The sequence below is a fragment of the Sturnira hondurensis genome, unplaced genomic scaffold, assembly GCF_014824575.4.
Source record: "Sturnira hondurensis isolate 20B ecotype Veracruz unplaced genomic scaffold, ASM1482457v3 Scaffold0010128, whole genome shotgun sequence".
NCBI lineage: Eukaryota > Metazoa > Chordata > Mammalia > Chiroptera > Phyllostomidae > Sturnira > Sturnira hondurensis.
In genome coordinates, this window is record NW_028082759.1 from 39008115 (window position 1) to 39080203 (window position 72089).

Consider the following 72089-nt stretch of genomic DNA (forward strand, 5'->3'; position numbering starts at 1 on the left):
TCTTTAGTTTAAATCTTGTTTCCAAATTTAAATCAGTCCCTCCAGGAAAAAAGAACATTCATTTTATTTAAAACAATAAAAATTTTAACTTTCTTAACTTGCCTTTTTGCTGTTAGCATTTTGTACATCACAAAAATGTTCCCTTTCACATCTGTCTATAAGCTGTCACATAATTTTATTACCACTGTCCACCTAGAGTGAGGAAAGGACAGCAACTTAATAAATAAAAACATAAGAAACATTCATTTCACAGTACTTTCATTTTTCTACTATCATCGTTTTTTAAATTTCCTACTTTATCAATCCCTAAAAGCTGCCCTATGGGAATATTTATTTGAAAACATAATTTTGGCCTTCCTGACCTTTAATGAAATAAAGCAAATCATCTAGAAATAACAGGTTATTTTACAGTTGGCGTCATTGTGTTTCTTAGTTAAAAATCCCTGTTAAATGTTAAGCATTTAGGCTTCGAATGTGATTCTCATCACTGTATGGTGTCAGCTTTCATGCAAACAAGCTAAAATAAACACGAATGATATAAAGCTTATAACTGGGAAATCGACAGTATCTGGGAAATGTAAAAGAGGAGAAGCTGAGTATATACAAGAGAGAGAATTCAAGAAAAGAAAATCCTGGGCTAATTATTCTAGACACCGTTGCTTGATTTGTTTAAAACATGTTTTAAATGATGGGATATGTAGATTTAAAAATAGTAGCAAGTAAAACTACAACTCAATCCCTCTATAAATTGGGGACATGAGGTTACATTATTCAAAGGACATGACAAAACCTACTTTTTTCATCTCTGCCTTTGTGTTTCCTAAGAATCTTGTGGTATAGGATAGGTGTTTCTGAAGTGAAATGATATTGTTGCATTTAACGTAACAAAAAGGAAGGCAACTGCATGCTTTTACATTAAGGACGGTGCATGTTTTGCATGCAATATGCAATGAAAGAATCTTACTAACATTTGAAGGCTTTGTTTTACAGGACAAAAAACATCACATCACTTTTCTATATATCAAATGCTTACTTAGATTTTGCTGCAAATCTTTAAGACACACTGAGTAGTGGTGATTATCAATAAGACAAGTAATGACAAGTGCTGGAGAGGTTGTGGAGAAAAGGGAACCCTCACTCATTGCTGGTGGGGATACAAACTAGTACAGCCACAATGGAAAATAGTACGTGGCTCCTTAAGAAGTAGGAGCAGAGTTACCATACGATCTAGCAAAACCTTCTATTGGTATCTACCTGGGAAGTTTGAAAACATTTATTCACAAAAATATATGAACCCCTATGTTCATTGAAGAATTATTCATGGTGGTCAAGACATGGAAGCAACCAAAGTGTCCTTCAATAAATGACTGTATAAAGAAGGTGTGTTACATATATAGAATGGAATAGCAGCCATAAGAATAGAAGAAATAATGTCATTTGTGACCACTTGCTTGAATCTTCAGAATATCATGCTAGGTGAAATAAGTCAGACAGCAAAATTTAAGAACCCTATGGTGTCACTCATGTGGGATATAAAACTGAAAGCAGCAAACGCACAAACAAGAAAAACAAGCAAAAACTCATAGACACAGACAACAGTATGATGGCTACCAGAGGGAAGGGAGGGGGTGGAGATTTAGTGAAGGGTAAAGGAGATCAAATGTATCATAGCAAAAGATTTGACTTTGGATAGTGGACCCACAATGAAATAGATTATGTATCATAGAAATGTACCCTGGAAACCTATGTCATTTTATTAACAGATGTTACCCCAATAAATTTATCATTTCAACTTTATTTGTTTACTTTTCTTTAGAGAGAGGGGAAGGGTGGGAGAAAGACAGGCGGAGAAACATTGGTGTGAGTTCAAAAGGTTGCTTTTGGTACATGCCCCAGCCGGGCCCTGAACCCACAACCTAGGCATGTGTCCTGATTGAGAATGGAACTGGTGACTGTTTGATTTGCAGAACAGTGCACAAGGAACTGAGCCAGGGCACCCAACAAATGTAACAAAGATAATTAAATAAATAAAAAGAAGTGCCGAGTGACATTCATGTGCTGAAAGCTGTGTTTTATTAATATTTAAAGAAAATACAAAGAGATAAGTTGAAATTTAAGTACTGAAAATATTCTTTCCACATGTCCTCTCGTAGGTTACTGACACATAAGTAGATAGGCGCCCTCGTTCTCTAGTAGTAACAGTCATTTCCGTGTATGTATTTTCACATAAACTCGCCCCCTCCCGCTTTTTTTTCTCACCTGCCATTGAAAATGCTACCCAGGAGGAAGAAGGAGTTCACACTGCAAAGTCATGAGCACAGAAGGAGGTTTAATGTGGTGCCACAAACCAGCAAAAAGGGGAACATATCGCTCGGGCATCTATCCTTCGAAACTTCTCACATTCTTCCTTTTGAACTTCTCTTGCACAAATGCAAGCAAGCAGGAGAATCAGAATAGTCTCCTTAGGAATATCATTTTAACATTTGGCTTGATCCCTGCCTCCTCCGCTGCACCCCACCCTGACTTTTTAGTTAGGCAAGTTGAAGCTTTTAAGTAAAGCTTGAATACTCAGGGAGGCAGGTTCAGAGGATCCTTTTCTGACTTTGAAGCTTCTAAGCTTGAGCTGATATTAGGGGTCCCGGACTATTGTCAGCCTTGGGAGATCTGTCGCCCAGTCTTCACCTCCTAGATGAAACAGTACTGGCTGTATCTTTGAAAGCCTCATTGCTTTATGCTCTCACATTTAGACTGGCTTCTCTCACTTTGGTACCAACATGGAGTGCACGGTCTGAAGACTGTATCTTCTAAAGGATGTCTCACTAACATGAAAGCCCAAAGCAATGAACAATATTTTTTTAAAAGGTTTCTTTTTCTACCTTTATAGACATCACTTTAAAAAATCTCTTATATGTAAATATAACTTCCCTAACAAAACTTTTGGGGGAGCCATCTGGAATAATATGTAAATGTTCATATGGAACCACTTCTTGATTCCCCTTCCTGTTCTCTGATCTCTTTGGCATCCATACCCAAGGTGAGACTGGGAGGTGTGTGCCTCCTATGTCCATCTGTACTTCCTTAATTCAAGTTTTTTAAAAAGATTTTATTTATTTATTTTAGAAAGATGGGAAAGGAGGGAGAAAACGGGAGAAATCGACTAGTTCCCTTTCTCATGCCTCCAACTGGGGACCCAGCCTACAATCCAGGCATGTGCCCTGACTGGGAATCGAACCATCAACCTTTCAGTTTAAAGGCCAGTGTTCAATCCACTAAGCCACATCATGCAGGGCTAATTCAGGTGATTGAATACATGGCAACTATAAAGCTTTTGACAACCATAATAAAGACACTGATGTATTGGAAAGGTTATTTTGGATAGTTCCAAAAGTCATTGTGATGGCAATATTATTTTAGGCACCAAACATACACTTTATGGGAGAGGTTTTTAATTAAAAGTTCTTCATAAAATATTCAGGGTATATGCAAAATAAGGATAAGTATAACCTAAGTGGGTTTACCCCAGTGGAGTAAAGGTGTCAGAGAAATCAGGTCTTTGACTCTCAGAGAATAGAAATATTCTAGCTTGCTTATTTGTTTCTATTATTTTTTTAAATTGTCAGGTTTGAAGAGGTACATTTGCTACCCGTGTGTGTTAACCATCCTTTAGCCGCCATGACCTGACTCATTGCTTGGTGTGCGTCACCATCCTGTTAAACTTCATCCTCACATGAAAAGAGCATGTTTGTTTCTTCTTCCAGAATAATACTTCATATGTGCCGAGTGGATCCTGGTAACATTCCATATGTGTTCCTAAACATTCCCCTTGGCTATTACTATCACAAGGAAAGAGTTCCATTGTTTTAGTCTTCTCACTGGGAAAATTCTCTTTCCGTGTCAAGAATTGTATTTCCCAGTGCTTCCCAATCTGTCACAGAGATCCATCATGAAGTTTTCTTTCGTTGTAGTCCTCCACAGACTGGTGTTTAGGTGTCTGAAGCCTCATTCTACTATTCTGGTTCATAATTTAATCAGATAATTTCCCCCCTTTTCTTTCTCTCTTTGTTTTCCCTAAAAATGTCCTCTGGAAAGCCATCCCTCACTTCTCACTCTTATTGGAGACCTCTCTGTGTATCTTACAAAAACTCGTACCTTAGTAAGCATCTGACTTCACAGTCTTCATTATTCATTCTCTTTCTTCCATTTTACCCTAAAGTCCTTTGGGTGGGCACTCTATTTGTATTCTCAGTGTCCACTACTGTTCCTGGGACACAGGATGCAATCGGTTAATGTTGATTAAGTATACAATGAATAGATTTCTTCATTGTATATACAAAAAGCACAAATGTAGAAACATACAATTGGTTACCTTTAAAAACACTGCTTATTTTTCTGAATTTCATTTATATAAGAAAAATTACTTTGTGTAAATTCAAATCCCTTTATTTCAAATATCTTTATTTTTGGCTCGATAACAAGCCACAGAAAAATAATTTAAGTAACTGTGACATCAGAAAAGAGATTCTTTACAATCAGTAATGTGAGTCATTAATTACACATCTCATTTATGCCAACAACTAACTAGCAAAAAAAAAAAGGACAAAGAACAAGAACTAACACCAGATTCTGGTTTTGTTTAAAAAAAAAGTTCACGGAATCTGTATTTAATCAAAACATACAAAACAATCTCCAGATACTGTCTGGCAACAAATTTAGGATTTGCAGAGCTGAAATGTTGATTTGCTTAGCTATAAATATTACCTTGATGAAAGACAGTCCCAAGTCTGTCTTTTACCATTTTATGTCTGATAAGAAAGTTACTATCGCATGTGTTTTCTTAGGAATCCATTAGATTTAACATTTCTGGAAACATCCAGAAAGACATAATCATTCAACGTGAAAAGAGAAATTCAGATTTTACAAAGAAAGTGCCTACGGAACAAGGGTGCCAAAAAAAATGAGAGACAGAGAAAACAAGGACAGCATGAAAATTTTATTCAAATCTAAGGAGTCATCCAGCAGCCTCCTGAAAGGAAGAAAACTTTTTGATGTCAATGAGAATTCTCAATTTTTGAGTTTGGGCACAGAGCCCACCCTGTCATATGTTAGCTAAAAGAGAAAATTCTTTCCCAGGCATCTGCCTTCCTTTCTCTTCATTTTCATGGCAAGCTGTTTCAAGGTGCTTCATAAAAAGCTTCTCTAAACCAATGTGCTCTAAAAGCCACAAGTCTGATGGCTGATGAAAGCGTCACAAGGGAGGTTTTGCATCTCTTCTTTAATAGCAGCCTTGAAAAGCCAAATGACTGAGAAGGAGCATGATTCATCCTCTGCAAGAGCTGGAGTGTATGTTTAACTGTCGCCTACTGAATTTTGCAGAAGTACCTATTCATAAGCGCCCCCAAAATATGCAAGTACCAATCTGAGGAGAAAGTAAAAAACAGAAAACAAAAAACTGAGTCATGATAAATCTCATGCTTAACTTTCTTTCATTTATGGAAATTGTGAGTGTTTAACTGTTACAAATAGTCCCATTTCTATTCACATTATGTGAAACTCATACATTAAGTCCTCAGCTATTCAGAACTCCCTGGAAATGAGTTATTCTGAACAGCTGAGTGTTCCAGATGGCTTGGGGTTAACTCACTAAGTTCCAGGTGTAGTGTAACAAATATCTCCAAAACAGACCAGGTTTTATCCTTCTAAAATTTTTCAGAGCATACACTATGCTTAGAGATTAAATTTTGCAAAATTTATTCTATAACTGTACACACTATTCAAATATTTGGCATTGTTCTCTGCACACTGTAAATACTTCAAGAAATAATAGTAATTGTTGCTACTTAGTAGTCATAATTGTTGCTACTATAAGCTGCTGCTTTCTTGACTGTATCAAAAATTTTTTATTTCTGTATTTTTTTGGTAAACATTGTGTTAAAAATAGACCATCCTTGGATCATTTTGGAATGACTTAAAAGAAAGAAGAGTTGAGAATTAAGTGGAAGAATGGAATATGCCACAGACACTTGTGTCCCCCTAAAATTCATGTGGTGAAACCTGAACCTGATATAATGGTTTTTGAAGGTGAGTCCCTGGGGAGGTGATGATAACATCAGGGCAAAGCCCCTATGAACAGTATTAGTGCTCTTATAAGACAAATCCCAGAGAAATTCCTCACCCCTTCTGCCAGGTGAGGACACAGTCCAAAGATGGCCTTCTATGCACAGGGAAATAGGATGGCACCTTGACTTTTGGACCTCACAGCTCCCAGAACTGTGAGGATTGTTTGCTGTTTATAAGTCACCAGTACTTGGCACTTAGTTTCAGCAGCTCGACCAGAGACAGTGCATATGGGGTTACACCAGAGCCTTGTGTCACTCAGTAGCGGCAAAAGAATTAGGGATACTCCAGGACTCTGATGTCACATAGGGCAAATTAGTAATTTTTTCCATTGATTCATCCACACATTACAGAATTCTTTCTATACATGGATGCCTGTTCTTTTAAGATTAGCACAGTTTTTGAGATTTCTTTCCTTTATTATGTGAAAGAATTTTGTCTACAGTTTAACATACTGATTGACATGTAGCAGGCACAAAATACTTGTTTAATAATAAACTCTGTAATGTCCTATGCTATGCTCTGTTTGTACTTGACATTGTATAGGTTTTCATACTTTTTTTCTGTTTTATTTTGTAACTTTGCAGGAGGGGTAGAGTGAATAATCTTCCCAAATCGTTAGGCTACAGTGATGTATCTTCAAATGCTAATCTATAAGTTCCTTGCAATTGGGGACTGTGTGGTATGCAACTTCACACAGCAGGACCATTGGAGATTCCAATACACAGTGGGCATCCCCTGCCCATGGACTGAGGAGGCATAATACTGGTATTTTCTAATCATGTCACTCGACATCATTTTTTGTTTGTTTGTTTGAAGAGACTGCCACTGTAAAATTCAGGCAGATTGTTATTTTAGCCCAGCAGAGGCACTCTGTCTTCCATCATATAGCCAGTAAATACAAAATTAGTATAATTATTGCTTTCATAAACTGTTACAACCTGGTGGTTGAATGCAAGATCTTTGGAGAGAGAGAGAGCAGTTTGAAGCCCAGCTTCATCACTAACTACTTTTGTGATCTCGGAAAAGTGAGACCTTTTCACATCCCTTGTAAATAAAGTTTATAAAGATTTTATGCCTGTTGAGAAGACCTGGAGAGTTAGTCTCCAGATAACCCGTAGGACAGTGTCTGCTGCCTAGTAATGTCCTAAGTACACCGATGGGCCTTCAAATATCTACATGTATACTTAAAAACAGAAAAGATAATAAAGAGGAAAAGTTAGCTCGTTAAACTTCTGGTTGGAGAAATATTTTCTCATTTTCTTAATATCATACACAGATACACAAATACTTAACTTTGGCTTACAGTTCTGTTTCATTAAAAGCTCTTCTTTTATAATATTCCTAGCTAATAAACATGGAGTCAGGAACAATTAAGCAACACTTAATATTTATAGTTTTATATATATTTATATATAAATATAAATATATTTTGTATACATGTAAGAACTATTAAGCCACACTTAACATTTGTAGTTGTACAGCTTTATATATATTTACATATAAATATATATTTATGCATGTTCAATACCAGTTAATGTGTTTATATTTATAAACATAAAAAGTATATTTTATATATTTACATATATTTATATATTCACATATATATATATTTTTTAAGATTTTATTTATTTATTTATTTATCTTTAGAGGGGAAGGAGAGAGAAAGAGAAACATCAATGTATGGTTGCCTTTTGTGTGTCCCCTGATGGGAGTTGGCCTGCAGGGAACCCGCCTGCAACCCAGGCATGTGCCCTGACTGGGAATCGAACTGTGATCCTCTGGTTCGCAGGCCCGCGCTCAATCCACTGAGCTATACCAGCCAGGGCTGTTATTCACATATATTTTTATATAAATACAATTTATGTATATTTACCACTTTTAGTGGTATTAAAGGATCTACCGTTTAGTCATTCAGTTCCTACTTAACATGTTTTCCCTGGGTTTAATGAGGTGAAATTTACCCAGTGCCTTCACTGAGACTGTGGTTGTTACTGATTAGAAGGATTCAGTCACCGGTTTAAATCACAGCTCTGTGATATTGTAACTGCATGTCACTGAGTAATTGATTTAGCAACTTTAGGCCTCCAATTCCTTCTGTAATTTTGGATAATGCTTGAACTTACCTCATAAGACTATTGTAAGTGCTATATGAAATAAAAATATTGAAAGCATGATTCTTGCCTCAGAGAAAAATACATGGTAGCTGACATATTATTGTATTAGTCTATATAATGAAAACAGAGTACCCCAATGCAGCGATGTTGTTATGATATATTACAGATGAAAAGAAGATGAAGATCAATTAAGAAAAACGTACCTCTCGGGAAGTTACATGGCCATGGAGTACAGCCTGGGTGTAAAGCCAGGGTGAGATTCTTTGATTAAAGACAGTAACATGGAAGCTATCTGTTAACTCAGTAGAATGGTTTGTTTTTGCAACTGTTGGCATCACATCACCTGGGATAATGTTTGAGAAGAAAATTTATACAGAAAGAGTTCAGACATACTCAGAAGTAAAGAGAAAAGTACAGTGAACTTCTGGATACTGCCGTCCAGATTCAATAATTATCAAATACTGGAAAATGACATGTTTTGAAATTCCTTCCTTCATGATAATAAATTCCTCTAAGGAAAAATATACTAACAACTTCTAAAATGACAGATGAGTTAAATGTAACAAATTAAACACTAGTCATATATTATTCAGCATATATGTCCCAGGACTATTAGACGTACCAGCCACCGTTCTAGGCCTTGGCATGGAATGGGAAAAGATGCCGCTCTGTCCTGAGCAAGATCGACCACAACCAAGCGTGTCTCCAAAGGTGCCACTTTGTCCTTTGGAAAACTCATCAATAGTTCCACAATTACTGAGGGAAAGAATGGGATAACTTGTCTCAATGGGAAAGTGTGATTGCTTTTTAAAAAAATCTTCTGTGATGGTAACCGATTCTACTTACATGTCAATAATCAATCTAATTAGGTAGTTGTAGAAACTTAAATGATTCCATATTTTCAAAGATCTGTTCAAGTGAACAATCATATTGATATCTTAATAAAACAAAACAAAATTTAAGCTTTATTAGGACACAGTCAAAATTGTCACAATAACTGATTCAAATGGAGAAATACCATTCAGTATCTTGGATATTGTTCAGTTCTTCAATGAAAGGTGCTAAAACAGCAAAGACGATTCCAAGCTAGAGATCCCTCCTATAGTTTTTCTATATTTCTATATTTTATATTTAAAATTGCCATACTGTCACCCATTAGAAAGTTTAATGGCTTAATAGTGGTGCCATATGTCTGTTGGGAAGTCAACATCACTTCTCTTCATCTCAGCTCGACCTGGTGCTGCACAGGCTGGAAGCCTAAGGACTGGACTTCACAGACTTCCTGTCAGAGAGGTCTGAGGATGGACCCTCTGAGGAGAGGCAGTGCATGAAACATGAAAGGTGGAAAGGATTCAGAAGCAATAGTATCATTCTGGCTGCAATAGTAGGCATGTGGCTTTTGAAAGATGTGGCATATTTGCAGCCATCTCCAGGCGTTTTTCAATCATTGGCTTCATTGCTAGAGGCACTGATGATCCTTGTGCAAGTCTCTGGCATTTTCTAGGCCTTTCTGCTGGCTTAGATTAGTAGTGGGAAGTCGTGGCAGCTCTTCCCAACCCCTGTTCTTCATCCCTTCCCACAGTTTGATGAGCACAGATTACCTCTGTTCTTTCTGCTTATTTCAAGTATACACACCAGTTTCTGTTTTCCCGACCAGACCTGGACAGATAGATTATTTATATATTAAATCAGAGGAGATGGAAAATGAGAAAATAGTTGACCTAAATATCTGATGGAAGTATTTTTATGACTGTCTTACGTTGATCCTTCAATTAGGCAAATAGTAAGTGCTTGTTAAGAACTCTTTAAATCGATTTTAAGTCACCTAAGAAATATTGATAGTATTTGGATAAATTCAGTATGTGGGAGAGAAGAAGCCCACAGAAGATAATTTTAAAACAGAAATGAACCTAATTTTTAGAATATTAAAAGAAGCCCATATAATGTTTTCACTCTGGTATAAAAGAAATAATAAATTTTGAAAAGAAAAATATCAACTTATAAGTAAACACCTATTTTTATACTTTAATATTTTATATTAAAAGTAGGTATTATAATAATGACACATCTTTGTGGAATTTTTTAAAGCTTTTTTCAGATTGTATACCAATTAAATAAATCATAGAGTGTCTTACTACTACTTAGAACTGGAATGTTATCAACTTAAAATAATGTATCCATCTAGGTATATAATTTTTTATAAATTAAAAAAATCTACTAGTAGGTATGAAATTATCTTTGTTTACCCTCCTGCATTAATAAAATGTGGCTAACAGTCATCATACTCTTCCAGGCCGCAGTTGTCACAAAAATGCGGTTGCTAGGATACCTTCATTATTTCTTCATGATGTTACCCTAGCCTATCAATTAATAAAGAAACACTCAAGTTAATTCTCAGTCACATTTATACACATTCTTAGCATATAATTTCCCTTATCTCCAACTGACATTTCTCCCTCTAGCATTCACCTTTTACTCCAAAAAATATTAAACATGAGGTTATCGCATCCGTTTACAAATTACAGCAATGATGCATGTCTTCTACTTAACCTTTCCATTACCTCTCCTCACGGTGAAAGTTCTTATGGCAAATAGCCATGCACAGAGTAAGTTATTTTTCCTGCTTCTCCAATGTATTTCCAAGAAAACTGATGCCTGGAAAAAAATGCATGTATCAAATTGATAAATTTAGTCCTTTTCAGTCGTTTCTAAGGAAAACTGCAGAGCAGGAAGTAACTTTGAAAGTCGCTCCTATATCCTTAGATATTTATAACTATTGCCAGGTTACTGTTTTGCATGTCAGAGTTAGGTTTACAGAAGGTTCCTTATACTGGCTCTTATAAATACATTGCTATGGGTACTGTGTTGCAGTAAAGATCACCACAGGCTGCCCTGAGTTGCCAATTTTCAGGGCATTATAAATATAAGAATAATAAATGAAAATAAAAATCTGTGATATAATAAATTCACCTCATTTATGCCTGTTCAGTTCAGTATTTCTTATTAACTCTGTTATGCTACCAAAATAAAATAAATTACACGTTTTTTCAAAAACTAAAAATGCAAATTGTTCTGAAAATTGGAAGAAGAGAACATATTGACTGTGATTATAGACAATATATAAATATAGACATTTTCTCAAGATTTCATTTAGTTTTGATACCTTCCTTAAAAATCTAATTTAAAAATGTGTGGTTAACCTCACTGTACAAAGGAACTGAGTAATATTTGGATGAAGTCCATTGCAAAGCAACACTTAGCAACTTCGACAGTCAAGGATAGAATTAATATTTCCTATTGTTTACCATAGTTGTACCATTTCTTCAAATTTAAATGTCAATATTTGCATTTCAATAGTTATACAAAAATTGTTTACCCAGTAGAATGTTAGTGAAGGGGGGAAGAAGACAGTGTATTCAGAGGTGGATACCTCAACTTCTAAAAACGTTTTGAAGCAGTTCAACATATTTTTATATTTATATGTAAACACATTAATGATGATTGGATCAAAACCCAAACAGACTGTACAGATGTAATCTTTCAAAAAATTTGCCTATGCCAAAGACTGTACACAGCTGTTTTCAATTTACTAAAGTATATGTGTGGTCCTCTTTTCAGGACAAAGAAAAATATCTTTCTTTTTTAAAGTTTCCATGTGTGATCAGCAAATCATGTAGTTAATATAAGGATATATTAATGTAAAATAATCTTCTTTATCAATCTTGGTGTCCTGTGAAAAGTGTTAAAACAGTCTTCTAGTGAATTAGAGGAAGTTTATTAATGTACTTGGTGTTTTATAAATGTCTCCCAAGTGTTGCTTGTGTCTATTTTGAGCATAATACAATTTTTTTAACTTTAAGAGTCAGAAATTAAAAACCTAACAACAAACTAAAACCCAGGATTATTGTATTTCTGATGGAGTAATTTGATTTAGAGATTTTTATGGTTCGAATCCGTATCAGTTTTCTCTTTATCAGAGATCACTCTTCATTTTTCCTCAGCACTTTACTTCTCAGATAGCGTCCTTCTGATTCATCTTTGTCTACATATTTGTTAGGTTTGATACATTTTTAATAGCGTTCAGTAGGGCATTTAAACACATGCTCTTCTTAAAACTCAAAATAGGCACTGGGTGGTGATTTTGCTTTGTTGTGATTCTGACAAGCTTAACAGAATTTAAACACATGTTTATTTTCTTGTAGATTCCACTCCATATTTTAAATTTACCATGAAACTGCTCTCTGAAAATATTATAGTGAGGTAAACTTTGAAAGGATAAATTTTCATCTATAAGACCTTTGTATTTTTTTTTGGTATTTTTAAAATTAAATTTATTGTAGTGACATTGGTTAATAAAATAATGTAGGTTTCAAGAATATAATTCTGTAATGCATCATCTGTATATTGCTTTGTGTTTTTAAATATAAAATTTGAGATTACGGTCCAACAAATGATTATTGTAAAAAGTTATAACATGAGGCCCTGGCTGGTGTAGCTCAGTGGATTGAGCATGGGCCTATGAACCAAAAGATTGCAGTTCAATTCCCAGTCAGGGCACATGCCTGAGTTGCAGGCCAGTTCCCAGCAGGGGACGCACAAAAGGCAACCATACAATAATATTTCTCTCCTTCTCTCCTTTCCTTCACCTCTGTCTAAAAATAAATAATTTTTTTAAAAAGTTATAACATGAACATATATTTTCTCAATTCTTTTAAATGACTTCAACCATTATTCTCTCTAGAGGCTGCAAAGATAGCTTTTATTTTATGTTGAACAGTATACTCACACCAACTCAAAATATTAGCCCCTTCTTTTGACAATTTATTTTCCTAACATTCTTTAATCATAATTTGAAGCCCTCAGGGTGAAATTGATTTACTTTTTGCTCATTTCTCCTTGCTGTAGCCATAGTCTGATAATTCTAAACTGACAATGACACATTCGACAATAACTTTTTCCTAGCCAACTTAATACATATTTATTAATAGCCTCCTGTGTGTAACAGACTATCAAGGTGCACTACTCTGCCTGTCCCACTCAAAGTGAGGTACCATTATGAAACGGCACATTTGGTACTAAATCATCAATCTGAGTCCAAGTGGATCAGGTTAATCTCACTTGACAATAGGATACAACCTTTTAATTTCACTTCATCTTTCATTATCAATGTTTCCCATGTGTTACCTCCAGTTCATATTTTTATGTCTCAGAGAAAATAAGCTAATTTTTTTAAAAAGAAAAGCCAGTCAACAGTGGAACGACATCTTTATGACCTACTAGAAGTGGGTATAGTCTGGGGCAAGAGGAGGAAATTATTGTTCCACGGAAAAATATGAAAAAATGTAGGCAAGAGGAGAATATGCAAGAGGGGAAGATGCCAAATGAGTTGACTCCACACCCACAAGTGGCAGTTGAGAATCAGGAGGGGATCTCAGTGGCAGAGCTCACTGTCCCCCCCGCCCCCCGGGAGCAAGGGACTTCAGCCCCATGGTGGGCTCCCCAGCCGAGAGCACCAGTGCTGAGAAGAGGAAAATCAGCAGGAATTCTGTTCACCTGGGAGAGACAGACGTCTGCTGGAAACCTAGGCATCCTCTTTAAGGGACAACATACAAACTATTCCCCATAGCACTCACCCAAGGCTTTGGTGAAAGGACAGTGCCTCAATTGGTGTCAGAATTGTACAGAAAGAAACTGAGTTATGTGACTTTGAACTGAGGGCTGGGAGGGACAGTCTTCAATGCCTGTATGCTGAGTCTTTTTATACTGCATGGCCCATGAGCACCATTTTTCCTGAACTGGGCAATCTTCCTACATGGTGACAACCTGGTGAGCTAAACTAGTTTTATTGTGATGCTTCCCTGGGGCTTCACCTTCGCCAACACCTACAAGGAAAAGGGCTCTGTAAATGGCAACCAGCCTGGACCCATGTTCCAGGCTTTCTTGGAAAGCTTTTAAGAAATTCCAGTGAAGCTCAAGAAGTGTGAGAGCCACACTTCTGGGAAACACTGAGTTGTGTGGCTTTGCATGGAGGGTCATCTTTCCCCAAAGCTGACGGGTGCCCCCTTTCCTATGTTAAGCATCCCATCACACTGCCAAATCTTAATCTACTTTAGCCAAGTGCACTCCACCCTGGCACACCCTGATGACTCCCTGAGACACTGCCCCACCACAAAGGCCCCAGGTGGGTGACAGCGGGCCTCAGTGTACTCTTCTGAGACTTTTGCTGTGTGGCCAAAGACCCAGCACTAGCCGAGTTTGAAACCGTGTTGACCTGAACACCGTTCACACTTACCTGGTGACTTCTTCAGAAAATGTCTCATGCAACTCGCTTACTATCGGGGCCTTTCAGGGGCTGACTCTAATGAGCAAATGGCAGAAAGCAGAAAATCTTGAGGTGCCCTGAGCCTTTTGTAGACCCACCAAAGGCATGGTATGGTGGCACCTATCTCGAACAACAGCATGGCCCCCCTCATGCACACCCAGTCTCAGCAGACATCTACTGACTGTGGGTCACTACGTAGCTACAAATAGGAAGCCCAAGGCTGTGGCGTGTCCGTCACAGGCAGTGCCTGACATTGACCTACAGCAGAGTGCATCTCAAGAAACACCAGAATGAATATACCTGGGGGCTGGCTTCAGATCGCAACAGAACACCACACAATTAGCTCCAAAAACAGCACACTCTAAGGGAATTCTCAGCAGGCACATGTTTGGACAAATTCTGTTTCATGAGGTCAACCCTCACACAGCAGCTCATACACCGTGGTAGTGGTCAGTCCTCACAACCAGCCAGCCTGAAGCTCAACTCTACCCATGTATGTGCTAACATCGATCAAGGTCCAAATACAACAGGAGGGCACACATACAACACACAAGGGACACTCCTGCAGCACCCGCCTCAGGTGATCAGGGAGACTTTGCCATTGGGAGCCATGGGGCACCTACTATATAAGGCCATGTTACCAAGGCAGGGAGACACAACAGATCTACATAACACACAAACACAAACACAGAGAGGCAGCCATAATGGAGAGACAAAGAAACATAACCTAAATGAAATAACAAGAGAAATACCCAGAAAAATAAATAAGTAAACTAAATAAAATGGAAGCAAGCAATTTACCAGTTACATAATTCAGAACAATGGTTATAAGGATGCTCAAGAAATGTATAGCTAAACTGAATGAACTTAGTGAGAGTTTTTGATAAGCATAAAAAGGGACAGAAATCATTTTAAAAAGTCAGAAATAGAGAATACATGAGAATGAAGCTGCAGCAGATTATATAAAGCAGAAGACCAGATCAGTGATTTGAAAGAGAAGTTAAAAGAAAACACCCAATCGGAGGAGTAGAAAAATAAAAAACATTAAAATGAGGCTAGTTTAAGGGACATCTGGGACAACACCAGTGTAACAACATCCACATCATTGGGATACCACAGGAGAAGAGAGAGTGAGCAAGAGATTGGAAGCCTATGTGAAAAAATGCCAACTCAAAATTTTCCTAACCTGGTAAAGAAAAAAGACACACAAGTCTAGGAAGTACATAAAGTCCCCAAAAAGATGAACCCGAAGAGACTCACCCCAAGACTTGTAATAAATGAAATGGCAAACATTAAAGATGAAGAGGGAATCTTAAAAACAGCAAGATAAAGACAGTTACCTATGAGGGAGCTTCCATAAGACTGTCAGCTGATTTTTCAACAGAAACATTTCAGGCCAGAAGGAATTGGCATGAAATATTCAAAGTGATGAAAGAGGAACAATCAAGCCTAGTCTAGCCGGCAAGGCTATTATTTGAATTGAAGGAGAAATAAAGAGCTCTCAGACAAGAAAAAGCTAACAGAATTCATCACTATCTAACCACTATTATAAGAAATGTAAAGAAAAATAATTTTTAAGCATAAAAAAGAGGGGGAAAAAGAACATAAATACAGGGTAGGGCAAAAGTAGGTTTTGAGTTGTAAGTATGCAAAACAAGGTTTATTCTCATATTATTATTTATTATTGTATTATTTTTCAGACAACTGTAAACCTACATTTGCTCCATTGTGTATGTATAATAAAATGGAAATAGGCATGTACCTATTAAGAATCACTTTAAATATAAACAGAATAAATACCCCAATCAAAAACATAGGGTAGCTGAATGGGTAAGAAAACAATACCCAGATGTTGCAGTCTTTATTTCTAACTGGTTCTTGAGCATCCTTATGATCATTCTTTTGAACACCATATTTGGTCAGTTTCTTGCCTTCATTTTATTTAACACTTTTTTGCGGGAGATTTCTCCTGTTCATTTACTTGCAGTGTGTTTCCTTGCCTCCAGTTTTGGCTGTCTCTCTGTGTTTATTTCTATGTATTAGGTAGATTCCATGTCTTAAAAATCCGTTACTATTCCCAGCCTTGAAAGTGTTGCCATATATAACAGGTATCTCTGGGACCCAGTGGCACAGTCTTGTTTTTCCACCTGATCTGGATGCTCCAGGACTGTCCTCCTGTTGTGACTGAGTCTTATTTGCTATTGGCCTTTTTGCATGGGATGTCAACACTTACTTGCCTCACTGCGAGGTTCTACCTCAACCACAGTGTATGAACTGCTGTGCAATTGTTGACTGCATGAAAGAGAATTTGCCTCAGCAGGGTCTGGTGCCTGCAAAAATTCCTTTTGGATATACCACTTGGGAAGCTAATTGGATCTTGCTCTGATGTTGTCTGAAACCGACCACTGTGTGTACTGGTTCTGGGCCTCTTGGCAGAGAGGTCAGACACTCTGACCTCTGGTTCTTGGCTGCACCTCTTGGTGCAGACCAGTGTCAGACACTGCCAGTAACTGGCTCTGGACAATCTGTTTGGAGCTACAAGGTGATCCACAGTTATTTGCTCCCTCTTCTGGGCCTGGATATGTGCAGGAAGGACCAAGCTGTATACCAGGGTTGGCTTTTATCAGCACCATGCCAAGAGACAGGTCAGCAAAAGTCCCAAGACATTCTGATATCTTTCTGAGATCCACCCGTCACCTGCCTCCTCCTGCCAGGTGCCTGATAGGCTCAGCGAAAGAACCTCTGATGGTACTCAAATTGCATGAGCTAGGTTCTCAGTGGGCTACCAGGTAAGGGCAAGTGGTGTTCATCAGATTGATACAGGTTCAAACTCAGAGCCAGTGCTGAGTCTGAGGTCACTCAGCAAATGTCCCAGGGTATACCAAGTCTAGCTGCCAGCTCTCAGGTGCCCGCAGACTTTTGTGGAGGAGTGGGGTCTCAAGGAGTCAGCAGGGTGACATCAACAGAGTTTATCAGGCCCAAACAGACCAAGATTTGTCCATATGAAGGGAGTCAGGCATATAGGGGAAAAATGACTCCTGTCCTCGAACCACACAACTCAGTCTGCCTACAGTTCTGCCAGGAGCCCAAGCTTAGCAGAATGGGGCCAACAGGAGTCAGGAGGGTGAGGCTAGTGGATCTTCCATGAGAGGGAGGTACTGGTTAGGTTTGGGAGAATGTCGGGGGAGTTGCCTTGCCCAGAGCCACACAACTCAATCTGTCCCAGCTCTGCCCAGGCCTTGGCAGGGCAGGGCCACCAGGAATTTGGAGGGTGAGACCTTCTGGAGCCAAGAAAGTGAGGTTAGTGGGTCTCTCATAAGGGGAGGTACCACTCAGGGGCACCAGAAAGTGAAGGAACGGGCTCCCACCCCAAAGCCACACTACTCAGTCACTGACACTCCCTGAGTTTGCTCTGACTTCCACACTCTGGCCCAGCCGCTGACTTCTCAGCAGGGCATGAGCTCTGCTGGGCATGACAATAGGTGGTCCAGAGGTAGAGCTATTGCGTTCCCCCAGGCTGATGCCATGTGGAAGGGCATGCTCTACTCGTGAAAGGTGGAGTCTGTGGTGTGGGAGAGGAACTCGGCACAGGGGTCCTAGCAGCTGTCCCCTCAGCTCACTCCCCGAGCTACAAACTTCTGTCCCCCCTCACACAGTCTGCATGGTCCTCTCTCCGCTGGAGCCCAGGGTGAACGGCTGCAAACAGGATTTTGTACATTGGCCCTCGAAGAACATACCCGTATCTCTAGCAGACTCCCTTCCTTCCCTGGAAAAAGAACCCCCACGGATTTCCATAGCCAGATACTACGTGGGTGCCTCTCCCCTGCTCTGGCACTGTGGAGACTAAACTGATGGTCTCCAGAGAAGAAGTCTGGGGGAATTGTGAAGGATTTAAAAAGTGCAAATTGTTAGCTTCAAAGTAGTTTTGGGGATTTAATGTTTAGCATAGGGAGGATAGTCAATAATATTATAATAACACTGTCTGGTGCCCATTAGGTACTTATATTATTCAGGGGATCATTTTCTAAGTTATATAATTGTGACCTGAAATTAATATAAAATCAGGAACAAAAAAAGAGGGGGAAATGTCAGAGAAAATCTTAATTCTTCTGTGTATTTTTTCTTGGCTTACAATTTTGACATCTATACTACCAGTAAAATATTTTAGAGCTATCATGCTAGAAAGTATATTTATGTAGAGAATCGATATATTCAAATAAGAAAATGTACTTCTTTCTATAGATTCTCTACTGAAATATACACAGTACAGTGAGTAACAGCCTTGCTGGTGTTGGACTTAAAAAAAAAAGAAAAAGGAAAAGAAAAACTGGAGTATAGAAGCCAGGTCTGAATATCCTTCTTAGAGATTCAGTGTTCAAAATCAGACTAGATCTCCAAAGCTCCACCCACACTGTGTTGAACACTCATACCTGAGCTCTAAAAGAAAAAGATGTCTAAAAGAAAGACAGCTCTTTCTCTACACGTTCTCAGGATTCTTCTCACTATTCTCTCAGTCCGTGTATTCTCTCAAGAGGCAATGCCTGAGATTTAACTCTATTTCTGCAGACTATTTCAAACAGATGCCATTCTTATTCCAACTCTGGGCTTAAAAGATACTGAAAACTGCCTAGCATTTGGGTAAAGAAAACCGGGACTTGATTTCTTTTGTTCTCTGGAGAGCGTAACTTTTATAAGCCATCATTTACTCAGCAAACAACATGGGAATACGTAAATTCCCCAAAGTACACGTATTAGGCAATGTAACATGGCAAGCACACATAGCGCGGTATCAGTGGCCTTTCTTTTATGTAAACGGTGAAGACACTGTTTTTCTGGTGAAGGGGAACACTGCCTGGCACAGCAAACAGCACGCCGAGTCCATGCATCTAAAACTGGACTTTGGTCCTGCAGAACACTCTCCACTCCACACTGAAGCATGGTGAATTATTTCAGGAATGTTGGGGAGTAGTTGCGGAAGTCGGGAACTGCAGGACGCAAGTCTGAATTAGAAGATGAAACTGCCGAACTCTCCACATGTTAATGTAGTTCTTGGTTTATATTCTCTTTCCTTCATTTCTGATATGTGACATCTATTACGAAGAATATGGTTAGATGTATTCTGTCCCTTGAAAGTTCACCATTTGCAGCGAAACAGAAAAAAAAATTTAAATGGTAAGTTTAAATAAATGCTAGAAAAAAATGCTAATAGTCAAACGTTTCATAATTAGTTTCTTATTTAAAATTTTGATAGCAGAGACAAAAGCCCTTGCGATTCTTTCAGGATTTCTGAATTCCTCATTACCATTTCTTCAAAAATTTCGGAAATATTTGGGCCTTGTATCGGGTCTTCAATTGTTAAGATGAGAAAATGAAAGTATAGAAACTTTATTCAACTTTAATGTTCACGTTCTCATTCAGCAGTGTAGTCAGAACTCAGAAAATACCTTGGGTTTCCTGACATTGCACATTTGTGAAATCTGTAACCCACACTAGACTCAACAGTATTTTAAAAGTATAATTATTTTCCTTTATCCTTTCCTGCCAACACTGGAAATGAATCCAGCTGCAGTTGCATTAGCCGTGCGGCCCTGGTGATAGCACGCAGGAGTGTGGAGCTCGGAGGAAACTAGGCAGGACTGAGCTCCTACAACACTTCTCCTAGGAAGTTCTCTATCACTTGATTAGACACACAAAAAATTGGTTTCTGCTTTGCAGCATTTGGCCACGTCAGAAGACTCATACCTATGAGAATGATTCTTGTTGCCTTGAAAAAGTAATTCTTGAGTCATACATAAGCATGTTTTTTTAAAAAAATTTAATCAATTCAGAAATAACCATGAATATTCACTTCTCATCCGCTTGAGACCCCCAAATATGAACTTAATGTGGCTTGCTTGTTATTGTTTTACAACATGCTGGTGAGCACATAATGAAAGGAATATTATTCATTTAATTTGGGCGAAACGGCTGCACATTTTGGTGTGGCATGTGGCCTCTGTGTGTGTACAGTGACGCCCTGCCACGGGCCAGCGTTTTTGCACTGGCATGTCACCTGGCCGGAGGCGTTTCACATTCTCGAGTTCTCACACTTGTGCTGTCATCCAGCTAACCAGTGCAAGCCAAAGCCGGCAAGCAGGTGGGGCGCGTGCCGAACAGAGACTGGAATGGCATGCCACCCGTCTCTCCAAAGTGCCATAAACAAACAGGGTTTGTTTGGAAATTCCATCTCCTAGTTGCAGTAAACAAGAGTTGATGAAGCATCCAGCAGAGAAATGCCAAACACTTTTCTACAAAAAGAAATTTAAGAAAATAACATAAGCTATCAGGGAAGTGGAGAATAATTTTTCCAATCACCTATTTACTGTTGAGCTGCATTTAAATACAATACGATATAAGGTGATCTGATATTTCATGATATACTATATAAAATAACACATATGACCTAATCACTTATATTTCTAAAACTCAGAGAATACATCTTGGAGGGTATTTTACTATAGATTGCATATTGAAACAACGTAGCTTTTGAGGTTTGTACAATAACTTCAAAGGTGAACATATCATTGTTTTGTAGGAAAAAATTAAATTACAACATAGAAGAATGATTACCTTTTATCACACCCCTACAACTCTAAAAAAACAATTCTTCTATTGTTTTTAAATAGATTTTATTGATTATGCTATTACAGTTCCCCCACTTTTTTCTGTTTTTCTTTTCCCCCCTTTGTACTGTTCCCTACCTCCCACCAGCATTCCCCTCCTTAGTTCAGGTCCATGAGTCATATGTATACATTCTTTGGCTTTTCCATTTCCCATACTATTCTTAACCTCCCCCTGTCTATTTTGTACCTACCATTTATGCTTCTTATTCCTTGTATCTTTTCCCCCATCATCTCCCCCACCGCCTTCCCCCCTGATAACCCTCCGTGTGATCTCCATTTCTATGAATCTGTTCCTGTTCTACTTTTTTGCTTAGTTTGCTTTGTTTTTGTTTTTTTTAGGTTCAATTTTGACAATTGTGCATGTATTGTCATTTTAGTCTTCATATTTTTTATCTTCTTCCAGAAAAAAGTTCTGTGAAATTATTCTCTAGTCTAAAAATTAAAAACTAATGAAATGCATAAAAATGAGATAATGTCCAGTACTGTATCAAAGGTTTCAGCTTTGCACAAACACTAAAACCTTCTGGTGAATTTATAGAGTTAAAACACAGCAACTTTATTTGTAGTGCACTACTGACATTAAAAGATTACCTTAAAACTATGGACTGCTTAGCTTATGATTTAAGATTAAGATTCTGTTTTTCTAAATTAGATCATACACTGTAAATTTTTTTTCCTTTGGTCCTCTTTTTACATCTGTGTATGTAAGCCATATGTTTCTTTATCTCTCTTATATTGATCCTAATTGATTATGGGATTTTTTTCATGTAAGGACACATTATAAAAACTCATAACTACATGAATGATATGTCCAGATTTATTCTTTTTAAATTTTGTTCATTTAAAGTTTCTGTTCAGTGTTATTGTATATTAGTTCCAGGTGTACAGCATCATGATTAGACAATCATACACTTTATAAAGTGTTTCCCTGATATTCCCAGTACCCATCTGGCACCAACAGTGTCATTGACTATATTTCCCATGCTCTACTTTACAGCCCCACGATTATTTTATAATTACCAACTTCTGCTTCTGACTCCCTTCCCCTTTAACACAAACCCACACACAAAAACTTATATATACCAAGAGTTTAGTTGGGAAGCAAGTGGTCAGTACCAAAAAACTAGACTCTAATCCCCAACTCTATCAACTGATTATCGTAATCCAGTTTATGCAGTGGTAATAGAATAATTTTACAGAGACTTTGTCTTTCTACAATTATGGTTCTAAATCAACTGGTTTTATTCCAGTTCAGAATCATCAATTCTCCACACCATCATCTGCAGTGCAATTGTCCTGAGGGTGCTTTAGGAGCTTTTATCGACAAGGTAGAAAATCTGCTCTGATATTTATTAATGAGGCTCCTAGCCTTAATGCTGATGCATCGGTTAGATGGCAAAGAAAAATGAAAATTTTATTGAGGGCAATAGGGATGGTGTCATGCCCTTCTCTTCTCTTTGAAATTGAAACAACTCTAAAAAAGCAATTCTTCTATTGTTTTTAAATAGATTTTATTGATTATGCTATTACAGTTCCCCCACTTTTTCCTGTTTTTCTTTTCTTTTCTTCTATTGTTTTTAAAATTTTCAGTAAATTTCAATTTTAATGTTAAAAAATGGTTAAAAAGTATGGCTGAGAAGTGCTTAAAACATTTATAAAGTGAATAGATCAGAGTGAGAGAGTTTCTTTTCTTTTGATCTCCCAGAGTTGTTGCTAGATCTTTTGTGTATCTATCTCCAAATGTTTAGTCTATCTTATATGTGCAAAATAGGGCATAGATTAAAAACATATCCTATCAATAAAGTTAGGCATATTAGCCTGCATCTTCAAATAGAACAAAATATTCAAATAGTTCCTCTCAGACCATACTAATTCCAATAACAGCTATAAAATATTAAAGGTGGTACAGAAAAAACATATTTGTGGAAATTTTAAAGCATCATGGAGGGGGAGAAATCTGAATATCAGTAAAATTTTGACATGGAGGGAATGTAGAGAATATTTTCAGCAAAGGGAACAGCTTGAGGAAAGATATAAAGTGCCCAGTGTGAGCTTGGGAATTAGCCAGTGGGACAGTTTGTCACTTGGAAAAAACAGAAGGAGAGGAGGGTGAAATAACACTGACGGGCCTGTTTGGCCCAGATGATCAGGGGTGGTCTGGGATGTCAGGCTGGGGAATGCACTCAATAGGCCATGGGAAACACTGAGCTCTATTTATGGTTAGAAAGTGATGTTCTAGGAATTGTTCTTTAAAAAGATTTAGTGCTCAGCGCTGTACAGTCGAGGGTAAATTTGAATGTGGAGAGCAGTTAGATAATATCATAATCTCAGGTAGGTCTAATAGAGTAACAGCCAGATCTGACATCTTTGTAAGCAAGTAGTTATGTAACTTGAGCCAAAAAAAATTAACCTTTTTGGCTCCAGTTTCCTAATTTAGATGATCTTTGAGTTCCTTCGACCATAACATTCACTGATTCAGGGTAGTAGAAAGCTTTGACTAATACAACAAGTATAGTAATGGAAAGTAGAAAATTGGTAGGAGGCACTTGAAGTAGATTCTGTTTGCATTTCTTAGTGGGATCTACACTGATATTTTTGGATCTACAATTCTTTAATATGAAGTCTCAGAATTGCAGATATTTTAGCATCTCTAGTCCCTACCAACTAAATTTGGGTAACACTTTCCAGTCATTACGATAATCCAAAGTCCCACATAGTTTTAAAAGTCCCACATAGTTCTGAATTTTTCCTTGAAGATTATAACTACATGGACTTCCCCTACATACACACACAATAACCACTGGGAGTCTATTTTAACTAATATTTGAATATAGTAGAAAACTGAAAGACTGTTGCTGCCATTAATAGCCAAGGAGAATTAAAAAAAGATTCATGTTGGAAAAGATTACGTTTCATTTTAGACATATTGAAGTTTAAACATTGGTGGCATATTCAGAGACCCCATTTATACATGTGTAGTGAGGAGATAAGAGAAAAAACACCAAAAAAGTTCAATAATTTGTCTATTTGATCTTGAAAGAGAGGAGACATGTTTCTTATTCACCTACTTAGATATTTGTGAAATAATAGGAAGTATCTTGGCTTTGCTGGAATCTGCCTTCTTGTTCACTCCTTCCTGAAACATACTTCAGAATTTCCAAGGAAGAAAAAGAAAATTATCATCGCTTGGACACCGATATATATCAGATGCTTGCCAGGCACATATATTTTATAATGTCCCTGGGTCTCAAGTTGAGTACTTTTCTCAAGGTGACATTGTTAAGTAGCAGAAAAGGAAGATTCAAACCCAGTTCTGTCCATTTCCAAAATGGCAATTAGTTTCACTACAACAATGTGACAGTTAGATCATTTGACTTTCAGAAACCCATTATGACATGAAAATTGGTATTATATATTCATCTATCCCTCCTCGAAGGTCTTCTGAGGCACAATGCCTAGGGCAGAATGACTGGTGGGATAATCAGGCACCATGCTAGGGAGGTGAGTTACAAACCGCTCCATGCATAGATCTCATCCGGGAATACAAGCTCCAGTTTGAGCAAGGGCACGACTATTTAGGCTTGTTCATTTCACTCAAAACACCTTCCCAATAATAAAATAAAATCTTTGGGTTTTTAAAAAATTATTTTTAATATATTTTATTAAAATATAGTTGACATACAATATTACATTAGTTTCAGGTGTATAACATAGTGATTTTAAATTGGTATACCTTATGAAGTGATCACCATGATAAGTCTAGTAACCATCTGTCATGGTACCAAGTTACTATGATATCATTGACTGTATTCCCTGTGCTGTACTTTACATCCTTGTGACTATTTTATAACTGGAAATTTGTACTTCACTCATCCCTCAACCTCCTGGTAAATACCAGTTTGTTCTGTTTTGTTTTGTTTTTTTAGATTTCACATATAAGTAAAATCATACTGTATTTGTCTCTGTCTGACATCTTTCACTCAGCATCATACTCTTTAGGTCCATTCATGTTGCAAAAGGTAACATTTTATTTTTTATTGCTGAATAATATTCCACTGTGTATGTCTGTGTGTCTGCACATATAAAACACCTTCTTTAGCCATTTATCTACTGATGGACACTTAGGTTTCTTTCATATCTTGGCTTTTGTAAATAATGCTGCAATTAACATAGGACCACAAATATCTTCAAATAGTGCTTTCACCCCTTTGGATAAATGTCCAGAAGGGGAATTTCTGGGTCATAAGGTATTATTATTTTTAATTTTTTGAGGAACCTCCATAACATTTTCCATAGTATTGCACCATTTTATAATCCCACCAACAACGTATGAGAGTTCCCATTTGGAAATAGGTCTTTTCGGACATTCTGAACTCTTCAAAACTCAAGGGAGTGTTTTTCCAAAGCTTACTCTTAAGAACAATTTCAACTTGTGTGTCCTTGTTTACCTGGGTGTGGCTTTATCCTACCCATTTTGTACTTGACTATGCATATTGTTGACATGACTCCTGTATCTACATATGATACCTTGGAATGGCAAGGGCTCCATGACATGTATAATTATTGCTTTATGGCCCTAATTATATCTAGTGGGTATTTTGACATACCTGCATTCATACCCCTACTTGCTGTTTTGTATTGAATGCTTCCTTTTTAGCTTTTCTCAGCTATTTTTTTCTTCCTGTAATTCTGATGTCATGTAGTACACACAAATTAGATTTTAATTTTAATTTTTAATCTAGACTCAGTCTTGATATTGTCCCCAAAGCTGTTCTGTTACCTAGAGTAGTAAATTAATTTGCTTTCTTCCCCTGTAATATTTGTGGTCATAATTTTTCTCTTCTTTTCCCTTCAGTTAATACAACATAATCTCTCATTTATACTTCATTGGTGGACAAGTATATATTTGAGAAAATATATGAGTGACTTAAATTACCCCTTGAACACCATTGTTGGTTAAATTAAAATTTACTTCCAATATTTATATAATAGTACTCTGGGTTCATATATACTATAAGCAAAATTATATATTTTGCTATGTTTATAAAAATGTAGCAGTTGCAGGTTAGCCAGACTGAGTTCTGTTCGGTGATAATTTTACTTCTTTTTCATAGTGTTTCCTGTGAAAAGGTATACTTAAAGTTACCCTCCCAAAATGACCCGGGAAGTAACATCTGTCTACTGGCAGTCTCAGGCATCTTGCGTAGTACCTACATGCAGTACATCTTTCAATAAATGTCTATTCTTGAAAAATATGATTCTTGTTAGAATTAAAAACATTTGTGTGGTCCAGATTAGAAGATAGAGAAAAATAGCTGGTTTTGATAGATACATGGAATAGTCCAAATAAAAATTTGAAGTGAAAAAAATATATTAATTTTCTGACTGAGAAATTGTGATATGTGAAACACAGAATTTTTCTTGTATTATTATTTATTAGTTACTGTATTTTTTCATACAAACAGCTGTAAACCTACTTTTGCCCCACCCTGTATATTGAATTGTTTCGTCTTTCAAGGTTGAAGTCAAAATTTGTCTCAGAATCCTATTCCCAGTCTCTCTAGGTATTCACAGTATGGGTGTTGGTCAGAGTGCTATCTTGCTTAGACATCATTATTCTATATTTCTCTTAAACCTTTCATTGTCTTTATGTGTCACAGCTCTCAGATATTCTGGTCTCTCCCCTGTGTAACTCTTTCTTCTCCAAACTTTCCTCGATCACTTTAACATACCACAGAGAGAGAAAGCTGTGAATTTGTGCGCCAAGAAAATGTGAAGTTTTCTTCTAAGTGCTGCATGCATTCTGAACATTTTCTGGTGAATGTTACCCACCCCTCCTGACACTCTCACGCACGCGAAGATCCTGCCATCTAACTCTTCCTTCTCATCCTCGACAACTGCACTTTGGGGTGCATCTCCAGATTTATTCCCAGAGTCCAGCCTTCCTCAATTCCTGGGCTCCTTCCCCATTTCCTTTTGTCTACCTCCATAAATAAGACATTTTTATGCAGAGCAACTTATCTCCTTTTGTGTAACTCTTATAATTCTAGCAGTGTTCTGCAGTGATCTGTATCATTACAGAATTAACATGTATGTATTGGTATGTTATTTTGAGACACAAAATAAAACAGAAAGTAGTCTTTTCTGTTAAAGATAAGATAAATCCAATAAGATAAATCCAATGCCATCTTTGAACTAATGGATTTTTTGCTCTCTGATTAACTGTATATTACTCAAGCTTACACATGCATGTAAATAAAATACATACACATATGTACTTCACTCTCATCCTATTTTATCCCATCCTCTAGCACTTCATCTCTATGTAGTTAATTCCTGTTATAAATTTAAATATTCAGATTTCCCCAAGCTTTACTTAAATTACCAACTAGGTAATGCTAACACTTGCTACTACCATAAGCCTGTTTGCTCCTTGCCCTTGATAATTGACCATTCTGCTCCCACTTTCCTCACCAACCTGTCCTTCCTTAATCCTCTCAACTTGGAATCTTCTATTGCTACCACTCTGATGAAAAGATTTGCCAGTTCTCTTTTCCCAGGGAAACTCCTTTTTTCTTTTTCCTCTCTATTAAAACAGTTTTTTTTTTCACAGTTCTTCCCTGCTGTAGCTTCTCTCGTACTAGGCACCCTAGTTGATTAGGCACAGTGGGTACGCCCTACTTGATTTCGATTCTCATATTTCACCATCCCACACGTTTCCTCTCACTTTTCCTTATTTCATTCTTTAGTGTTCTCCTGCTTCTATTTGACTCAGAAAGAACTCATCCATTTGTTTTGGTCCAACTCCTACCTCTGAACAGACACTTCCCAAATCTATAATTCCAAGCATGATGGATCATCATCTTCTTAATCTTGTATTTTAACTCCCTATAGATGGGACTTGAAGAATCAAACACCAAACTCATTATTGTCTCACACAAGTCTACATTTTGTACTTATTTCTTTATTGCCACTATTCTCACCTAATAAGTCTACTCCTAACACTCACTCTTATTCTATCAAACTGATCAAGTCCACAGACGAGTCGTTTCACTGTCAAACAAGTTAACTCATCTTCCCCTCCATTTTCACAATGACCACACCGGCTCATGCCTAATAATTATAAACTATAGTCTTTATATCTTCCTCATTTGTAGCATAATTTTCCTGTTTTTTAAAGTTATTTTATTATTGTTCAATTACGATTGACTGCTTTTCCCACCACCACTCCCCAATTTTCTTATTAATCATCATTCTAAAATTGTTACTTAAATTTTTGTGTACATACTGCCAGTAGCTCATTCCACTATAATCAGCACACACTTACTCATATAGAATGAAATCTTAATTGCATTATTTTTACGCAATATGGGATTATATTTTCATTGCCATTTTTCCATTTTGCTCTACCCTAAGCACTTTTAAAGTTTTTTGTTAATGGCCCTTCCCCTTCAGCAGGAAAGATGCTCTCAACAGAGCTTACCCACTTCTTCTGCTCACTACCTCTAACCATAGTAATTTCCCTGAATGATCCTTCCTTCCTGTCTCTCACTCGGGCTGACCACCTCACTAAAGGTTTTCTCAACACTTACTTCCTCCAAATAGACTATTCTGCACACTTGCACTCCAAGGGGATCACTTGTAATCTTTAATAATTTTCTGCACATGGCAAATGATTACATCATGTCAGATATGAAGACCAATTCCTCTACATTATAAACTCCAGGGACAAGTACTGTGTCTTCTCCAAACTTTTTAAACCTTATTATATCAAGTACAATTATGTGTATTCAACAGGTGCTAACTAACAAGTGACCTAGAGGACGAGGCAACAATGTATTCCAGATGGAGAATCATTAAGAAAATAATAGTCTTTCTGCCTGTAACTGTAACTCGCTGCTCTTCCCTAGACATAGCCCACCCTTTGTGTTGTAAAGCTCAGTTATTAATGTGAAATAAATGAATAGAGCCAAGGAAGGGTAAATACTGCAAATTCCTATTTATTTTGACCCACCCGAGCTGAGCAATGGAGAGGTAACACTCTGCATCGGCCCTTATATTTTAAATTTCTCCCTGCTCCAGCTCATATCATCTCCCTCCTGCCACAGCTACATAATGCTATAGTCAGTGGTAAGATGAGACATCTCTACTTAGAGGGCAGGGTAAGTTGCCTTATCTACTTTTAACACACTTTTACATGGCACCTTGTCCATAAGCCTTAGCTAGGCAGCCATCATATGAAAAGCAAATAAGTGCTCAAAGAAATATGACACGTTTTTGAGGGAAAATTAACACATAGAGTATATTACAGTATATAGAGAGATATAGAGTATGTCTACAATACGTAGAGTAGCAAAGTCAACATGTTAGAGACTGCAGAGTTTTTGAGCTGTCAGAGTCTTGTCCACTTAAATACAACCAGATACATTGAAATAAAGAACAAACTGACGGTAACAAGATGGGGGAGGGGCAACAGGGTGAAAGGGGGGAGGGTCACTCAGGAATGTGTATAAAGGACACATGAACAAAGCCAAGGGGCTAGGATCGAAGGTAGGAGGTAGGGATGAGTGGAGCAGGGGGGGAGTGTTAGGGGGAAAATGGAGACAACCATACCTGAACAGCAATAAAAAATTAGAAAATATAAAATAAAAAATATATAGTGAATTAAAAGAAGCCATCAGGATCCATGTACCTTGTAGAATCCAATGGTCCTGTCCTTTTTTTTTTCTTCTTGGGAGTATATGGTGAAATCTAAAGTCTAGAAAACTATTAGTGTGAAATGAACAGACTGGCATTATCTCATTGACAGTCTAGAAGAGTGAATTTTTGAGTAAAAAAAGAAAAATTCAACAGAATCTTTTGTGACTTTCTTTGCTTCTATGATTAAACTAACTACCTCCATGATAAATACACTCATTGAATGAGTTTTGGGTTTTAGATTCCACCTTTATTTCTTCAGCTGTCCAGATCTTCCATAACCAAGCCATTTTTCAGCTTTTAAATAATAAAGCAAAGAGAATTAAATCACAGTTAGATCCATGGTATGTTGGACAGCAATGGCATTTAATAAAAATATTTGATATTGACTCTCTGTCCTCCTGTTGGACAGAGAGCCAGGTCTTCCCGCTCAGCTGCCAACCACAACCCTGAGATGTGATGGTGAAGGTCAGAGTGAGGGATTTAGCTGTATTGGGTGTCTGGTCACCAGGGCAAATTTTAACTCTGGCTAAGGAGATATTGTTGTTGTTAATGACCCCTTCACTGACCTCAACTACATGGTCTGCATGTTCCAGTATGATTCTACTCATGGCAAATTCAAAGGCACAGTCAAGGCTAAGAATAGGGAGCTTGTCATCAGTGGAAAATCCATCTCCAAATTCCAGGAGCAAAATCCCACCAACATCAAATGGGGTGATGCTGGTGCTGAATATGCCATGGAGCCCACTGGTGTCTCCACTACCTTGGGAAGGGCTGGGGCTCATCGAAGGGTGGAGCCAAGAGGTCACCACCTCTGCGCCTTCTGCAGATGCCCCCATGTTTGTGATGGGTGTGAACCATGACAAGTAAGACGACTTCCTCAAGATAGCAATGATTCTGCTCTACCAACTATGTGGCCCCTCTGGCCAAGGGCATCCATGACAACTTTGGCATCATGAAGGTCCCCATGACCACAGTCCATGCCACCACTGCCACCCAGAAGACCATGGATGGCACTTCTGGGAAGCTGAGGAGTGCTGGCCAAACGGCTTCCCAGAACATCATCCCTGCTACTACTGGCACTGCCAAGGATGCAGGCAAGGTCATTCCTGAGCTGAATGGGAAGCTCACTGGCATGGCCTTCTGTGTCCTCATCCTCAATTTGTCAGCCATGGGTCTGATTTGCCATCTGGAGAAAGCTGACAAACACGAGGACATCAAGAAGGTGGTGAAACAGGCATTAGAGGGCCCTGGAAGGGCATCCTGGACTGTACTGAGGACCGTTTTCTCCTGCAACTTTAACAGTGACACCCATTCCTCCACCTTCGATATTGCAGCTGACATTGCCCTCAATGACCGCTTTGTCAAGATCATGTCCTGGTATGACAAAGGAGTAAGTGCCTCCTGGACCACCAGCCTCAGCAAGAGGGACAGAGGCCCTGAACTGCTGGGGAGTCCTTGCCCCAGATCAATCTCCCAGCACTCTGAGAATCTCCCGACCTTCACCGTTTCCATCCTAGATTCCCTGAAGAAGGGGAGGAGCTTAGGGAGCCCTGTCTTGTTGAGCACAATCATCTTCACTGTACCCAGAAAAAAATTGGTATTTTTTATTGCTTGGAATATATACCTTATAGTTTGGAGAGTCTGAGTCATATGCAAATTCCACAGGTTCCTCTACTGATCATTATCAGCAAAAATGCATCAAGTGTTTCCCCCCAACAGCATCAGAGGAGATGAGGGCTCTGCACTCTGTCATCATTATAGCCCTTCCAATATTGCTAGAGGAACCAGGGTATTGCCCTCCAAGCTCTGGTTACTTATTTCCTTGGAGATCGCAGAATTACTGACTATAACTTTCAGGCTGTAAAACATGGCAACTCTAAATAATAACTGGGCTATACTGTTTATTTACTGCTGCTTTGGAACAGAAAAACAACTGGAGTCCATTAGTGCCCTGGGGGAAAAGGACTTTCACTAAGAGAAGCTGGCATTGTAAATACTCGTGTTTTGGCAGGGTAACTACCTGGTTAGGGACCCCTAGTTTCTTTAGTTCCCATATTGCAGGCATCCATACATATTTATAGCTTGTGAATTTCTTTTATTTTTGCTATGTCATGGATTAGACAGTATAATTTAAGAGGCTCAGGTAAGGTGCCTATTTTAGAAGTGTATGCACTAAACACTAGTCAGAATGTACTAATTTTCATTTTAGTCTTTAATCATTAGCAGTGTTGGTTAAAGAGTTCTTGGTACTCCATGCACAGGACAGGATTGCACTTTCTGGTCATCACATGCTTGGGTGTTCCCACATGGCTATTTATTACCAATGACACTTAATGCCTAAGACGAGACCTTCCAGAACCCTTCCTCTTTCTGCTTAGGCAACCAATAATGATCAAGATGGTATCTGATCCATCAGTTTCAATCCCAGAGTGAAAACAACGTGAACAGCTGTGTTGGTCATCTAGCATGAGCAAGAAACAAAATTTGCTATTTTAAATGATGAAGATTTTAGTACTTTTTTGATCCACTCATTTACTGAGGGGCACTTAGGTTGCTTCCAGCACTTGGCTATTGTAAATTGTGCAGCTATGAACATTGGGGAAGACCACTGTACTTGAACAACAATAAAAAAAAAAGAAACAATTTTAGTACTTTCTGTTTTTGCAGCATAATCTAGCCCAGCCTGACTACCACACTACTTTTATTAATTTTACATTCTCAGCATAGTTCCACCTGATATACTTTTAATTTATCTCCCTAAACACACTTCGATAATAGTACTTACCACATAAATTATATTTACACTGTCTCCCTCCTTTATTAGTCCATAATTTTTTTGAGGACAGAGACATCTCACTCATCTTTATCTTTTCAGCCCTTAGTACATAGTCTTTATATATTAGACACTCAACACTGTTGATTTGAACTAGATTTAATTTACCCTATGCTGACATTTCAGCTCTGTGCTTACACTGTGAATGACTTAATGACAGTTGACCTTAAGTAACATTTTTTTTTTGGATACTCGACTCTCTTAAAGTTAAAAGAAGGCAAAATGATGACATTGATTTGATGGAGTAGTATAGACATTGAATGTAGCAGATTTGGCTATAACTTCATTTCTAGCTGTGTGACACGATAATTCATTGTGAAGAATATTTATTAGTTGTTCACTTATTCTATGTCAGACAATGCTCTAGACCCTGAACATGTTAATAGTATGTGTTCATGACCTTGTTCTATCAACAAGGTCATTGCAGGTCACATAATGAGTTAGATTTTTATTCTCTGGTACTAACTATGCAATACTTTAATTAATAAATTTGTTGGAAGGTTTGAAGGAAATAATATATGTAAGAGTTTTATAAATTTCAAATATTTTTAATAAATATAAATATAAGATTTTTTATTTTGATGTTTTTGAATAATATATTTTTTCTAATACTTAACCATATGGATATGTCAAATAATTCACTGTTTTGGATATTAGATGATCATTCCATGTAACTAACTGGGGTTCACAAAGAAATAGCTTTTAAATTATTTAGTAACCATTATGAAATTTTAGACCAATGTTTTAGTTTGAAAGAGAATATGTGTTAGAATAACAACAGCAGTAAATATATCTTTCCTTTGGCAAAATGCAAATCTAATTTCTAATTTAAAAAAAGACAACTGTTTTGTGGAAAACAGCACTGAAGTACTAAAGTACTTCAAAATAATAATTGGATTGGATTATAAGTAGGAAGGGAGAGGACAGGAATTGGACCTGATAGGTGACACAAATTACTGCCACCCTTGATCACAAAATGATTGATCCAAATGCATATGATTCAATCAAAGAAGAAACATTTTATGATTTTTGAGTATATAGAAGCTATGCGTGTGTTCAAAGACAAATCTATGCTTAATGTGCCAAAGTCAACTAATATGTATCAACAGCTACCAAAAATACTACCTCAAGTTTCCTGGAAGCAGATTAATAGTACATTTTCTAAACAGTGGTTTATTTTATATCTCAGTGATAAATATGAGGTCACCTTGCACACTTCTAGAGGAATTTGTACACCCCATTTGACATATAAAAGACAGAATTTTGTTCACTTCGTTCAACATTTTTTCATCAAAACATTGATGAGATGTCGTAGGAACTTATATTTAAATCAGAGGATCCAGAGACACATGAAAAGATGCTCAATATTGCTTGCTATAGGAGATGCAAATTAAAACCGCAATGAGATATCACTTTACACCAGTCAGAATGGCTATCATAAACAAAGCAATAAACAACAAATGTTGGAGAGGGGGTGGGGAAAAGGGGACTCTAGTCCACTGTTGGTGGGATTGCAGACTGGTACAACCATTTGGAAAACAGTATGGAATTTTCTCAGAAAACTAAAATTGGATCTGCCTTGTGAACCAGCAGTTCCACTGCTGGGATTGTATCCTAAGAACCCTAAAACACCAATCCCAAAGAACCTAAGCACACCAATGTTCATAGCAGCACAATTTACAATAGCCAAGAATTGGAAGCAACCTAGGTGCCTGTCAGTAAATGAATGGATCAAAAAACTATGGTACATATACACAATGGAATTTTATGCAGCAGAAAGAAAGAAGGAGCTCCTACCTTTTGCAACAGCATGGATGGAACTAGAAAGCATTATGCTGAGTGAAATAAGCCAGGTGTTGAAGGACAAATACCATATGATCTCACCTTTAACAGGAAGCTAAACAACAAAACAAACAAGCAAGCAAAATATAACCAAAGACACTGAAATAGAGAACAAGAGGACAGCAACCAGAGGGGAGGGAATTTCAGGGGAAATAGGGGAGGGATTTAGAGGAACAAATATAAAGGATAACAACTGAGAAGGGTGGAAATGGGAGGGAGGGGGGTCATGGGGGGTGGGATGGGATGGGAGTAATAGACAGAAAACTGTACTTGAAAAATAATTAAATAACTTTTTAAAAAATAGGAAAAACAAATCAATTTCCCTATAATAAAATTGATTTTGTTATATGTTGTCTTGCTTCAAGCCACAGGCACTGTTAAGTGAACACTTAGAGTATGTTAGTTTATTTATTGTGCTTTTTAGATATTTCATCGATATTTAACTTTGACATTCATTCATTAAAAGAAATGTTGATTGAGTGCCCCTTCTGTTCCAGATGTTGGCTTCGCTCTATAAATATACAAAGGTGAGGTCCACATATTTCCTGCCATCAAAGAGCTAATGATATTTGGAAAATGTTGACAGCTTTGCAGAAAAAATACGCTAGGTTAAACTTAATGGAATTGCCACAGTCAAAATAAAATTCAAAACAAATTGTAAGACAAAGCCTTTGCTCTTAAGAAGTCTGAATATCTAGTCAGAGACCCATGAAACAATTATATAAGTAATGTGACTTCTCTGTAATTTTTAAACCTTATTGCATGTACCAAATTGACCACAATTAAATAACCCAGGAATATTTTTGTGTTTATCTTATATATATGTACTCTATAAACAAGGCCAACCTGTCAGAGAGTATAATGTGTCCTCCAAAAAAATAGAAAACTCTGCTAACACATGCAAATTCACATGAGAATTTGGTAAACTTGACCTTATATTGGGATTTAAGAAAAAAATCTTCCCTTTCTCTGAGACATAGAGTCAGACTGCTGTTCAGGTAAACTCTCTAGGTATACTTAACTGCTATGAATCTGATAGTGACGGCAGGAAGTGACCACCCTTGGTCATGTGGAAGCTGGTCTGGGGACGGCACGAAGCCAGGCAGGGACAGAGTCCACTCTAACATTCCAGGTCAAGTGGGTGGGGGGCAACTCTGGTTACCCTCTATCGCTTTCTCTCTCCAGGTATAGCAACCTTACAGATGAAATGGATTTTATTCTCCCTTACCTTTCTGTGTGAGTCCTCATTGACTTAAACTATTTGAATGGCATCCTTTTGTCAAAGTTATTGATTCAAGAATAGGCTTGTAAGTCAGGCCTAAATCAATCAGCCAATAACATTCTTCTAGTTACTAGGTTTGGTTCAGGCAAGGGAATATCATCTGAATTGTTCTAATCAGAAAGAACCACAGTATTCCTGTTCAGTGGTTAGAAAAAGAGAAGCTATCTATCTATCCTTAGCTGTCTGGAAACTATTAGCCACCATCTTGTGACATGGAGAAGCTTTTTTTATGGGCAATCTATAGAGGAAGGCAGAGGCAAGGGCATGAGAAAGCAACAGAGCCAAGAAAACAGTTACACTGTGGACTCTATTTCCTTTCCAAGATTGTCAAATGTCAACAAATCCCTATATGTCAATAGTACTATGGGTGAATTAGACACAGACCTAATTGGATCTGGGACAGAGGAAGACAGTGTTCCCTCCCCCACAGCTGCTATCACCAGCAAAGTATAATTATGCTCACCAGGAGGATCATTAGTTGCAGAGAGAGCTACCTGATTAGACAGCTGGAGGGGAAGAGGCAGAGAGACTGCACCCAGCATGCATGTAGCAGAACCCTAGGAAACTCTTAGACATATCTGGGCGACACTTGGTGACAGTCTGTGGGGCACTTGCCATCATAAAATATTCAAGATATTCTAAAACTGAGGCTTTCAAGAAATTTCAGAGAGATGGATCTTTCAATCCACTATCAGGTGTTCAATGATATTTAATCTTTTTTTTATTCTTAATCTGCCTCTTTTTTATTCTTAAAAATTTAAGGTGATCTGGATTTTCTTATCTTTTAAGAATTTTCCCTGTTTCTAGGCAGTAGAGTCTCTTCATAATACTTTTGCCTTATGATACTTTTTATTAAATGAGTACTTTACAATATTTAGCAACATTTTAACCCCTCATCATGGAGTCAGGAGCAAGGAGACTGCAGGTTGGGGATGGCCATTCTCTACACCTGGATTCAGGTGCCAGAGTGCCTTCTGCAGGCTTCTGCTCGCTGGTCCCCACCCTCTGTCACCTTGGGCATGCCACCAAAGCCCCCGAAACTGTATTTTGGCTTCTTTTATACTTTCTCTCAGATTGTCCCTTCTCTCCAAGCCCAGGGAAAATTCAAGTTTAGTTTTTCATTTATTCCCTCTCTATGCCATAGTAAAAAAACTGATTATTAAAGATTTTCCCCTTAAATCTATGGCTTATACAACAATTTGGGCCTTGTATCTGAAAAAAAAAAAGCACAAAAATTAACTTCATTTGTTTTTCTTTGCATTGGACTGTCTCATTTCTCTACAGTGCCAGATTCCAGGCTCTATTTTGCAAGACTATGTGTGTGTGAATGTTCAAGGTGGAAGTAAACAAAGGAATTAGGAATTAATAAACATCTTTGTTATAGGAATTAATAAACATCTTTGGTAAACATTACTGTATACCATGGCAGTCTATTCAGTGGTGGTATAATATTTACAAAGTACACATCAGTGCCAAACTGCATGGCTTAGAGAGAAATGGTCTAGAATGTCACAAAGAAGAAAGAACTCAATGAGATGTAGGGGATCAAGGGAGTCTTCATGGAGGACATGGAAATTTAGTGAGATTACAATAAGCAAATCTAATGGGTCCTGGAATTCTAAGTTAGAAGAGCAAAACCACATATGAGATGATAAATAAGTATGTCCTTGGAAAAGTGAGAAAGTTCATGGGTCTCTTGGTGATATTTGAAGAAGGGTGCAGGGAATTAAAACAACTGAGATAGATTATGGAAGATTCTAAAGCTGGGGCATATTGGTTTAGATTTCATGAAGCAGAAAATAAGGATGTATTTGGAAAGGGTATAATATCATGATAGCTGGTTTTTTATGGAATGGGTACATGTTGCTTAGTGGTGACCTGCCCTTCAGTGAGTACATCATTTAAAAAACATATATTAAAGCAAAGAGTTAAAGAAATGGCTGAAATGTGAGACAGTTAGCCCATCTTTTTTACCAGATATACAATAACTCAGTTAACCTGCAGGTCAGCAAGGACCAAAGGGACGTTGAGGCCTGTATGTTTTGAGTCGATATTACATCATTACAACTAGGCTCTGACTCTTCTTCAGATCAGTCTTCCCATGGCCAGAAGTTAGACACGGACCCAGACAATTCCTGTAGTAGGGGTGTTCTATGCAGGCACACATGCACAGCTGCAACTAGCTGTACTTCCAGAAGCATGAGGTGTTTGGATTCTTAACAGGTGACTTCTATACACAAAAACATTATGTACTACTTAGTTTAATTTTAAAATTAGCATTGAATTTATTAAAGGTATAAAGTCATAAACCTAGTTCTTAGTCTGTTAAATTCAATTTTATATCACATTTTTGTGTTCTAATAACCAGTGTTTGTATTCTCTTTATTAATTATTAGCACTTTCTTAGAATTATATTTGTTTAACTTCTGAAGTGTCAAACTTAATTTAAACATCCAAACATTAATTTTATTGTTTAATAAATTATTAAACTAATTATTTCATCCAACCATTTGTTCTTATATTTCAATGTTCTAATTTTTTATATACTCTTCAATTTTGTGTTGTGTTAATTCTAACTAAATAGTTGAGATATTTTTAACAGTTCCCATATAGTGGTGTTTTATTTTTAATTGAAATCCATTTTTCCATATTGCTCAAATAATTTTGTCAGTATTATTTCTACTTTAGGAATTTTAGTTTTTATTCTGTTACCTAATAAAATAGTCAAACGCTTTTTATGTTCTCATAAACACTTAAAAGAAACATGTTTACTGGAAGGCAAAGAGGGAAAAATTGGGATGACTATAATAGAATAACAATAAAAATAATTTAATAAAAATTTTTTAAGAGAATACTAATTTAATATACACTAAACAGATCCACTACAATAATTGCGTTAATGAGAATTTTTCAATGCCTAATTTGATTTACTCAAACTGCTATAAAGTGGGAGCAGTGAATTAAAAATTTATATATATTTTTAAATCACTGTTAAGAGGGCTTTCGTAACTTGAGCAATTCATCTTACTTAAATATTTGAGCTGACTTTATAAATTCAGAATTTTATTTTTTAAGTATTTCACATTTTTTAACTAACAAATAAAATTTAGCCACATAGTTAAATAATGCTTGCACAACCAATACATTAAATTTATGGATACAGTAAGTCTTACATTATCTCAAATGTCACAGTACTCTTTAAATATGATAGATTCTCATAACTGGGAGAAATAAATCAACCAAAATCCATCATTCAATCATATGCTAAAATTGAAATCTGTTAAATAATTCACTAGGCTAAATTCTCTTTAATATTACAAGTTCTTAAGTTATCAAGAATGCATAGGTAGTGACTTTTCACAAAATATTAAATTTATAAATTTGATTTGGTTCATTATTTCTCCATTTCACTGTACATTTTACCCAAGGTAAAAAAAAAAAAAAAAATCCACCCAGGAAACCAATTATGTCAGTCTAAGTAACTTGGAGTTTCCTTTCAAGACAAATTCTTAGAATTGCCTTCCTCGTTAGTCAGAGCTGTTTCTGAATCACAGATTGTGGCCAGTGTCAGAGCTGTAGCTGCAGACATCTGGCAATATTATTCTCAAGATCGTTAGGGACAGATAGCGCTGCAGATAAAGTGGTATCTGCCTTTGGGTCTACAGTCAAATTACACTTCACTAAATTCTTTCTTTCGTTTAAAGAATTGGCAACCCACTCTTAAATTAGCTAACTTTCCTCATATGGCAGAGTTTTTAAATTATTTCTTTGGCTCTTTTAAGATATTAAGTGACATCAGATTGGATTTTGCATTTTTTTTCTTTTACTTTTCTGGCTCCATATCACACTTTCTAAGATCACTCTAGCATTCAAATGACAATACCAAATGGTGAAATGTTGTCTAAGCAAAGTGTAAAAGAAAAATATGCCCTCATTTCAAATTCCTCTAATATATCAATAAACCTGTTATACATTATGCTCTGTTGAAATTCAATGCATCTTGAGAATGTTATTGTGAACGAAACAGAATTCTTGTCCTCAAGTAATACATTTCAAGTTAGGGAAATAGACAACCAGAGAAAAATTTGTGTCAGTATTGGCTCTGGTACTGATGGAAGAGGAGACTGAATTTTTTTCCTTAAAATCATTAAGGAAATTATTCCAAAGAAAACACTGTTGACCATTGCATTAACTCTTTAAATCACTTTCATGCTTTCTACTGGGGTAATGTTGAACAGTGGATCTCAGGGTGCTTTCCCAGACTGTGAAGAGCATCGACTTCACCCAGAATTGGTTAAATATACCAATTCATCATTTCAGATCTACTGAAACAGAAACTCTTGGGTGAAGCCTGAAGTATGGATTTAATAAGTCCTGTAGGTGCTTCTGAGGGAAGTTTAAGAACCACTGTGTTGGAATAACACTAAACCTGGTAAGGTTGATCTCAAATTACGTATATCCGAAAAATGACCATGTTCTGAAATGAAGCCATATATGAGATGTAAACTATGAAGAGCTTTATATACTACCGATTTCTCAACAAAGGCTATTAAATCTGGTTTTAGATACTGAACCCCACTATAAAGTAATGTTTTAAAAATGGTGCCAGATCTCTCAAATGATAACTGGTCAAATATTTTGCATTAAGTGGTTCTGAATCTGATAATTTACAGGACTATCAGCAAAAAGATGAAAAAAACTAATGAATAAAATATCTTTATATTGAGCACTTTATACGAAGTTTAGTTCCTAAAAGCATAGAGTGAAAAGAAAACAATAAAAATGACTAGTTTTCAGGATATTTTTCTGTTGGGAAAAAATAAATAAAGGTAGAATGAGCAGTCTTTCAACATGACAATAACTTTTCTAGTGCAAATCACTTTATGCTAACCCTAATTTAAATCACTAACATTTACTGCATGAATTATAGCACCAAAGGAATTAAAAAGAAAGCAAAACATGAACAAAAGTTTGACCTTACTATCTTCTGACATATTTAACAAATTCCAAGTTCATCAAGATCAACATCTTTGAAACAGAAGCCTCCCTCTCCCCCATCCCATCTCCAGAGAATCATTTTTTTGAAAGTTTAAAGATGTGACATTAGAAATCAAATCAAATGAAAGAAATCACTGGCTGCCCCCACCAACAGATCCAAGATGGTCATTTGGAGCCCCGATGATTTTTCTAGATAATGCCCCAGATTAAGGATAAGACAGGAACCTGGCAATTAGCTTTTCCTTCTTAAATCTACTCATTTACTCAGTGAGATAAGGAAAGCTATTAAAAAATTGAGAAGAAATTGATTTTTTGAAAATCCTACTTGAATATAACTAAGCGATAAAAATTTAAAGCCCATTTATAACTAGTAATAATCCAAAAAAGAATATGTTTGGTTGCTGTGGCTAATTCCCCTAAAGAAATAAAGAAACACAAAACATTGATGCTTCTGAATTAATGCAGTTCTGATCACCTTTAAAAATTCAGAGGGGAGAGGGGAGGGAATTTCAGGGGAAATAGGGGAGGGATTTAGAGGAACATATATAAAGGATACATGGACAACAACTGAGAAGGGTGGAAATGGGAGGGAGGGGGAAGCACGGGGGTGGGATGGGGTGGGAGTAATAGAAAACTGTACTTGAAAAATAATTAAAGAAAAAAAGAAAAAAAGAAAAAAATCTATTTCTGTGACAACAGCCAAATATCCTGTTGTGTTACAATCTCTTGTATTAATAATGGGATTTCCTGGTCTAATCAGTATGTATACAATGATTTGATTTGATTTTAGAGCCTGGCGTAGGAAGGTAGAGAAGCTTTTGTGCAAGTTGAGGACAAGAGCTTCCCTGGGTTACACCGTAAAACTTCACAGGTGGGAGGAAGGAAGTAGCTGCAACTCTCTTCCTATAAGCAGTATTACCACGGCAATGATGCCAGAAAAATGACAGTGTAGGAATTTCCATACACATCTCCTCCCAGAAACACCAGTTTGAACAACTATCCACTCATGAAAATACCTCAAGAAGAGCAAGATTGTAGGCAAAGGAGTCCAGCACCTAGGTGAAGTACAGAAATAAGAAAAGATATGGTAGCAAAGAAAAGATAGATTTGTACTGTCATCACCCTCTCTTAAACCCAGCCCGCCAGCAAGGACAGCCAGCCTGAGGCTGAATAGCCCACTGCTGAGGTCCATGTTCAAGTTGGACACCCACTTCACTCTCCTGGCCTCCAGTGTGACCCCAAAGTGTTCCCAAGTAGCTCCCATCAGGCTCCAGAAAACCTGGGTTCCCAGCCTATGTGAACTTTGACCCTAGACTCCTGGATCCAAGGTTCTAGCTCACCCCAGCACCAGGACAGCCCCAACCTTGCAGCTCCAACCTTGAGGATGCCTCCAACAGACTTAGGCTCCCAGTCTACCCGAATGCCAGACTGGCCTCCACAGACCCATTCTCCAGGGCAACTCCCCAGCCAGGTACCAGGTCACAAACGGACTCACATGCCCTCAGGCTTTAGTCTTTCTTCAGAACCCATGCACTCAGCATACAGGCCATTTCCTGCAAAACAGGCTCACAGCCACATTAGCCCCATCACAGCGGTCCTTGGCACCTGATTCACCCTCGTGGATCCAGAATCCAGATCCACTCATACAGATCTAGGTTCTAGGCTTATCTCCACTGACTCAAGCACCAGGCCACCCCAGTGAACTCAGGCTCTAGATTGCTCCCAAATACCCAGGTACCAGGCTGGTTCCTGAGTATACAAATAGTAGGCCTTTCCACCTGCCGACTCAGGCAACAGCCTTATCTTCCCAGGGGTAAGGAGATCGTCACACTCTGCCTGCAGCTTCAATCTACCACCTCGGGGGTTCTTGCAACTTCTTCCTAACTTAGAGGAGTACATCCTTTCATGCTGCTTCAGCACACTTGGCATCACTCACCTCTGTTCACCTATCTGGCCAGAACCCCTGTTACAATATCGTTAGGGGAAACAATCTATGCATTATTGGAATTTGTAGAAGAAAGGAAGAAAGGGACAGAAGTTCTGAAACTTCAATAGATATTCAGATGCTCAGTTTCTGGAAGCTAATGAGTCATCCCAAATATCTAACCTTGAACAATTTTCTTCAAGACATACTACAATAAAACTATCTAAAATCAAGAAAGAATTTTAAAAGCAGCAAGAAAAAAACCCCTTAGTCGTAAGACTCTCAGAGGATTTCTTGGAATCCTTATAGACCTAGAGAGAGTAGAATACTGTATTAAAAGTTATGAAAGAAAAACAAAACAGCAATTCAAGAATACTTTATGCATCAAAATTGTGTTTAAAAAATAAAAGATAAATATCTCCCCCACCAAAACTAGAAATGCTGAAGGAGCTCATCATGACTAGACCTGCCTTACACAAAATGCCAAAAGAAGCTCTTCAAGCAGAAATAGAAAGATGCCAATTAATAACATGAAAACATAAGAAGACATGATATATAACATTAAAGGTAAGTAAATAGTCTAATTAAGAATATTTTCATATTGTAATGTGTAACAATCTCCAGGATAGAGCACATATTAGCTCACAAAACAAGACTTACCAAATGTGAAAAGATTTAAGTTGTACTGAATATTTTTTCTAAACACAGTGGTATAAAATTAGAAATCAGTAACAGGAGGAAACTGTAAATTTACAAAGATGTGAAAGTTAAACAACACAGTTCTGAACAATCAATAGGTCAAAAAGAAATCAAAAGAGAAATCAAAACATATTTTGAGATGAATGAAAATAGAATTATGATACAACAAAATATATGGTATGCAGCAAAAGCAGTTCAAGGAGGGACATTTCTAGTAATAAATGAAAAAAAATTCAAAAAATTCAAATAAGGGACCTAACTTTGCAACTCAAGAAACTAAAAAACAAGAACAAATTAAGCCCAAAGTTATTATACAGAAGGAGATAACAAATTCAGAACAGAAATAAATGAAGCATAGAATAGGAAAGTGATAGGAAATATCACTCTAACTGAGAGTTGGGTTTTGAAAAGGTAAAACTGACAAACCTTTAACTAGATTTACCAAGAAAAAACAGGTAGAACACAAATAAGTAAAATCAAAATTAAAAGGGGAGATATTAAAACTGACATCACACAAATACAAATGAGCATAACAAACTACATCAAACAATTATATGCCAAGAAATTAGATAACCTAGAAGAAATGGATAAAGTCCTAGAAATATCATACAAACTACCAAGATTTAATCATTAAGAAACAGAAAATTTTAATAGACCAATAATGAATTAGGAGAACAAATCAATAATCAAAAACTTCCCCAAAACAACAACAACAAAAAAACAAGGATAAAATTGTTTTACTGATGCTTTCTACAAAATATTTAAAGAATATAAGGGGAATGGAAATGGGAGGGAGGTGGGGAGTGGGATGGGAGTAAAAGGCAGAAAACTGTACTTGAACAATAATTAAAATAAAGATAATAAAATAAAACATAAAAAGAATATTATTTAGATAAGCTTTAAAAAAAGAATAAATGCCAAGACTTCACAACATCTTTGAAATAATTAAAGGGGAATGTACACATGTAAAATTATTTTACAAAGCCAGCTTTTAAATAATTTTAATTTATTAATCTTTTAGGGAGGGGGAGAGAGTGAGCGAGAGAGAAACATCAAGTTGTTGTTCTACTTAATTATGCATTCATATCTTGACTCTTGTATGTGTTCTGAGCAGAGATTAAACCTGCAGACTTGGTGCATCAGGATGACACTCTAGCCAACTCAGCTGCCTGGACAGCACAGCTTTTCTAATGCCAAAGTCAAATAAAGAAACTATAAGAAAAGAAAGCTACCACCCAGTACCCCTGAACTATTGATGCAGAAATTCTAAAAAAAAACAGTATTCAAGAGCACAAAATTGAATTCAACAGCACATTAAAAAGAATATACACTCTGATCAATAGGATTTATCCCTGAGATGCAAGGAAGATTCAACATATGTAAACCAATAAGTGTGATACATCATATTAATAAACTGAAAGGTAAAAATTATGATTATCTCTCTCAATAAATGCAGAAAAATCATTTGACAAAATGCAAATCCATTTATAATGAAAAAACTTTCAATAAATTGGCTATAGAAGGAACATACCATGACATAATAAAGTTCATATATGAGAAGCTAATATACTCAACAGTACAAGGTTTAAACTGTTCCTCTGAGATCAGGAGTAAGATAAGCATGCCTACTCTCACCACCTTTATTCAACATAGTGCTAGGGGTTTAGCCAGAGAAATTAGGCAAGAAAAAATAAGTTAAAGGCATAGAAATCAACCATAGAATGGAGGAAGTCAAATTTTCTTTTTAGATAATATTTACACATAGAAAATTCCACTGATTCAACAAAGTATTAAAATAAATAAAAAATTCAATAAAGTTGCAGAATAGAAAATCAATATGCAAAAATTAGTTGCATTTCTGTATACTAATAATAAACTACTAGGAAGAGAAATAGAGAAAAAAATCTCACTTATAATAACATCAAGACTAATAAAATACTAAGAAATAAATTTAACCAAGGAGGTAAAGGGTATGCACACTAAAAACTTTAAGACATTGATAAAAGTAATTAAAGAAGACAAATAAATTGAAAGATATCTGTTCATGAATAGGAAAAATTAATATTGTTAAAATGTCCATGAAACACAAGGCCATCTGTAGATTTTATATAAGCCTTATCCAAATTTCAATAGCATTCTTCAGAGAAATAGAAAAATGATACTAAAATTTGTTTGGAATCACAAAACACCCTGAATAGCTAAAGCATATCTGAGAAATAACAAAAAGAGAGACATCATGAGTCCTGACCTCAAATTTTATTGCAAAGCTATAATAATAAAAAAATATGGTACTGGCATAAAAACAGACTCATCAGCCAGTGGAATAGACTTGATAGTCTAGAAATAAATCCATGCCTATACAGTCAACTAGTATCTGATGGGGATTGAAGAATATTCAATGGGTAATGGATAGTTTCTTCAATAAATTATGTTGGGAAAACTGGATATTCATATGCAAAAGAATGAGGGCATTATGCTGAGTGGAATAAGTCACACAGAGAAAGACAAATATTATATGTTCCCACTTATTTATAAAGACTTAAAATGATGAATACTACATGCAGAGAGCAGAATGGCGGTTGCCAGGGGCTGGAGCGTGGGGAAATGAAAGATGTTGGTTAAAGGATACAGACTTCCAGCTACAAGATGAAGGCGTCCTGGGAATCCAATGGAAGGCATGGCGGCTATGATTCACACAACAGTCGACCCTTGAACATGCGAGGGTTGGGTCTCAAACTCCCTTAGTGGAAAATCCACCTATGCAGTACTTGAGCTCGCTGAAGTGGCAACAGGAGGTGGCTACCAAATGATTACAGTAAGCACTTCAGTTAATTTAATGAGTTTATGATTTAATGCTACATCTTAATGTTTCTCTACATCTTTCTCAATTGCAAATGGCACCATGTACTGTCCTTAGGTGTTTGCATACGTTTTGATAAATTTTCGCTGTTTATAATAGATTTGTGTATAGGTTATGGTAACAAGTGATAAAATAGACTAATATCTAAATATGTTTAAAGAATTCATGATATAACTTTTTAAAATTTTTTCAATATTTCAATATGTGGTTTGTTTGTGAGTTTCTTTAAATGTAGCAAATCTTAAAATTTTTTTCTAATGTATTTACTGAAGAAAATCCACATATAAGTGGACAGGTGTGTTCAAACCCATGATCATGGGTAAAGTGCACTTTATTATATATTTGAAATTTGAGAGTAGATCTTAAATGTTATAGCCACACACACAAAAAAATGGTAGTTATGTGATATGGTAGTTAATTAGCGTTATTGTGCTAATCACTTTACAATGTGTATATATCAAATCATATTGTATACCTTAAACCTACATATGTTGTGTTTCAGTAATACCTTAATAAAGCTGAAAAATTGTTAATATGACAATGTTTAGATGAAATTATTTTAATGTATGATAAAAATCAAGATGCTTAATATCTGCCAACATTTAGAATTTGTCATTTGTTTTGTGTTCCATTGGGAAGTGTGGGACCTAATGTTTGATTTAGGGAGTCAATGCTGGGTTGCCTATTTATTTAGGGGCCATGCAAAAGGGATTAAAAAAAGAATAAATTTTTGTGTTAGCTTTGAGAGCATCAAGTAGGGAGCATTATGAAACTGGTTTATAAGCCTTACTTAGGTGGCAGCTGAGTTACTGTTTTCCTATCTATTTGTGGCACATAGGCACACCCAAAAGCAGAGAGGTTTTCTATCAGTAAACAGGAAATAATGTCTATATTTTGAATAGGGAATTCTTTTCCTTCATATAATCAATCTTCCAAACAAGTATTAAAAAATGGAACCTATTGCCCTGGCTGGTGTGGCTCAGTGGATTGAGCATGGGCCTGCGAACCACACGATCGCGGTTCGATTCCCAGTCAGGGCACATGCCTGGGTTGCAGGCCAGTTCCCGGTTCCCAGCAGGGGATGCATGAGAGGCAACCATACATTGATATTTCTCTCTCTCTCTCTCTCTCTCTCCTTCCCTTCCCCTCTAAGATAAATATATAAAATCTTTTAAAAAAAAGAAAATGTAACCTATTAATATCTAACAAAACACACATAAGAGATTTTTATATGTTTTAGTTTATATGCAATAAATTATGACATGAACAGCAGGAAGCACAGAAGTTAGTCTGCAACAATAAATTGTATCTCTATTTGAGTCCTTGTGCCTAATATATAGCTATTAATTAGTCTGCTGCTCCCCTGTAGCAATATTTTAATAAACACCACAAGGGTAGACCTTCACACCAAGGCATTTTGTGTGAAAAAGTTATTGAATGACATCTTATTCAAATTTTGGGGGGCAAGATGGAAAATATGTCAGTTTTCTTCGCAAGCATTCTCATACAGAATTATTCCCATGGGAAGCTGCCACCTCCAAAGTAAAGCACTCCTTTGCCAGTTGGTCCTTTTTCTCAAATGGCAAGGCTACTTTCAGTCTTGCTGCAGCCTAAATAATGGATCTCTGAAGCCAGCACAAGCCAATTCCCAGTGCAGCCCAAGTTCCCAGCTCTTCACATCCATAAACTCAAATGTAACAGCAAGTTTTCACTATGACACTGTGGCTCCAACTGCGTTTATAAGGGTTTCAGAAAAATTACAGCATGATCTGATTTCCATATATATATATGTATATATATATATATATTCTTGAGGTTTCAAGTCGAACATTTTTCAGACCCACTTATGTAAATAACATGATACTCTAACAGAAGACAGATTATTATTACAGTTCATGTTAATGTTTAACAAAGACAAAACTTATGGCACAAATTTGAACTAGCACATTATTTTCTTAATTTGCAGGGTCTGAAGAGAGACACTGAATGAGTAGCTCTCCCTAAAGCAATATTTCTATAGGTCTGTGGAATTTCTGTAATGCTGCAATATCAGCCTTGCCTCCAGTTTAATGTCTTCTGTTTATTAGCAGAATACTGTGCACCTGCTCAGGACACCTGCACACACTAACTTAGTGTCTTAGACCAAATTCAATCAAGTGCACATTAGCAAACTGACTCACCATCATGTACATCAAGGATTTAAAGTTCGATTCATAAATTACATAGCAAGATGGATGTCCTCTCTCCCCTGCCTCCTTGTTGCTCTTCCAGCCCCACCACCTCATGCAGAGGATTATCTATCACAGTGGAATAGTAGCTTTATCCTTACTGTCAAGTGGAATTAGGAGGTTAACTCTTGGAGGCAAATTCATAAGACTCATGTTCTGTTGTTCATGAAACAACAGGAATTTTATTTGTGATTATAAATAGGCACATGTTCAAAAGGAAACATCCATCAATCACACGAACATAAACCTTGTGCATGACAATTTTTCTTTTCATTTGTACCAGCAGCTGCCAAATCTGTTTCCTACAGGTAACAGAAAAACACCGGAATCCCTTTTTATCTCTTCTACCTAGATTTGGATTTATTGTTGTTGTTTGTGCTCTCTGAAAATACATGTATTTATTCTTCAGTAAAATATGTACATTAATAAAATTGTTATTTCTTATTTGAAAACATTTTCTACTTCTCTTTCTAAATCTATAACCAATCATTCTTGGTTTCCTTAACCAGCTTCTGCTTTTCAGCAGTTTTTCAGAGTTCTTACGGCCTTTCCAGCACCGTCACAGGCGCTGGGACAGAGCAGCCACCAGCAGAGAAAATGTTCCTTGCCCTCATGTGACTTCTGCCCTCATGGTGGTGGAGGATGAAAGTAGACAGTAAATAAGTGGATAAACAGATATTCCAAAATAAGGGTGTATTTGCTATAATGGTAAGTTATATAAAAGAAATAAGAGTGTAATGCAATAGGAGGAAATGGAGTGGTTCCCAATTTCTCTTTTTAATTAAATTCAATTAATTTTTATTTTATTGTGTACTACCTTTGAACTAGGTCCCACTTGACAATGGGTCTCCAAAGCTAAATAGATTTGGCTTGTACCTTAACAGAACTTAACACTCCAGCAGAGAAAGAAGAATTTAAAACAAACAATAGACTGTGATCAGTGATGTATTAAACTCTCTATGGTCACTGGAATAGGGAAATTCTCCGATGCTGCCTATGGAATGAAGAAGACTCCCCAGAGCAAAGCACAGCAGAGTGGACCATCGAAGGAGCAGTCAGAATGAATTCAAGGTGTTATTAAGTTAAAGAGTACTGCTGGTAGATGTGCAAAAGAATGGGCATTTGCTTCATGCACATTTGAGGACTTGGGTTCAGTATAAATGAAGGCATCATATTGTCAGACACCAGAAGATGAACATTTGTGTGTTAGGCTTAAGTGTTTGGTCTTCATCTTGTAGGCAATAAGGAACTAGTGGAGAATTTTAAAGAGAATAGCAGTAAGGTCAGACTTGGGTTTTGGAGAGATCATTCAATCAACTTGGATGGAGACATTCTTCTGGGGAATGGACGCAGAGCTAGGTACAGGTGAGGAGAGCAATGAGGAAACACTAAGGCCAGTAAGTAAGAGCAGGATTCATAAGATCTGAACTCAAATGATTAGCACACTTTTGGGCTTTCAAACATTTAGAGGAAGGCCAGATAAGAGAGTGATCTGGCAAAGAAAATGGCTTATCAATGTTAGTGAACTCAATGATGACTTATTGTTCTAATAAAACATAACATAAATCATGGTATTAAGCAGAACTGAGGGTGGAATGTGTTCAAGTCCCAACACAGGTGTTCTAGAGCAGTAATTTTCATATAGGGTTGACTTTGACCTTCTGGGAACATTTGGCAGCTTATGGAAACATTTTTTGTTTTCACAACCTGTAGGCACAGGGAAGTCTTAATGGCATCTAGCAGGCAGAGCTCAGGGATGTTACTATGCATCCTACGATACACAGGACAGTCTCCCAAAACAAAGAATTATCCAGACCAAAATGTCAGTAGTGCCACAGTTGAGACACCGTGGTGTAGAAGAACACTCTCACTAAGTATGAGTAAGCCTATTCAGTACAAAGCCCAAGGGCAGAAGCTACTGCATTAAAGGTAATGTCTAAGAGAAGGGGCCTCACTCCAAGATTTGAAAGGACTTTGGCTCTAGGTCCGCAAGCTTTGTTTAAGTCAGTTCAGTAACTATGCTGTTTTCTTCATTGTTGCTTTTGCTTTCTATGTCTTCATAAAAGGCACAGCTAATTGAGATATGTGTAGCACACGTCTCCTCATTGACATTTACCTCTTTGTAATGTGCACGCATATTGCTGTTGGTCATGGTGCAATGCTGGGGCTTTTTGGGAGAGAAAAGAAGCAATGCATTATATACTTGATAGGTTAATATGCCCAAGTTTCAAAACCTGTGTTTAACGGCATGGTATACTCAGTCAAGAGAGAGAGGACTAAGAATAGAATTGAAATAGCTGAGATTAGTCTCAATTAATAATGGCAATAGCTAATATTCACCCCATACTTACAAGTCATATATCCTTCTATGACTTTACATGCATTGTCTCACATAAGTCTTAAATATCCCCAAGAAAAAAAGAAAATATCTGCATTTTGCAGACAAGGAAACTGAGACACAGGAGGGTTGGCTGATTTAACGAGTGTTGGAACGAATACTCTCATCCATGTATCTGACTCCAGAAAAACATCATACCCACTGGGATGCCACCTCTCTGATGACTTCCTTCAATGACTATTATTTTACCCTGCTTTCCATGTGGGCAAAAATGTAATCTCTCCTGGAAATGCGATGGGAACAGAAATGCATGGTGTCACAATGTTTTCTTAGCAGAATCTGTTGAAGAGTTCAAATTTGGCAAGTAGAACTGAGACCAAGGGCTTGTCATTCTCACTCCGATGGTGGCCTGGGGAGGAGTGGTGAGTGATTGAGTGGATCTTAAACAGAGATGAAAATGACTTCTTCTTTCAACTGAATAGGAAAACTGTAGCTGAAAGAAAACCTGAAGTGAAAGAAAATTAAAGCATTTTTAATGAAAAATAATACTGCACCATTGAAATATTGGGCAGCCTCTTTATTTTGTGTGCAAAACATATTAAAAAAGAAAATCCATCTAGGGATGAAGAGAAATCCAAATCCATTTAGGAATTAAATCTTGAAATCAAACATAGCTTGCAATAAGTAAATTCTGTATTGATTCTATCTATGTATAACTAAATAGAGAAGCAAAGTAAATCATATATAAATTAGGTCCCCAATATACAAAACACTTGGCAAGAATAATATTGGAAAACACTTTTTAAAATTTCTCACCAAAATAAGATTGTGACAGAATTTTGTCTTCTGTTTTTTAAATTGTACTTTAATGGTTTGTTTCTGAAAAGGAGAAAGTGAAATGCACGAAGCACGTTTTAAGTACACATTGTTTTCACACAGAGACGTAAAAACTGAATGTTTTGACTGAAGATGGCCATTTGAAAGTAATTTTTAAGCCATCCAGCAACTGCTATACAATCTTTCACATAGTAGGTGTTTGTTAAATGTTGAAGATTTGGGAAATTCTCCTGAAAGCTGAAAGGAATGGACAGGTAGTGTCCATTCTGACATAAACAACATATATCTGAGCAGGATGGAGAACCCAAGGAATTTATAAGTAATTTGACTAATCTGTTTACACATTAAGTGGCAGAACTGAGGCCAGGGCCTTCGAGAGCAATTTGCTCATATGTTGTGACTGAAATCTGTACTCACAGTGGTATTTCATGTTCCTCTTTATAAAGAATATTCACCCACATCATTCGAAATATCCCTGTAATGATCTTATGAGGACAGCGTTATCAGTTTCCCCATTTTCAGCCTCGGATTTAACAATCACCCTAACCTCAGTCCTCAGCCAATTAAGTCAGAATGTTTTTCTACCTCAGAGTTTTGTACACTCCCTCAGTTCATTATTTTTCAAGGGAGAGAAAAAAGCCATTTCTACCTTCACTTGCTCATTACCTTACCAAAGTGTGGGAAGCAGCCCAGAGTTCCCTGAAAGCAAAATAATTTAAATAATTTTCCACACTCTCCTTCCAGTCCCTTGAACCATTCTATCAACAGTCCTACGATTGTAACTATCTTGGAAACAAAACTTGCAGATGTATTATATCATCCAGGGGTAGCTGCTTTGGTCAGTTTTAGACCTTATGGGTTTTCTTTAACCCCTTGCACTTGAATGGTGGGTTGAGGCATCCTTTGTCCTGTGCATCCTGACTCTTCCTCACTGGGAGCTCTCATCTTTGGGGCTGGACCCAGAGAAATGGACGTGTGTGTGTTAGCATGCACCAGGCCATGCCTAGTAGCTCTGTTCAGACATGGTTTCACTCCTCAAAGCCTTATTCAAGTAAGGCAGGCCAGCCACTTTCACAGCTCACTGGCAAAGAGCTTGCTGGTTTAGGGCACTCGGTGGGGGATGGGGTAAGCTTATGGTGAATGTTTTTCTTCCCTTCTCATGGAACGTGTGCTGTATTTCCTCAGTCCCCCATACCGAAGGAATGCACGTCTGCACCTCCACATGGAGAGGACTTTAATCCTTAATAACTTTACCAGGGCCAGTGAGCTGTGTCTTTTTCTTTTTTCTCTCTCTGGGTTTTTACTGTGGTAGTGGTGGGCTTTTTCTTTTCTTTCTTTTTTATTCATTTTACATGAGAATAGGAAAAACAGACAAAATTTCTCACAAAATATATGTGCACAGTAAAAATTATGACATAAGTGCTCCAAGATAAATAAGTCACAGTTCGTGTCCCTTGAGAATCCAGCCCTTGCTGTCATTCATTGGTAACTTAGGTTTACTTCTCTGAAGCATTCATGAATCCGCGGCTTAAACTGTAATTGTTTTTAGAAAACCAAACGGCAAGTTTCTACTATAGAAATGCAAGTTGTTTGTTTAAGTGTAAATGAAATTCTGAACCAAAGTGTTCAGCAACTGTTCCACAGAGAAATTCTTTCTTTTACCAAGTAGTTATTTGGATAATATGTTTATTTTAAAGCCTGTTCTTTTTAGATTAAATTTGAATTTTCCAGCTAGGGAATCTGCATTATAAACTGCTACCTTAACACAAGAAGGACATCATGGGGGAGAAAGTCAAGGAGAAACAGAAACACGTAAGATTACAGTTCTTTTCAATTTCCCTCTTTGGGAGTAATAAAATGTTGAAGTGAATAGTTACTATAGGTAGTGGGCACAATATTTTTCCTCCTTTAAGTCTGATGATTTTATTTTTAGTAAACAAGCATTTTTAAGCCTTTCTAGTGCTTCCCTCAGAGAAATAATTGGAATTACTCTGTTTTATGTAACAACAGGAAGTGACAGGAGGAGGACCCAGTACTCACTGTAGTAAACCTGTGCGCATACTCCCCTGTTGTTAAGTCTGGAGGATGAATGGCTGTGACCCGTTCAATGCCTGTTTCTGCAGCCAGTTCACTTTCCAAAATATGGTAGCTGAAATTCACATGCTGCAATTAGTTTGCTATAAAATTAATTCATAGCTAGCCTTGAAGTGGTAGTCAGGGAGTTAGAAAATCCATGATTTGAAGGAATTTAAGATTCTTTGATTTGTGGATTGTAAGCATAGTTGAAATGTTTTATCACTGGTATTAAATGGCGTAACTGAACCTTAAAGGTTAATCATATTGTGATTGATTTTAATTATGGCATGGTTAAATTTCAAGGAACTAAATTTTAAAATGTTGCATGATACCAAAGTCACTGCCAACTTTTAACTCTCATCTCTCAGACCCTAGGCTTTACTTGCATCTACCACTAACTCAGTATTGACAGGACAAGTCTACAAACACTTCAGGATCTTTGATTCAAACAAGTTAAATATGCAACCATGTTATTTAAAGGCAAATATCAATGAAACCATAAGAATTAAACTAAGGCTCTTAAAATGTCTCTGAATAGGTAACACTTTTAAATTATTTAACTAGTGTTAATAGTTTGAACCCAGAAAAATTTTATTTAAAAGATTACTAAAATGGTTTATAGGTGGAGTTAAATAGAGCAGAAACTATTATCTATTACATGTGTTTCAAAGACATTTAAAGTATAGTTTAAGAAAAGTAAAAATAAAATATATTTATGAGTTCCTTTATTATCTTTTTATTGTAAAAGACATTGAAAGGTGGAAAGTGAGTACTTTATTTCAAATTTGTAAAAGAGAAATCCCAGCAAATGGACCATACATTGTGTTTTTATCAACCTTCATTAGACCCATCACACAATGTGAATCTTGACTCATTCTTCCAAATTCATTGCAAGGACAGGAGAGCCACACACACAAACCTCATGAACCACACTGTAGACTTTTATGACATTTACCTTTCTGTGTATGCCAGTCTATTTAGCCAAGTATTATACCTATAATACATAATTTTAGAAATGATTGAGTATGGACACAAAGTAGAGGAAGAAGTGAAGGCTATGCAAATTGAAGGAAAGAAAAATAGTCCTGGCTGGTGTGGCTCAGTTCATTAAGTGCTGGTCTGTGATCCAAAAGGTCATGGCTCAATTACCAGTGGGGGGGTACATGCCTTTGTTGTGGGACAGGTCCCTGGTTGGGAATGTAGAGAGAAAATTTACTGATGTATCTCTTGCACATCATTGTTTCTCTCCCTCTTTTTCTCTCCTTCCCCCCTCTCTCTAAAAATAAATAAATAAACTCTTTTTTAAAGAAAAATATGCAGGAAAACAACCATGAAAGGAAGGAAACTGGGTTTCAAATCAACAATTTGGAACAGAAGAAAGAAATAAACATTTAATTGGAACAGAATGAAGAAACAAGAATTCAAAAAAAATGAGGAGAGGCTTAGAGACCTCAGGGATAACTTTAAACATTCCAACATCCAAATCATAGGGGTGCCAGAAGGAGAGAAGGAAGAGCAACAAATTAAAAACTTATTTCAAAAAATAGAGAAGGAGAACTTCCCCAATATGGCAAATAAAATAGGCATGCAAGTCCAGGAAGCTTAGCGAGTCCCAAAGAAGTTGGACCCAAGGAGGAACACACCAAGACACATTATAATTAAGTTACCCAAGATTAAAGATAAGCAAAGAATCTTAAAAGCAGCAAGAAGGAAGGAGAGAGTTACCTCCAAAGGAGTTCCCATAGGACTATCAGCTGATTTCTCAAAATAAAACCTTGCAGTCAAGAAGGGACTAAAAAGATGTATTCAAAGTCATAAAAAGCAAGGACCTATATCCTTGACTCTATCCAGCAAAGCTTTTGTTTAGACTGGAAGGGCAGATAGAGTGCTTCCCAGATAAGGTCAAGTTAAAGGTGTTCATCATCACTAAGTCCTTATTATATGAAACATTAAAAAACTTATCTAAGAAAAAGTAAATCAAAACTATGAACAGTAAAATGCAAACAAACTCTCAATTATCAGCAACTGAAACAAAACAAACTAAGCAAACAACTAGAACAGGAACAGAATCATAGAAATGGAGAACATATGGAGGGTTATCAGCAGGGTGGGAGTAGAGAATGAGGAAAAAGTTACAGGGAATAAGAAGCACAAGTGGTAGGTACAAAATAGACAGGGGAAGGCTAAGAATAGTACATGAAATGGAGAAGCCAAACAACTTCTATGTATGACCCATGGACATGAACTAAGATTGGGGGAATGTTGGTGGGAGAGGGAGTGTAGGGCATAGAAGGATAAAGGAGAGGAAAAATAGGACAACTGTAATATAATCAATAAAATGCACTTAAATAAGCATTTGATCTAAATGTGATGAGTGTGAACCATCCTAGATGTTTTCAAAGTAAAATTGAATCTCAAAACAATGAGATTTAAAGATGTTCCAAAGTTAGTCCTGAGCAAAATATATAGCATGATTGACCTAAGAATGTTATTTGTACCCTCATATTTATTGATGGTGGGATGAATGGGTGCAGATTTTGGAAAACAATATGGTAAACTATGTATTTTATCTACATAGTATAGGTGTATGTAAAATTTGCAAAGTAGCATTATTCTAAGCTGAAAATAGTATGTATATACACACACACGTTCAATAGAAATACAATGTTTATTATTGGGGAGCTTTTAAAAATAATTTGTATGATAGTATTAACATGATGATATTATGGGAAAAAGAAAAATTACATATATTGACCATATCTATCCAAAACAATGTATAGAAAAGTACTGATTAAAACAAAAATATATTGTGGAAAGACTTTTTAACTTATTAAATCTCTTTTCTTCCCTGGAAAAAATTGATGTTCTTTAGCTGTTAAGAAAAATTGTAAAAACTTGAGCAACAATGAAACAACTGTTAATCTTCAGAGCACATTTCTAAATATAGCTCTGAAATATTTAATTTGGGATGGAAGATAGAGAACTCGGTTTTCACACTTTCTTCAGGAGATCTAGAACTCCAAAAATGTGCCCGCGTATTTACGTGTTGTAGGCAATGTGCAAAATTACAGTCTCACCATTCTCAATTTAACCAGAATTACTCTATTTTTATCTGTTTTATTTATCGTGGTTCTGTAAATATAGTGTTTGAAATAAGAAGTCTATTACTAAGATCCAAGATGTTTCACAAATGCAGTTTGGGTGCAAACTTCTTAAGTTATAGATGAAGATAGTTGAAGACCAAGTGACCCATGGGTTTCCACTGAGCTTAATCAAAGTGGTAAAGGAAGATTATAGACACCTTCATATTCCCTAGTTCAGCATTTTCTATTCATCAAATGTAAAGACAGGCTTTCCCCTGCACTACCACACTGGCTTTCTCTATAAACCACACATTACTTTGTGCTAAGAAAAAGATCACATCAACTTAACCTTCAGTGTCAAGTGTCTTAAGTGTCCAGTGAAGACCTGTTCTCTTGATTCACTCCCCTAAACCCATCCAGCATGTGGAGAGTTTCCTTCTAAAAAGCGAACTCACTCTCGATAAAGCCAGACCATCTCAAACTGATACGTCCTCTAATCCCGTGAAAGGTGAATTTGCAAATATTCAAGAAATTAAAAGGGTAAGAGAAAATTTAAGTTGGTTATTTGAAATATCACTTCTACTATCAAATGACAATATAACTGAAGTAATATTTCTGATACTGAGGCTTTTTTAAAAAATCAGCTTTACTAAGGTATAACTTGTATACAATGAAATGCATTCATTTTAATTGCACAACCCAATGAGCTCTGGTAAATGTATATAAGTGCATAACATTCAGAACCACTGTCCCAGTGAAGATGGAGCACATTTCTATGACCCCAAAACTTTCCTCATGCCCTTTCCAATTGACATCATCCTCAACCCAGACGTGAAGCAACTACTGACCTCCAAAAGTTTGTTGTACCATTTTAATAATTAGGTTTTATTAAGGCTGCTTCCATGTCGTTCCAAATGCACCAGTTTAATAGTATGTGATATAGATTGTACCATCATCGTGAAAGCACAATTTGGTAAGAGCCGACATTCGCTATTCAGTTCTGAGCCACATAAAGTGCTAGAAAGGCCTGCACACTAATCCTCAAGTTACAGATCTGCTGCAGGAAACGTGGTCTCTGTCCCCAACGCTGGGATGGATTGGACCCAAGCCCAGGCTCCTGATGTTTCCCCTAACACTCAGCATTTTCCATCAAGTCTCAGAGAGAACAACTTTTCACTCTTTCGATACAAAATGTATTTTAAAATGTGACCCTGCTTTGAAAATAATCATAGAGACTGTCAATATCATATCAGGAGAAGGAAATTTATGATCCAATGTGAAATGATTCTGTTTCCCTCCTAACTGCTCATATTCAAATACCACCAATTGGTTTTCAAGATTTTCCTCCTACTGTAGCAACTTAAAAATAATTTGTATATCAATTTTTTTTTGCTTACTGCTGTGTTGTGATTCTTTCCTCTGTTGTCACAAGTATGAATATCAGGTAATGGGCACCATTCATTTTTGTGCTTAGTAGTTTTCCTGGGGTGCCAGTGACAAGGAAAATGTATGCATTAAAACAAACATGATAAAAAGCAGCTCCCTTTACAATTTCAGCCCAGCTGCTGTATTGATGAATACAATCTCTATCACATGCTCCAGGTGGCTTCTAATGCCTGGCTCCCTGCAGAAGCCTCTATTTGCACATCTTAAACCACTTATTGGATTTGAACAGGGTTTTTCAGCCTGAGTGCAGTAGCAGTGTTCACTTGTGTAACACTCATAAATCCTAGCTTTACATTTCACCCAGCAAACCACCGTCAGAAGATATTTAACAGCGCCATTGTGCATCCCTGATCCTCTGCTTCAGAGTAGATGGTGTCTGTTTTGTGTAACTAAAAGAAGTGTGTTGTTAATTGCATTTTCGTCATTGTTGGCATGAACAACAAAGAGCAATGCAATTAATCAGCCTTCTCCAGTGGTGCACTTCTTTGTCTTGAAAATTCGTACAAAATTCATTTAAATAATTTGTATTCAAAGTTCACAAAATTTAACCTTTTGTTCAAATTGTGTATCTCAAATGTCTCTGCTCAACTCATATGCTATCGTTTAAAACTCTACTTACGACTATATCAGTTGCTCTAAATTATTGTGCTTAACACCTTTCTTCAATGCTGACAACACTTCAGCGTGACACCCTGTAGTGTGCACAATTTAAGGCTTTTATAGTTATGGATGAGAGCTGGAGATAACTAAAGCAGATGTTGTTACTGGGTTGGGAGTGTAATACAGCACAGCAAACTCCAGGCAAATATTTTGCTCTGCCCTTTGTATGCAAGTGACACAAATTTCAGGAGTTCTTAACATAACTAATACTCTGCTCACATATGTAGATCATGTAACAGTTAATGGACTTGATAGTAGGTTAGTTCACCAATTAACAAAAGCAATGAACAACAATGATTTACTGGCAGTGCCCCATAAGTGATTATGTTGCTGAACCACATAGAAACCTTATTTCTTAATTGTATGCCACTAGAATTAAATGCACACTAACATATTTGTAGCTCTGTACCTCTGGATTTATTTTAAGGATTCCTATTGCTGAACTGGTAGCTTCTTGCATCTGAAGTTTTTACCTAGCAAACACCATTGGTATTCAGAAGGACTTATATGTCACATGGGCCAACCTTCGGCATTTCTGTATCCTCTGTACAGAATAAAGACATAAGTGTTCTCTTGCTGAGTGATGCTTGTGAGTTGGGATTCCAGAGCAGCTGGCTTGTGTTGTGACCTGAATTCAATTACGTGTGTGTGCAATCTTGATTATTACAACAGGATACTCTGAAAGGTGCTGGGGAGATAGAGAAACAAGAATGATGACCTAATGATTGCGTTTAGCTTTGGAATGGGCTCACCTCAGTGTTCTTCGCTGAACTCACCGAGGCGCACAAACTAAGCATGCCTGTGTGGCCGTGGTGGGCTGGCTATAATAAACCAAGGCTCTGTTAGACATCCTGTGGGTCAATAATTTTTGTGCTAAGAAGGATTTGCATCCTGAGAACAGCTACTTCTTTACCAGTAGTACTGTTTGCCAGGTTCAAAGTTCACTTTCTGAAAGATACTAAAACACACTCTATTGTGTTCATTTTGTACCCTCGCAGTTATCAAAATATTCATTAAGTATATAAATCCAAGATACTTCCAACAGTGTTTAAGGACCTTTGGGAGTTTGGTGGGGAACCAATAAATAAGGCATAAGGCAAACCACAAAATAAAGTATGACAAAGTAAGTAGGACACTTTTTAGTTTTATAGAATTTTCATGGTTTATATCATGAGGTAAGTGCACATAGATATGCTTACCCTATATAACTTAGTTTTTTTAGTATAAGTGTTCATGGATATGTGAACCTTTTAAAATATAAAATGGAATGAAAGTTCAGCCTTCACAGTCATTTGTGTATGGCAATAAAGTATGTTAAACTGCACAGCCAAACATTTATATCTGGCTCTCCACATTCTGATTGGACTCCCTGTGACTTGTTTTTTTCACCATGCTTGCTTTCTGCTCATTTGCAAGTAGCCTGAACTTTATCAATTATTATAATGATCCAACCAGATGATCTCGTAAAATAAATCCTTCACATATGTTTCATCTGAGTCTCATCCACCTCAGAAATGAATCTCAAATAAGAATTCTATGTTCTCTGGTTGATGGGTACAAACACAACAAGAGAAAATGGCTTCAAACTAAGCCATTCTTCACCTTTTTGAAAATTCCAGAATACAGCTCTACTTTAAACCAGAAACATGAAACAGTGATGTCCTTACCGATCAGTTGTAACAAACCTTGTTGAGGACGAGATGGCGTTTCTGTCCCATCCCTTCCTCACATAACCGGCACTTCAGAGAAAAACTACCCAGACAAATTCCATTGCAGATCCTTGGGATTTGTGTATTTATAGTCACTCCAAAGATATTTCCTTTTCCCACTTTCTACACAGTCTCATGATAGTGACTGTTAAATACATCAGACTTCCAGCTTTAACAGATCAGCATGTCTTTTTAAGAAGAACACACGCATTGTCTCATTACCATTCAGCAAGACAGAGAAGAAAAATCACTTTCCATTCAGGGGAGCCTAGACGAATGGCTCTTAACATTCTCTCACTAAAGACCAGTGAGTAAAAATGGGAAGGGAGGGCCCTGTAATTACTCCAGTGTCACAAGCCAAGATAACCACAACATTATAGACAAAATAACACAGCAAGCGCCACCATATGTTGAGATACACTTAGGAGGACTAATTTAACTTCCACTATGACCAAATTTGTTATTTGCGAGGATTCTTATAAAATTCACTTTACTACTATGTGCCCCCTGCTTTTCCATAAAACATGATAAAGTCTAACAGTATTTAAGAAAAAGGGAGTTTTAAAACCTGGTTTTAGTTTGGGGTTATTTTTTTTTAAATAATCAATCACCCCTTCAATACACACACAAAATCATCAAACAAAACAGCAAAGAAGAACTTGGACATTCACTTGAACAGCAGGTTCTATGCATTGGCCTTGGGATTATTATTCTATCTGAAGCAGTTGTAGCTTCACTTTAGCCTTGAAGCCTTTTTAAAACAGCCAGTCAAGACACAAAAATCTGTCTCTACTCACCATGTACAGTCAGACCCCAAGGCTGTTGCAGAGTATATTGAAAAGTCAGAATACAGTACCAATACAGCAGTCTATTATAAGATTATCTCTTAAGACTGCCTTCTTAGAAAAAGCCTGCACTGTCCCATCGGGTTGCTCAGAATTTCAGTTTTCCAACGTAATCAGTGTCCGTGTAATGTGAATCCTTCTTAAATGTACATCCTAGCTTTTCAAGAAACAGTTCTTATTATGGCCACTGAGAAGTTGCCTTACAATGTGCTCATTCAAAAGGGAAAATAAGTTTGTTTGGGCCCATCAGTAAATGAATGGATCAAAAAACTATGGTACATTTACACAATGGAATTCTATGCAGCAGAAAGAGAGAAGGAGCTCCTACCCTTTGCAACAGCATGGATGGACCTGGAAAGCATTATGCTGAGTGAAATAAGCCAGGTAGTAAAAGACAAATACCATATAATCTCACCTTTAACAGGAACCTAAACAACAAAACAAACAAACAAGCAAAATACAACCAAAGACACTGAAATAGAGAACAGGGGGACAGTGACCAGAGGGGACAGGGGAAGGAATTCCAGGGGGAAAGGGGAAGGATTTACAGAAACTAGTATAAAGGACACATGGACAAAAACTAAGGGGGGTGGAAATGGGAGGGAGGTGGGGAGCACTGGGGCGGGGGGTGCTGGGATGGGAGTAAAAAACAGAAAAATGTACTTGAACAACAATTAAATTAAACAAAAATAAATAAAAAAATTTTAAATTGGGAAGAGCTGGTGGGTATTTCTATAGTGAAAGCTGTGGGATCATGATGGAACATAAGAATTTATATTTGATAAAGCCCCTCGAACTGCAAACAACCCAGAAAATGATGACAGACACAACTGCAAGTCAATTAAAGTACAGTTAATAATTACAGAAGGCAGATGGACATAGGTGTAGTTAGAACTTACTGGTCTGGAAGGAGCCATGGTTCTGTGAAAAGTCCGTGGGATTTGCTAAATGAAAATGGAGCTGGAGACATTTCGAAGGGGTTAGGAAAGTAAGTGCATTTGCAGAACCATTCAGTCACAGGTTGACCTTCTCACAGTTCAGCCTCTATTTCGGTATTTCTATTTAATTATCTTTATAATGAAGTAATTGGATATAGTGATCATTAATTCTGGGTACAGTTTATCTCTTCATTTCTTGGTCTCCTTATTTTGGGGTCAAATATCTAGTTCTCACCAATGAGTTCTAAATGGAAATAACCTGTTACTTCCAGGCTATAGCATTTAACTGTCCATTCAAACTCCACTTCAGCATGTTCCTTTTCCCTCAGCCATGATGACTGGAAACATTCAAGATGAAGGTTGTCCCATCAGTCTGGGTCTGGGTGACTCAATTTGTGGGAGCATCCCTACCAACCCACAATGGACAAATATAGAACATGAACAACGCTGTTTGAAGCCTGTAAATGTTGCATTGTTACTACAGCATTGCCTAGTTTTTCCTAAAATATACAATAGTTTCTGCTAAGAAAAATTCAGTGATAGAGAAAACATTATTTAAAATGTATCTTGTTTCCATTTTTGGATGTTTTTAAGGTTTAATTTTTATATTGCTGTAGGTGCAAGAGGGTTTATGGGGGATAAAGTTTAATGAAAAAACATAATAAAATTTGTTTATAGTTCTTATATTACCCTATATCTGTCTTCCTGTGACATTTTATTACTAGTCTAGTTTTACCTCCAGAGATTACAGAAGGCAAAACGAATTTACATGGTTACATATCCTATTTATTTAGCTGTTTATTGAACAAACATTGTTAAACATCTACTAAATGTCTGGCCATGAGCTAGGTGAGCAACATCAAGAGTAAATAAAGTTAAAAAAAAAAAGAGTAAATAAAGTATAACCCCTGGCTTAGCAGAGCTTATACTCGGATAGACATAGTGTCAGCCCTACACGTGAACACCACGAGGTGGTGGGCAGTGTTGGCTGGAGTTTGCGAAGAACCATGCCTGTGCTGGCTGGCCCTTGAGGGTCAATAAACTGCCTTGGTAAACATTATTCCGCTTAGTATTTATATTGTTATTGTTATTAATAGCCTTCAAAGTCCTACAAATANACATATCCTATTTATTTAGCTGTTTATTGAACAAACATTGTTAAACATCTACTAAATGTCTGGCCATGAGCTAGGTGAGCAACATCAAGAGTAAATAAAGTTAAAAAAAAAGAGTAAATAAAGTATAACCCCTGGCTTAGCAGAGCTTATACTCGGATAGACATAGTGTCAGCCCTACACATGAACACCACGAGGTGGTGGGCAGTGTTGGCTGGAGTTTGCGAAGAACCATGCCTGCGCTGGCTGGCCCTTGAGGGTCAATAAACTGCCTTGGTAAACATTATTCCGCTTAGTATTTATATTGTTATTGTTATTAATAGCCTTCAAAGTCCTACAAATAGGGAAACTGAAAAAGGTAATTTTGTGATTAGCACTCTAGCTATCTACTTTTTAGACAGATCAAAAACAGAATCTGAGTAGTTACAGGATTCGTTCACACTCTCACACTTACTAACTTTTGGAGCCTAGGCTTATAGCCAAGATTTCTAGCTCCAAAGAATGCACTCTCTCCACGGTCCAATGCTGTTCACCTGTCAAATTCTGTGGGAGTTTCCCCGGACTGGAACGCCAACCAACAGAAACGGGACGTTTCTGGAATAGCATGACCCATGGAAAACTGTTGGAAGGGCCAAAAGGAACAGGTTGTTTCGTTCACCAGAAACTGTAAAGAACTGTAAAGAACGACAGGCTCATTAGTACTCTTGCAATTTCAATTTTGTCTGTCTTCTTATACTCGTTGTTTATTTTTATTAAATTCTCTAATATAGCTCAGTAATGGAGCTTTTAAACAAAGATCAAGTAACCTGTAGATTAGGTGAACAGCCTAAATGACCTAAAAATATTGAGAAGACTTTAAGCCAATAAGTGAGATTTTCAAAAATAAATTGTGGCAACCCTTTGTCCACCGAAATCTTTGCTTTAAAAAAAGTTTCTATTACATTATGGTTATTCTAGCGCCTTTCCTTGACAGCACAACTTGGTGCAATACACATGCGTGGCAATTTTGTTTCACCGGACCATGGTTCCTCACCGCTCCCTTCCTACCAAAATAGCTGACATGCTTGTGTGCATACAATTAAGGTTCCCATTTCAACTAACTCATTTGGCAGGAGCAAGTTTGTAAGCTAATGCAAACGTGGAAGGAAGGAAAGAAATGCATGAACAAGAAGGATGAAAGGGCATTTGAAGATTTCACAAAATGAGTACCAGTATTACAGTCTTTATAACATCAAAAAGGTCACTTTTATCATTTCCAAACTGGTATCAAACCGAAGCTAAGCAGTTCGCAACAAAAAAGTAATGAGGCTAAAATAAAGACCATTAAAATTGGAGGCAAGAAGTACGATTTATATTAAATGACAAGAATTATAAAGGACATATATAATTTTGATTTTCTTTTGGATGTGTATTTTTCCATTCCATATTTTACCTAAAGATTGATCATTTTGGTTTTCTTTTAACATTGCCCATTATGAGCATTACAAAGCATCAATTCTAAAACTGTCTTATGCACACAGGTTTCAACTAAAACAAGAGTTTAGTTAAAGCTGCTAATTCTCCTTATTGTGTTGTGGGCCTTCAATTATACAGAAAAAAACTCTGTGGATGTTTTGCTTGCATAATAACAGGAGACTAGGACACAGCAGGGGGAGTCATTAAATAATAAATACGTAAAATATAATTTTAATATTTTTATGTTGTTTTTTCAAAATACAAGGATAACAAATAATAAAGAATTAACTGATAAGTCACACTTGAACTCTGTGTATTGCCGCTATATTTACCATTTAGCCAAATATTTAATAACAATAGCTAATTATGATTACAACTACAGGAAAATATTTAAAATCATCTATGCATATGTTAAATGAAGAAAATTGATTGGCTATATCTATTTTAGCCTCAAAGATTACAATGGAAAACCTCATGGAGAAACACGTGGGCGTGTGGACAGAGTGTTAACACAGCACCGGACTATCCCTGGTCTCAGGCTGAGCCAAAACCCTGCGCGGAGCTGCACCGCGGCGCTAACACACTGCCCTGTGTCAGCAGTTCTGTCCTAGATCAGCCGAACCAGATGCATTTCTCTCCAAAGAAAAAACGGGTTGAAAATTTCTATTTCTCCCCTGCCATATCCTATTCTCTTAAGGGGCCAGAGCAAAATACACGGCAGAACTCATGTAAGGCCCGGGATTTTCATCCGCGTGCGAGCCACTCTGTAACTGTGGCAGTAAAACTTTCAAAGTCAAATGACCCTTTTTACGTCTCCTTTTATTTGTCTTGTATTTCAGTTGCAAAGAAAGTCTATAAAACAGGCGAACTCTGTAACTTGTGATATTTGATTCAAGTGGTCAAAATTATAAAGGAGCAGCTGAAGTTTAAAAATAGATTTGCCTGTGACCTTCATTAGATTTAAGTAAAAGAACTTCATTATTGAAAGAAACTGCACTAAGAATAAAATTTATCTAACTTTGATTTCTAAGCAATTAAAAAATGGAATTCAGGACACTCTAGTTAGTACAATTTCCCCTTGAATTAAGTAGTTTCTAAGATTTTCTTTCATGTCCAAGATTAAATTATTCAATTAATTAAAAAAACCCTTCCCATTACTTTTTATCTTAGTGTAGAGGGTTTTTTTTACTATTTCTATATATCTTAAAAGATATATAAATGGATATATAAGTGGATATAAATAACTAAATAAATAAATGGATGTTTTAATTAATTGTAATTTCTGAGCAAGTGACCACATTGTATGATCAGTAAATTATCACAAGTAAGAACATGTCAATAGCATACAATGTCGTGAGCAAATAAAACCTCCACAAATTAGTGTGTGGCACACTGTCCCAATAAGAAAAATAACAACCACAGTGCATGGTAGCTAGTCATAAAAATTATGCATTTATAATGTTGACTCAAATTCAGAATACTTTTACACATCAAAATAACATGTTTGCAGTTTTCCTTTCCAGATGTCCCCAGAGGATTTTGTCTGTCTGCTTCATTTGATCATTTCCTGGCCTCAGATACATCAGTTCTGACCACTATCAGCTCCACCACCGATGTCCTGTCCGAGCCTCTCTTTTCCCGTCGAGGAACTAAATGGTTGGGTTAACTAATCCTTAAAACCACCTCTAGGTCCATGACTCAAGAATACTTGAATCAGATTATAATCTATTGATCTTTTCAGCTACAAAATGTTATGTTTTTCAATGACTTGTGCTCTCTAATCCTTACGGCAGTAGCAGTAACAAGGCTAGTTCACACTTCATCTTGCAAGAAAGAGTGAACATTTAGAGGTGAGCCAACCTCCACAACGACCCCGAATGATCCATGCCACAAATATCTCTAATCTTGTGTAGTCCTGTATCAAATGAATCAAGCCCAGAGTGATCGATAGAACCATTCGCACGTGACAATGTCTGACTTCTGAGGTCGAGTCATGAAAGGCACTGAAGCTTCTGGTTTGGCCTCTCGGGTCACATACTCTGGAGGATACCGAACGTCGCGTCATGAAGGCCCCCAGGCCACCCTGTGCACAGGAATTTGGCCAACAAGCCGGGGTAAGTAGATACTCAGCCCCAATCAAGGCTTCAGAGAGAAGCAGCCCTCTGACTTTACACAAACTCTGAGAACTGCCCTGCCAAGTCCTCCCTAAAATCCTATCCCAGAGGATCTGCAAGCATAACAAACAGCTGTTTACATCACTGAGTTTGTGGTACTTGGTTACAAAGCTATAGTAATTAGAACACAGGAAAACAGGAAACCTTTCTTTATGGTTGGAAGATGGAAGCAAGAAGAGGAAAAGAATATGACAGAGACGAAACAGGATAATTTCCTATCTTATTGATTCCATATTACCCCAAAGCAAATAAATTAAATTTTCCTTTGTGTCTGATAAGTTGATGTGATACATATGCAAAAATATACTGGTTACTTAATATTCTAAAGTGTTTAGGGCTCTACGTACAAAGAAAGCAAAGTCACTGAGGTATGACTGCTGATCCTAAGGACCTCAAAGGGGAAAGACAGGTTTTCCATAACCACCAGGCTCTAGACACTCAGGACAACCTCAGTTGAAGGTTTTGGCCCTTCTCAGCCACCTACAGGGAGTACTATTTTTCTCTGAAATTTTCAAGTGCAAAATTAGGAAGAAAAGGGGTGGACAAGAAAGATAAAAGTCAAGTGGGACAAAGTGCCTTGAAGAATCTTCAGGGAGTTTGGAAGAAAAAAGGGATATGACAGGTTAATTGAGGGAAAATTGAAAAAAAGCGAATAAAATTTGGGTGATGGATGTTAATGTATTGAAACTATCAATAATGTTATTCAATAGCCCTGGCTGGTGTGGCTCAGGATTGAGCACCAGCCCTGTGAACCTAAAGGTCCCTGGTTCACTCTCCACTCAGGGCACGTGCCTGGGTTGTGGGCCAGGTTCCCAGCTTGGGGTGTGCAAGAGGCAACCGATCGATGTTTCTTTCCCTCTCTTTCTCCCTCCCTTCCTCTCCCTCTAAAAATAAACAAACAAACAAACAAATAAAATCATTAAAAATAATGTTCTTCAATAAACCTAGGTAACAACAAGACTTATTGAATTGTTTTTTACTTAATTGAACTGTGCATCTTTTAATGCCATCATTCCAACACTGCACACACTATAAATGTTCACACTAATTTTAAACGTAATGAAGTATGAAATGCAGTCTAGAAAGAATGGGCCCAGGATACTGCAGAAGGGGCTTTCAACCCTTCCAGAGCAAGCAGCAGGGGTCACAGAGGGGAGATGACCTCTAAACCATGAGGGAAGGAACTGCAAGTTGTGGAGAGGAACTCCAGGTAGTGGAGGGTGGCTGTGCAGCGGGGAGAGGGACAGGCAAGGACAAACGGGTAGAGGGTGGTGTACCTCACCTTGTTGTTCTGTCGGGTAGATCTCAAGAGTTGGTCCATAAAGTAATTTCATCTAAAGAACTGGGAGGGGTCCCCAGGGACCCCTTTGCTCCAGCAACAAACCTTCTGTCGATCACTAACTGAGGGTCTTGTAAAGGGAATAAAGACTTTTATTTTATCATTATTGAAAAAAGTTAAAACCATACCATGTCTGGTGGAACAGTCACAGTGAAAATCATTTACACACAGAAAATTTAACTAGCATATTAACTAAAAAGTGTGGTAAACTGACATTAGGTTATTTGTTCTTTAAATAAAAAGAGTCATTACACAGGAAAAAATGTACTAGGGATGATGAACAACTTTCTTAGTGACTTCATAATTTTGCCTACAAGAATAAAGAGAAGCTCCACCATTTTGACGGGGTATGGAACATCACTAGGTAAATTGAACCTTCTTGCACAAAAAACCCTAAACTTGAATTCAAACTTAAAGTTTATTTTGTGCATGTATGACATTTCTCAGCTAGAAGAATATCTGAATATCTTTAGCACATTGGGAATGAAGACCTTGCCTTGCTCTGTGCTGATAATTTCATCATCTATTATTATTTATCTATTTGTTGATCAAACACTTTTAAGACAGTGTATCCAACATTGCCCTAAATTCTTAATAAATATGTTATTCTTCATAGAGCTTTATAAGGTTGATATTAGCAGTAGTTTCTGCATTTTATGGAGGAGGAAACTGAGGCACTGGGAAGTTAAGTAACGTGCCGCAACTCTCGAGGCTGCCCAGAGGCAGAGCTGCTTTGGGCCCAGGCCATGTGACTCAGAATATGCGATCTTAGCCACTTCCATAACAGTCTCCACCAATGTTACTGAATAAAAGAAAGCAAAAATAAATACATTAATACCATGATTCACTATGTGGTTCACAAGTCCATTAAATAAATCCTTTTCTATTCCTGTGTTGTGCTAGGAACTGCATTTTACCTTATATTGCAGTATAATCATATCTTAGACAATATAATACTATACATTAATAATTATAGTAGCTGTAAAGTAAGATTTGCCTGAGTTCAATCCACAAGACCATTATTCTCAATACAAAGTACATGTATGTTGAATCTTCAGGAACATTATCTTTCATTTCATTACTTGAAAGTAAATTACTGACTTTTTTACTGGGTTTATTTTTAAAGTACCCATAGTGAAGCTTGGACAATAAATATTCAAAATCAACAGTGACTATTAATAACAAAATGGATTATCTTTTCTCTATAAAGAAATTCCAAATAGGTAAATAGATCATTTTTTAGAGACTAAATTTTTTTTTAAGATTTTATTTATTTATCTTTAGAGGGAAAGGGAAGGAGAGAAAGAGAGAAACATCAATGTATGGTTGCCTCTCATGAGTCCCCTGCTGGGAAGTGGCCTGCAACCCAGGCATGTGCCCTGACTGGAAATCGAACCCTGATTGTGTGGTTTGCAGGCCTGCACTCAATCCACTGAGCTACACCAGCCAGGGCTAGAGACTAAAATTTTTTAAGAGATACAACCTCCATGAAAAACTGCACTAAAAAATAGACTTTAGGAAAGAAAATACATATCTACAGATATGTACTTATTAATAGCCAAAATAGCATGTGTGTTAAGGAGGAATGGAGGTGACACAACAGATATTATATTAAAATATTAGACCATAACTAGGATGTTCCAGAAATGCACATTATCTTGAGTAGAAAAGCAAAAGTTCAGTTTTAAAAACCCAAGACATGAACATTGACTTGGACTTTATGTCAATTATTTTATACATAGGTGATAAAGGCATCTTTGAAACGGTAAGAGTAAAACCCACAGTCTGACAGAAGATCACTGGCACGTTTGCAGACAAAGGGTTTTTAAGATCTTGCCTACCTGTGAATCCATAAGATCACTTCCCTTCCTTCTCAGACTCACTTTTAGCAAACTTTGTGTCTGTTAACAACCAGTACTAGATTGTAAATATGTTGAGGATACTCAAATTACTGGGAGCCCAGAAAGCAATGTTATCAGACACATTGTAAATAAAATTGTTTGGATACTATTTTGTTATTACAACTGTGAACCTCAAGGAAAAGAGATACCTACTGAGCAGGGCTCCTCCTGGTGACTAACTGGGCTCAAATTTTTAACCACGGAGCCTAGCAGTTATTTCAGCACAGCGTCCTCTCATGCAAACTGCACTTTGGGGAGAGGCAGGTGTGGGACTGCTATTGGACTGTCTGCCTGAACAGTGATTCTGCCACCTTAGTCGGCCCTTCTAAAGGAGTTCCTGGAGTCTTATTTCAACCAGTAGGACCGAGACTTTTCCCATCCAATCAAAGCTAAACTGTTCAGGGCAATTAGATTAGGTCTACCTTGACCAATAGTGACAGTGCCTTTTGGATCGATCATACTGTAATGATTCGGAGCTCTCATTTGCATGAGGACCAATCTAGCAGGGCCCAGGGATGGGGACATCTGTCCGTAGAAACCAGCTCCCCTCTGGCTTGGAGAGAGCACTTTCTCTTTCCATCTAAGACTGAAGGCTGCATCTTCCTGGCTGAGCTGGAACGTGGAAAACATCTCTCCAGAGCAGAGAGGCTGACCAGCACAATGCAAAGCAGACAGGCATAAAGTGGAACAGGGCGGACCATGGAGCAGCAGAGCACAGCCTTGTAGCTAGAGAGGGGGCCCGGTCCCAGGGCTGTCTCCCAGTCGTACTCCTTCTGCAGTCCCACTGTCCCACAATTATACTGGACAATGTTTCCATGTTCCAGTTATACTGGACAATGTTTCCATGTTCACTGCTCACCAACCTGGGGATTCCTGTTGGTTTTGAACTGGCACCAAAGACCATCGTCGACACAACGCTACAACTTTCAGTGCCATCTCTTATTGGGGAGTTTTTTTGAAACTATTGTCTCATTAAAACTTCGCAGTTGAAGAAGTGGAAGAACATATAGCGTGGGGCAAAAGTAGGTTTATAGTTGTGAGTACAAGAAACAAAAAGTTTATCCTTGAGTTGTTATTTATTAATTACTGTATTGTTTTCCATAAGAACAACCGGAAACCTACCTTTGCCATACCCTGTATTTCTTTTATTTCCCTTTGAATATTTGGGGTTACCTCTTTATCTGAAGAACTTCAATTCCCTCACTACAATGAACACGAGGTAGTCATTTAGTACCTGGTGTATAACAAGAATTATCTATAACAACACTGAATAATATATGAGGTTTTCGGATGTCATATAGCAATAATGAAGGAGCATTATTATAGAAGAACACTTAGCAGCTTGTGAAAGAAATTCCAGTCTAATAGAATTATAAATAAGTATCAAATATAAATGAATTAGTTATGTGAACAGAAGGAAGCTCTAAATGGCTTCGGTATTGAGGAGGCTTCACAACATGGGTGGGTTTAGTCTTTCTGTTGTTATTCTATGTGAAATGCTGACTAATAGACCTTTTAAGTTAGATCAAATAAATTTGAGATATTTTTCCCTCCTTAAATTTAGGATGAAGCTAAGGATTTTGATAACAAAC

The 72089-nt window shown here is 37.1% G+C and overlaps 1 protein-coding gene across 1 annotated transcript; it reads left to right on the forward strand.

Moving 5' to 3' along the window:
- The first annotated feature begins 20598 nt into the window (after nt 1-20598).
- On the forward strand, nt 20599-49645 carry LOC118995593 (glyceraldehyde-3-phosphate dehydrogenase-like). Its single transcript, XM_037058764.1, is given in 6 exon segments — nt 20599-20689; nt 30447-30696; nt 30698-30805; nt 30807-31512; nt 49091-49229; nt 49557-49645. Coding segments are annotated over 6 exon segments (1383 nt in total).
- The last annotated feature ends 22444 nt before the right edge of the window (nt 49646-72089 follow it).